A 72,089-nucleotide genomic window follows, 5' to 3' on the forward strand; every position below is an offset into this window, starting at 1 on the left:
CTGTGATCCTCAGATCTCAGCCTCCTGAGAAGCAAGTATGACACTTGTGAGCCACCTGAGCCTAGCTAGAACTTTATTCTTAATAGCAGCATTTAATCAAAATGTATATATGAAGAGTAACCAAGAGAAAAAAAATCAGAAAAGAAACCCACAAAGCTCCATATAATTTAATCACAATTTTAAGACATATTTATTGTAAAAATACTGTATAGAGAGATTACAGTTACATAGGCAAGGGAATGAGTACATTTCCTATCAAGCATTGTTGCCTCCTCCTTTGTTTTTCCCCTACCATCTCTTCCCTCCCACCTCAACAACTACACTCCCCCCCCCACCTAAACTGTAAAGTTCGTTTTTCTTGTGCATCTCATTGTTATAATGGATCATACTGTATCCCTATTTAAGCATTTTGTTTTTTTCCCTTCTCCTCCCCAAATTAGAGAAGTGTATATACAAGATGCAGGACACATTTTTTAATAGCTATGAGTAACTTGTTAAATTATGGAGAATTCTTGGAATTTTATGTTACTTCAGCATCCATTTTCAATGAATGTCAGATTTTCCCACACTAGAAGCCAGGATCGGTCACTCTGGACAGTTTCCAATTCTCACTCTGTTCCCAGTTCTTCATTGTGAGGTATCCACATATTTTCTTGTTACAACATTGACCTGGTAGCCCCTTCCCTAAGGAATAACTAATACAGTCCATGAGTTGGCTACACTGACATCACACCCCCTGTGGATTGTGACAATACACCATAGTGAATACCTCTCAGCTATCAGAAATAAGGCCCATTTGCTTTAAACTCAACAATGAACTCTTCCTATGGGAAAGCTGTTTGGAGACCACCATGGATGGAAGACAGCATCCCCCACTTATCTGTGGCTTCATTTTCTGAGACTTCGGGTTCTCATAGCTAAACACTCAGAAAATATTAAACAGAAAATTCCAGAAATGCACAATTCACAAATCTTAAACTGTATTCAACTCAGAATACTAGGCTGAAACCTCCTGCCCCAACCAGAACACAGATCACCCATTGGTCTATGATTCCTACATTGTATTTGCAACTTGCCCTTTCATGAGTCTCATGATGGTCATCTTGCTAAGCAAATGACTATCATGGTACTAAAGGGTTTGTGTTCAAGTTAACATTAAGAAGTACCATACACTATGTTGCAATGCTTGTGTCATTCAGCTCACTTCATGACAACACACAGGCACTGTAACAATTGATACCATCATACAACAGGTGATTATAGTACACTAATATTTTGTGAGTGACAGGAAACATATCCACATAACTTTCTTTTTTTATTGTGAGAATACAATACAGAGGAGTTACAATTACATGGGCAAGATAATGAGTACATTTCTTATCAAGCATTGTTGCCTCCACATAACTTTCATTACACTATATTGTTATATTTGTCTCACTTTACTAGGAACCTTCATCATCTTTTTGATGTGCTTTTAAATGTGTTTTCTGTATGTACTCCATAAACCCTGAATGTTTGGCCAAACATGGAGTCTGCTGGATACCCTTCAAGACCTTTAAGTAATAAAATAATTATTTCTATCCTATATTCTCCTAATCATTGAAGAAATGTTTTTCATATTAAACATCCTAAATTACAATAGAGATAGGGAAAGATGAAGAATTTTACCAGAGAGGTTGAATCATTAAAAAACAAATAAACTGATTCCAGATGACAATAAAACAACATCTTTGAAATGATAAAAAAAACCTAGATGCTAACAAAGACTTCTATGCACATAAACAAAATAAAGTCATTGTTAGACAAATAGAAATGGAAAGCATTCCTCAAAAGACTATAAACATAAGGGCTGTGAAGATGGCTCAGTGGTAGAGTGCTTGCCTTGCATGCATGAGGCCCTGGATTTAATTCCTCAACACCACATAAGCAGAAAATGCCAGCAGTGATGCTATGGCTCAAGTGGTAGAGTGCTAGCTTGAGCTGAAGAGCTAAGGGACAGTGCCAGGCTCAGAGCTCAGGCCCTATAACCAACAAAAACAAAAAACAAAAAAACTAAACATAGAGCTTCCCTATGACCCAGCAATCCCACTTCTGGGCATTTACCCAAATGACAACAAACAAGGCCATACTAAACCTACCAGTACAACTATGTTTATCACAACATTATTAACCATAGCTAAGGTATGGAACCAAACAAAATGCCCCTCAGTAGATGAATGGATCGAGAAAATACATATATACATATATATACATATATATACACACATATATATATATATACATATATATGGATTCTATGCTTCCATCAGAAAGAATGACACCACCGCATTTGTAAGGAAATTGAAAGACCTGGAAAAACTCACATTAAGTGAAGTAAGACAGACCCAAAGAAACATAGGTCCCATGGTTTCCCTTATTTGCAATAAATAGTATACATCTAGGATAATCTTAGCAGATGAGCAGAATAGCTCAATAGCTATGTATATATGACCATATAAGATGATGCTAAGTGAAATGAACTCCAAGATGAGGATACAAGAGGTTTTTCTTTGTTGATGTTTTTTTAATGTACTCTGTGATTTTTTGTTTCTTTTGTATATTCTTCCCCCTATGGTATATCCCCTGTTGTCACTGTATTTGATTTTTGTACCCTGGTATTATATTTACATTTATCTGAATTAGTGGAGTGAAGGGGAACAACAGAATGGTGAGACAAAGGACAAGAAGCAAACCTATGCAACAGCAATATTCACAAAACAATATGTTGGAACTGATCTGTATAGCTGGTGGGCAGGGGGGGAGGAAAAGTAGGAGAAAAATGAGGGAAGGGGTAACAAGGTTGACAAGAAATGTATTTATTACCTTACTTATATAACTCTAACTTCTCTGTATATCACCTTGACAATAAAAAATTATTTTGAAAAAGATATACTAAAGGAGTTTCTTCAGGTAGAAGAAATGTTAGGAATTAAAGAAAGATAGCAGAAAGAGTAAATACTACAAGAATAAATAAATATGCAAATAAACCTACATAAATGGTTAGGGTATAAAATATAATGACCTATGGGAGGGGTAGGGGAGGGAAGGGATAGTAGGAAAAAAACCAAAGGGGGTAACAATGCTTAACAAGAAATGTACTCATTACCTTACTCATGTAACTGTAACCCCTCTGTATATAAAATAAAATTTAAAAAGTAAAATAAAATGTAATGGCCTAAGGATTTAAAATACATAAATAATCTAAAATCATGACAAGAAAATAACATAGAAATTAGGAAGTAGGTAAAATAAAGACATTGATTGGCCTTTTTAAAATCTTTCAAGTTAAGGTTTAACACAGTTATACAAATCTAAAGTATACACTCTAATGAATATCTACATGTGTGTATACTGGGCAATCACTGCAATTAGAACATGAGACTTTCTAGCTAAACAGTACATTCTCTCCTGCTATTTTGACTTCCATCACATAAATATGGTTAGTCTACCTGTTCTGGAATTTCATTTGAATGAAATTGAGGAGAGACAACTGTTGTATGTCTAATGTATTTTACTTGTACCTATGTCTATAAATTTCACCTACTAATCAATTACTTTATAATAATAGGAGGCACTTTGTTTTATGAATAAAATACCAAGTATTTCTTCATTCTGTTGATGAACATATAGTTGTTTTCAGTTGGGAACCATCATAAATGACTGCCAGAACTATTTTCCCTTCTGATAAACATATACTCTAATTTTTATTATGTATAATTTTTGGTCCATAGACAATTGGAAATATAGCTTTAGTTTAGGACAAAAAATTTCTAAGTACTTTCATTAATTTAGTATATAGATATAAGCAATCTACATCAATTATGTCAAATCTTCATCAAAACATAGTACTGTCAGTCTCTAATTTTACCTACCTTGGTGAATGTGGACTGATATTTCATGTATTTTGTCACATAACAACAATGACTATATTGCTCTTGAGTTTACACCTACTGGAGCTCCAGTGGCGCAATCGGTTAGCGCGCGGTACTTATAAGTTTACAGCTATTTAAAAGTGTTTTCTAAATGCCTTCTCATCTATCTAGATACTGGTAGCTCATGCCCACAATCCTAGCTATACAGTAGGTTGAGATGTAAGGATTGTGATTTAAAGTTAGCCCAGGCAGGCAAACCTGAAAGACCCTTGTCTTCATTAACCAATAAAAAGTCAAAAGTGGAGGTGTGGTGCAAGTGGTAGTGTCAGCAATTGAGTAAAAAAGCCAAGTAAAAACCAGGTCCTGAGATTAAACCAGAAAACAAAAAGTTTCCCCACCTTTAGCTGTGATGCTTTCCAGTCTTTTATTGATTTGAAAGATTTCCATAATCTGTATAAGAATACCTTACAAAATATTCATTTCCATAGCCACATAAATGTGACAAATATTTTCCCTTAGTCTTTAGCTTGCCAGAGTATGACTCCAGAAGTCTGATCCCCATAACAAATGAGACTGTCACTAGCTTCTGTGACTGTCACAAATTCCCAGTCACTAATAAGGCCTTGGAAGACTAAGATCATCACAAATTCAGAAAAATGTTACAGTTATTTGCTCATTCTATTGCAATGATTAAGTAAAACACATGCTCACCACAAATGGACTTAGGAGACCCTCACCCATTTATGTAATCCAAGATGTCAAATGCTAGTGAGGACCAGGTAATACAAACAAAAGAAAGGGTTCAAATAGAAGAGAAAATGCCTGAGACTGGGAGGTATTTACCAGTGATGAAGGCACTGGTAGAATAAAGAACACATGACACATCTAGACTGAGCCACAAGGATATTGTTGGACCCACAGAGGGCAGAACTTGTTTCTTGGTTCAAATAACAGCTCACTTAAAAAAAGTAAACAAAACATTATACATTGTTCCTCTTTTCTAAAACTGAAAAAGTGTAAGGCCATTCTCAAAAAATTAAGCCCAGATAAATTAGTAGATTAATATTTAATAGTTTGATCATTAAAAACCTTCATAGATAATATCCACTGAAAAAGTACTTTAAATATTTAATATGCTTAAGATCAGATATCTTTGCTTAACAAAATATAAATAAAATTAACCAAATTATAAAATTGTCATTAGCTTCCAAATAAAATCTGAGCTTATTTTTTGTAATTTTAAACAATAATCAGTATAATAAATAACAAAAATACCTTTAATAGCCTATAATTTCAAAAAAGTTATAACTCATTTGAATTATACAATGTCAGATTTAGAAGCATACAGCAGAGGGGTTCCGGGAAGATGGCGGAGGAGAAGCTGGAATCTGAACAAGCTCTCGCATAGAAAGTAGTTTTAGAATTCCAGTGAACAGTCCTAAGCCAGAGAATCACACCAAGTGTGCCATCACAGGACAGAGAGTTAGACAAGAGAGGGGAAGCCAAGGAAACGCATCAGCTGCCGCTCCGGCGGCTGGGTCGCGGCAGCGACCACCCGCCGCGGAGTCATACCTGAGACACAGAGAGTCGGGGACGAAGGAGCCAGATGCAGCGGACGAGCGGATTCTACTCAACACCAACAAGAACCGACAAGGAGCGAACATCTTCATCCTGCTGTTTGCAGACCAGAGACGACCCAGGATCCAAGACTCGGCGTGAGTACAAGCCCGACATCCTCACTCCTCAGGGAGCAGAGGAGGGAAGGCCACCCCTCCCCCCCCAGCACCGGTGATCTCCATCTTGGATACCGACAAAGCTCAGAGGAGCTGCTAGCTCCAGCTCAGGCCTTGGAATAAAATGAGTCATTTAGCAGGTCACAAGAACTTAACGGCGAAGTGACCTGCCAGACTCAGCTCCATCCAGGGAAAAGTCACCCAGCTCAGGCGCCAGCCATCGGAGTGGCTTGTCTCACTGGGTAACCAGAGCCAGAGGCTGCCCCTCCCTCTAGCAGCCACCACAATCAATTGAAAAACAGAAACCCTGAGAATGGCTCCAGGCTGGGCGCTGTGAGCTTTATCACAAAATAGCCCCAGGGAAAAGCTACTGTTTGTTGAAAGGCCTCAACTCTACCCAGAACCTAGCCTCATCACCACATCCCCCACTTTTGTGACTCTCAAAGCAGACCACCCTCCCAGAAAACTAACCTGGGAGGGGGATCTCAAAATCTTGGGTAAAGCAGAGCATTTTTCTGCCTCTTCCAACCAACCGACTTAAGAAACCAATCAAGCCACAGGACCTCAAGCTGACCAGAGACTCCAACAAGAGACTGGTTGCAGACAAAAGGGAGATACAGGATTCTTCCCACTCCTCCCCCCCCCCAAAAAAAAAATCAAAAGACTTTTTTTTCTTTTTTTTTTCTTTTTTTGTTTTTTGTTACCATATATATATATATACAAATTTTTTTCCCTTCTAAAACTTTTATTAATCTTTAATTTTTGCCTCTTCTGAAAAAATAATTGTTTTCCAGTAACTTTTTTTTTCTCATCTTATAATTTTTATTTTAGGAATACGTGAATGAGAGTTTTCCTTTCTTTGCTTGTCTTCTTTCTCTTTTTCTTTCTTTCTTAATTATCTTTTTGTTTTTTATCTAGCTCTACTGAACTTCTGATCTTTTCTTCTCCATTTCCCATCCTTAAAGATTTTCACATCTCCTCTATGTCCCTCCCCTTCTCTGAACATATTCACATTCCTCTCTAAATAGATGGTCTTTTAACCTCTATAATAACATTAATTTTTACGTTTCTATTCTTTTTCTGGTCTCTCTTTATTCCCCTTTCCATCTCTTCTTTTTCTCTCTCTCTCTACTTGCATCCTACCCAACCCATTTCCTACACTGTGATTAGGACATAGTTAACTCTCCCTGTGCCTCCCCACACCAATCTATTCCCATTTTTTACCCACAGCTCTCCCTAATCCTAATAATTTCTGGTTTTCCAAATTCTTTTCTTCGGTTCGAAGTCCTTTAACATATAGTCGTTTGATGTTGAATAGATGTATCTGTTGAACTAGATTGTATCTGTAGACTATTGACTGTACAAATGCAAACTTTGGTTGATGGTTGCCTTAAGATAGTGTTCTAGCACAAAACTGGTGCAATCTTTATCTCAAATGGGCCGAGTAAGCCGGAAAAACACAAGAAAAATGGCAAATTCGGGTATCTCAATTCCCAAACCTTGATAATCAGGGATTAGAACAGATAAAGAATAATCCAGAGGAGAGTTCCCAAATAGCTCTACAAACACTAATAGCAAACATGATAAATGAGAAGTTTGACAATGTACAAAGGACTCTGTATGAGCGTGATAGGGAGAGAGAGGAGGCATCCCAGAAGTTTATACAGGAATATCATAAACGTGAGGAAGCTTCTCAAAAACTGATACAGGATTTGCGTGAACAACTTGAGGATACTCAAAGAGAAAGGGAGGAATGGCGTGAGCAGGCAGAGAACACTCAAAGAGAACTGCAGGAATCCCACAGAAGGGAGGAAACTAATCAAAGAGTAATTCACGAATTAAGAGACCAGGTAGAGAATACACAAAGATCACTAAAGGCATTCATGGAATCCATTAACAAAGAGCTGAAGGAAGTCAGGGAGATCACAAAGGGAATGCTGAATGGAACCCAACAGAAGGAATGGGAGTCCAAAGAAACCATAACCAATCAACTAAGTGATTTGAGAACAAACACTGAACACCAAATTAAGGAAGTAAAGAAATTCATACAAGACCTAAAACAGAGCTTCAACAAAGAACTTGAAGCCATCAAAGCTGACCAATTAGAAGGAAAAGAGATAAAAAACAAAGTAGAGAGTCTTGACAGCAGGTTAGACCATGCAGAAGATCGAATCTCAGGGATTGAAGACAGCCTAGATATTATAGAGAAAGAACATACAACCATCCAAGACAAGTCCAAGAAATATGATAGGTCTATCCAACACCTGGAAGACACCATCAGAAGGCCCAATCTAAGGATAATGGGTGTAGAGGAGCACCTAGAAACAGAAGTTAATGGTCTAGGAAATTTGTTTAACAGGATCCTAGCAGAGAACTTCCCAAACATACAAAAAGATAGGCCTATTCAGGTACAAGAAGCTTTTAGAACCCCAAATAGACCAGACCAGAATAGGACATCCCACAGTCACATTATAATCCACACAGGATCAACCCAGAACAAGGAAAAGATCCTTAAAGCTGTCAGGGAGAAAAGGTTAATCACCTATAAAGGGAAACCAATTAGAATTACCTCAGATTTCTCAGCAGAGACAATCAAAGCAAGAAGAGCCTGGAACGATGTATGCCATGCCCTAAAAACAAACAACTATCAACCAAGAATACTGTACCCAGCTAAACTCTCCTTCATAACTGAAGGCCAAATAAAAACCTTCCATAGCAAAGAAAAATTGAAACAATACATCTCCACCAAACCAGCCCTACAAAAGATTCTTAAAGATGTCCTACACATAGAAAACCAACAAGAACGCAACAAAGGCCAAGAAACTACACCCAAACTGAGAATCCAAGAACCTTAGGAAGAACCCAGCTTTCACAGCCCCCAAGAAGGTGGATAACATGGCAGGAACTCCCAAATACCTCTCAGTCCTATCTCTTAACGTTAACGGACTGAACTCTCCAATTAAGCGACATAGACTGTCTAATTGGATTAAAAAACAAGACCCTTCTATCTGCTGCCTGCAGGAGTCACATCTTGCCCGTAAAAACAAACATATTTTCAAGGTTAAAGGCTGGAACAAAATCTACCAAGCAAACGGCCCTCATAAACAGGCGGGAGTTGCAATCCTAATATCAGATAAAATAGACTTCAAATTAAAATTCGTGAGAAGAGATAAAGAAGGTCGCTACATACTAATTAAAGGATCTCTCCTTCAGGAGGATATTACAATTCTAAATATCTATTCGCCAAACAATGGAGCACCCAAATTTATCAAAGAAACACTACTTTCCCTCAAATCCCAGATAGATCCAAAGACATTAATTGTTGGGGATTTTAACACACCACTCTCCCCACTAGATAGATCAACTCGGCAAAAACTCAACAGAGAAACCGCAGATCTAAACAGCTGCATAGATCAACTAGACTTAACAGACATTTACCGAACATTTCACCCAGCAGCTTCAGAATACACGTTCTTCTCAGCAGCACATGGAACGTTTTCTAAAATAAATCACATTTTAGGCCACAAAGCAAACTTGTCTAAATTCAGAAACATTGAAGTTATACCTTGCATTCTCTCTGACCACAAGGGAATAAAATTAGAACTCAACACCAAAAGCCACCAAAGAAAGTCCGGTATCACATGGAGGCTGAACAACACACTGCTGAATCATGAGTGGGTCATGGAAGAGATTAGAAAGGAAATTCAAATGTTCATGCTATTCAACAAAAATGAACACACAAATTACCAGCTCCTCTGGGACACAGCAAAGGCAGTACTCAGAGGCAAGTTTATAGCTCTGAGCTCCTACATCAACAAATTGGAGAGATCGGAAAATAGCAATTTAATGACACATCTAAACCTCCTTGAAAAAGAGCAGCAAGATAAACCCCAATCCAGTAGATGGAAAGAAATAATCAAAATTAAATCAGAATTAAATGAATTAGAATCCAAAAAAACTATAGAAAGAATCAACAAAACAAAGAGTTGGTTCTTCGAAAAACTTAACAAAATTGACAGACCCTTAGCAAACCTTATCAGAAAAAGGAGAGAACACACCCAAATTAATAAACTCAGAGATGAGAATGGAAACATCACCACGGAAACAACCAAGATTCAGAACATTATAAGGGAATACTTCTCAAAACTTTATGCTAATAAGTTTGAGAACTTGACAGAAATGGACCTTTTCCTAGCAAATATTGACATGCCAAAACTAAACCAAGATGAGTTAAACCAGCTTAACAGGCCCATATCAAGCATTGAAATAGAAACAGCAATAAGAGACCTCCCAGCTAAGAAAAGTCCAGGACCAGATGGTTTTACAGTGGAATTTTACAAGGCCATCAAAGCAGAGCTCACACCAATACTCCTCCAACTCTTCAATGAAATTGAAAGAGAAAGCTCACTACCAAACACATTCTATGAAGCCATCATAACCCTCATCCCAAAACCAGGCAGGGACTCATCAAAGAAAGAGAACTATAGACCCATTTCTTTGATGAACATTGATGCAAAACTTCTCAACAAAATTTTGGCCGATCGACTTCAACAATTCATCCAAAAAATCATACACCATAATCAAACAGGATTCATTTCAGGGATGCAAAGCTGGTTCAATATACGCAAATCAATTAATATTATTCATCACATCAACAGGAGCAAGAATAAGAACCACATGGTTATCTCAATAGATGCAGAAAAAGCATTTGACAAGATCCAACACCCCTTTATGATGAAGGTTCTGGAAAAATTAGGAATCCATGGAACATTCCTCAATACAATAAAGGCTGTATATGACAAACCTACAGCCAGCATTATACTCAATGGTGAAAAACTAAAGCCATTTCCTCTTAACTCAGGAACAAGACAAGGATGCCCACTCTCTCCACTTCTCTTCAATCTAGTATTAGAATGCCTAGCTACAGCAATAAGACAAGATGCAGACATAAAGGGGATCCAAATAGGGAAAGAAGAAATAAATCTCTCCCTCTTTGCAGATGACATGATCTTGTATTTAAAGAATCCCATAGACTCCACTCCCAAATTACTCAAGCTGATTCAAAACTTTGGCAAAGTAGCAGGTTATAAAATTAACCCCCAAAAATCAATGGCTTTTCTATATGCCAACAATGAGAAAAGTGTGGCTGAAATTAGGAAAGCAACTCCATTTGTAATAGCCCCACAAAAAATAAAATACCTAGGAATTAACTTAACCAAAGAAGTGAAGGACCTCTATGATGAAAACTTTAAAATCTTGAAAAAGGAAATCAACACAGAACTTAAAAAATGGCAAAACCTCCCATGCTCCTGGATTGGCAAGATTAACATCGTGAAAATGGCAATACTTCCCAAGGCTATCTACAAATTCAACGCGATACCTATCAAAATTCCACCCTCATTCTTCAAGGAAATAGAGGAGGCAATCCAAAAATTCATATGGAACAATAAAAGACCCCGAATAGCAAAAATGCTCCTCAACGGAAAGAACACTGCTGGAGGAATATCAATACCAAATTTCAAACTCTACTATAAAGCCATAGTAATCAAAACAGCTTGGTATTGGCATAAGAACAGACCTCAGGACCAATGGAATAGAATTGAAAACCCAGAAATGAACCTACAGACCTATAGCCATCTAATCTTCGATAAGGAAGCTAAAACAATAGAATGGAAGAAAGACAGTCTCTTCAGTAAATGGTGCTGGCAAAATTGGTTAACTACATGTAGAAAACTAAAGCTAGATCCTTATATATCACCCTGCACCAGAATCAACTCCAAATGGATCAAAGACCTTGAACTCAAAGCAGACACTCTGAAAACATTACAGGATGGAATAGGAGAAACCCTAGGTCTCCTTGGCTCAGGTCGAAATTTTCTGAATAGAGACCCGGAAGCACAACAAATCAAAGAAAGGTTGGACAAATGGGATTGCATAAGATTGCAGAGCTTCTGCAGGGCAAATGACATAGCTGGCAAGATCAATAGAAAGCCCACCGATTGGGAGAAGATCTTTACTAGCCATACATCGGACAAAGGTCTCATATCTAAAATATACTTGGAACTCAAAAAATTAAACCACCCAACAACAAATCCTCAAAGAAACAACTGCCCAATAAATAAGTGGGTGAAAGACTTAAAGAGAAGCTTCTCTGAAGAAGAAAGAAGGATGGCCAATAGACACATGAAGAAATGTTCAACATCCCTAGCCATAAAAGAAATGCAAATCAAAACAACATTGAGATATCACCTCACTCCAGTTAGAACAGCAAAAATCAAGAACTCTAACAACAACAGATGCTGGAGGGGATGTGGACAGAAAGGAACCTTACTTCATTGTTGGTGGGAATGTAAACTTGTTCAACCACTTTGGAAAGCAGTATGGAGGTTCCTCAAAAGACTTCACATAGATGTCCCCTATGATCCAGCAATCCCACTTTTGGGCATTTACCCAAATGTTTACAAACAAGACCACACTAAAGCTACCAGCACAACTATGTTTATTGCAGCATTATTTACCATAGCTAAGACATGGAACCAACCCAGATGCCCCTCAGTAGATGAATGGATCAAGAAAATGTGGTATATATACACAATGGAATTCTATGCCTCCATCAGAAAGAATGACATTGCCCCATTTGTTAGGAAATGGAAAGGTTTGGAAAAAATTATATTAAGTGAAGTCAGCCAGGCCCAAAGAAGCATAGGTCCCATGGTTTCCCTTATTTGCAATATCTAGTATAGGTATGAGTCAAGCGGAAAAGATCAGATAATGTGATGTTAGGAAAATGAACCCTTAAATATGTATTTTAATGTTTTCGTTTCTTTCATGCATGTGTTTCTAACGCATTTATAAGATTATTTCTTTGTTGCTTTGTATGTCCCTCCCCCACAGTGTAACCCCCGCTTTCACTATATTTGATGTCAGTATAACATGTGGAGGAGATGGGGACAAACAAGTCGTTTAAGGATTCAGGTGGACCTGTTGCAACAATGAGAAGTACAAAATGTCATGTCAAAACCAGCTTTACAATGTCGGTGTGGGGGGGGGAGGGGGGTATAATTGGGTGGGGGGAGGGGGGTAAAATTGGGTGGGGGGAGGGGGGAGGCGGGGAAGGGAAGTGAAGGGTAAACTAAGGAGGAGGCTGCAATGCTTGGTAAGAAATGTATGCATTATCCTGCCCATGTAATTGTAGCCCCTCTGTACAGTATGTTCTCAAATAAAATAAAATACAATTAATTAAAAAAAATTAAAAAAAAAGAAGCATACAGCATAAGAAACATGCCTGAAAATGGGTTATTATATATAGACCTAAAAATAGTATAAATTTTTAACGTTAAAATTGGATCAGTGTACAAACAGTATATTAAACTGCTATGAAAAGCAAGGTTTTGTATTACATAAAATCAAGAGATTCTTAAATAGCTTGCTTGTATATTTTTTATTTTTTAAAAAGTAGCCCTGCTGAAGCCTGATGTTTTAAATAATCAATTTTTTTTTTTAAATTTAACTTAATTTTATTTGTGAACATACTCTAGAGAGGAGTTACAATTACATGGGCAGGATAATGCGTACATTTCTTACCAAGCCTTGCAGCCTCCTCCTTTGTTTACCCTTCACATCCCTTCCCAGACTCCGCCCTCCCCCCCAATCCCAATCCTTCTCCTTCCCCCCCTTCCCCCCCTCCCCGCCCCCTCGCACCAACGTTCTAAAGCTCCTTTTGGACATGACAACTTGTACTTCTCATTGTTGCAACAGGTCCACCTGTATCCTTAAATAACTGGTTTTCCCCATCTCCTCCACAAGTTATACTGACATCAAATATAGTGAAAGCAGGGGTTATACTGTGGGGGAGGGACATACAAAGCAACAAAGAGATAATCTTATAAATGCGTTAGAAATACATGCATGAAAGAAAAAAACATTAAAATACGTATTTAAGGGTTCATTTTCCTGACATCACATTATCTGACCTTTTCCACTTGACTCATACATATACTAGATATTACAAATAAGGGAAACCATGGGACCTATGTTTCTTTGGGCCTGGCTTACTTCACTTAATATAATTTTTTCCAAGTTTTTCCATTTCCTAACAAATGGGGCAATGTCATTCTTTCTGATGGAGGCATAGAATTCCATTGTGTATATATACCACATTTTCTTGATCCATTCATCTACTGAGGGGCATCTGGGTTGGTTCCATATCTTAGCTATGGTAAATAATGCTGCAATAAACATAGTTGTGCTGATAGCTTTAGTGTGGTCTTGTTTGTAAACATTTGGGTAAATGCCCAAAAGTGGGATTGCTGGGTCATAGGGGAGTTCTATGTGAAGTCTTTTGAGGAACCTCCATACTGCTTTCCAAAGTGGTTGAACAAGTTTACATTCCCACCAACAATGAAGTAAGGTTCCTTTCTGTCCACATCCCCTCCAGCATCTGTTGTTGTTAGAGTTCTTGATTTTTGCCGTTCTAACTTTAGTGAGGTGATATCTCAATGTTGTTTTGATTTGCATTTCTTTTATGGCTAGGGATGTTGAACATTTCTTCATGTGTCTATTGGCCATCCTTCTTTCTTCTTCAGAGAAGTTTCTCTTTAAGTCTTTGACCCACTTATTTATTGGGCAGTTGTTTCTTTGAGGATTTGTTGTTGGGGAGTTTAATTTTTTGAGTTCCAAGTATATTTTAGATATGAGACCCTTGTCCGTTGTATGGCTAGTAAAGATCTTCTCCCAATCGGTGGGCTTTCTATTGATCTTGCTAGCTATGTCATTTGCCCTGCAGAAGCTCTGCAACTTTATGCAATCCCATTTGTCCAACCTTTCTTTGATTTGTTGTGTTTCCGGGTAATCTATTGTTTTGTCTAATTTGCTAGGATTCCTAATGCATAAACATCATGTTATAGTTTTCTGTTCTACCAAACACCATACCATGAACTTTATCACACCACTACAGGTATGACACATATGATTCATTCTTTAAAAGGTCACAAAACATGGGGATTCCATTGGCCCAAATTGAGGATCCAGAATTGTCAAGCAGAGGCCAGAAAAGACTAGCTGTCAGCATGTTGCCTTTGATCTGTAGTAAGTTAAAATGGACTGAGGAACATTACTCATTTACATAACTCATTAAAAGTTGAGTGCATTGTCCAACATGGACTTAGCAAGGTTTTATTTTTTTCTAACACAAATAATTTTTTTTCCCAGAAGAATAAACAGGATTTGTAGAAATGGGCAACTTTTCTATATGAACTTTCAATGTAAACTCTAGCTCTCCATTATCTCCACCATACTAATTAATCTTCATCTAGTCTGGCTGCTCAATCTGATGACAATTGTGCAATTGGCCTAAAATGAAGGTTGCAATTACTTTTTCCATTACCATTTATGTCTCTCTTCTTTCTTAGTTCATTTTGTGTGACTATAATTGTATACCAGAGATTAGATAATATTTATTTCCAAAACCTCAGAATTTATTTAATACAGCTCTGGAAGATAAGAAGTCCAACATCAAGATACTTCCAGGCTCATGGTCTTGGTTCATTTGAAGGTCTAGTCTCTGCTTCCAAAAATGGTCCCTTGCAGACAAGGCTCTCCAGTGGGAGGAGCCCTGTATCCTCACACACGTGGAAGTTAAGGGTAGACAGAAGGGACTCTCTGTGAGCCTTTGTAAAAGTATATTTTAATAGACTTCACTATGGTATTTTTCATAGAGCAATGTAATACCTTTATCATGTTCATTCCTCCCTTCCATTCTTGTCCTTTTCATCTCCAAGTTGTCCCCTTTCTTTCCCCAAATGGCCTCCTTTCTGCTTTTATGGCAGCTCTGTAAACTTTAGATTGCATTAAGAAGGTGAAACATGGCTCAAAAGAGGGGGGGCACGGATCAGAAGGGAAAGATGAATAGGAAAAAAGGAATGAACAAATACAGTCATAATAATGCATGTGTGCATGAAAATGGAAGTAGGAAACTTAATGTGACTTTGGGGGCAAGAACTCAGTGAGAGTGGGGGAGAGTGATGTAAGAAGTGAATCTGATCAAGATGAACAGACATATTAAACTGAAACTCCCTTGTACAACCATGTGAAGATACATTTTTAAAATAATAAAAGAATCTAGATTCTGTATTTGAGAGATAACAAGCGATACCTGTCTGAATCTGTTGCACACCTTTTATAAAGGAAACTAATCTCATTGAGGAGGGCTGAGGCCTCAAGACTCAATGAGCTTACATTACTTCTCAGTACTGTTGCAAAGTGGCAATGAAATTTCACCATGAATTTCGAAAGGGGTAAAACATTTCATCTTAGTACCCTCCAGCTTCTTGCACCTCCTGAAATTCATAGGACAGCCTCTTCCTCAACATAATGGAATACTGTAGGAAGGAGTTAAGGAGGGGAGACAAACAAGAAATGAGCAAATAAAACAGCAGATGCCTGCCAAGACTCCAGTGCCCTTATCACTAGTTTTCTTCCTGCTGTCAAAGCAAATTGTGGGAACAGATTTACACAACTGTTTTAAGTGTTTATTGCAGGAAAGCCACCGTGACAGATTCTTCAGGAAATGTCCCAACAGTACAACATCAAGTTGCTGAGAGGTGTTTTGTTTTGTTATTTTTCTTTTTGCTTCATTACAGAATTCTTGGGAAACAAAGATTTTTACTTGACAATTACATGCAATTTTTTACATAAGTGACAATATGATGTACTAAAGTTTATAGGATAGTGATGAATCATAAATTATCTCATTTTAATTTCCAACATAAGCAAAATAAGAAAGCACTATGTCCAAGGAAGATAGGCATATGTTTCATTTTTAAAAAGGAAAAGGAAAACGAGTCATTGGTACTTTCTGCCACTTTTCCTTTTAGCTAGGCTCAACTACTATTATTTGTATTACTACAACTATGAATGCTCAGTGGGAACTAGTATGCTGGTAGTAACATTTACACTACTGTAATAACAGTATCAATAACAGAAACTACCAATGTCAGGGTCCTTCCTTTGTTCCAAGAGAAGTGCAAAATATAGCTGGGCACAGGTGGCTCACGCCTGTAATCCTAGCTACTCAGGAGGCTGAGATCTGAAGATCATGGTTCAAAGCCAGCCCGGGCAGGAAAGTCTGTGAGACGCTTATCTCCAATAAACCACTCAAAAACTGGAAGTGGTGCTGTGGCTCAAGTGGTAGAGCACTCACCTTGAGCTGAAGAGTGCAGGGACAGCACCCAAGCCCAGAGTTCAAGCCCCACGACCTATCCCCCTCCCCCCAAAAAGTGCAAAATATATGCATTATCTAAGCACACTCTTTTTTGGGGGGTATAGAAAGAAGGTTTTTTTTATTATTTTACAGTTGACAACAAATAATTTTTGTTTGATTTAAGTACTTTTTATCTTTATGTGTACAAAGGAGTTGTATTTAACAAAACAGTATATGAATAAAATATATCTTGACCAATGTTACCTCTTTCAACATGATCACCCATCCCTCTCCTCCCAACCCCTTTCCTCATTTTTCTAAATTTCATAGATTATACACTAGATTCTTTTCTTGATTTTGTAGGATATGTGCTGAATTCTTGACTGAATTCTCCCCTCTTCTCCTCTTCATTTGTCTAACCCTTTCTCTGTGACCCCACTCTACTCCTTTTAAGTATGGGCTTCCTCATGCCTTTTAAATGAATTACACTATTTGAGATCCCCCTTAAATATGCCATATTTCAGTTGATAAACTTGTATACACTTGCATACCATCCAATGTGTATGCTTATAAGTTTATAAGCTAAATTTACCTTCCATCTATTATGAAATGCATGCATCCATTGTTTCTCTGGGTCTGAGTTACTTAATATAATTTTTCCAAGTTTTTCCACTTGTTTACAAATGGTACAATATTATTCTTTCTAATGAATGATTAAAATTCCTTATCATATCTTCTTGATCCATTGAGGGGCATCTAGGTTGATTTCATATCTTGGCTATGGTAAATAGAGCTGCAATGAACATAGTTGTGCTGGTGGCTTTACTGATTCCTAGAGTGTAACCTTTTTTTGTTGTTTTGTTTTGTCCTTTTTTTCCAATTGATTTTTTTTGTGTGAAAATACTGTACAGAAGGATTACAATTACATGGGCAAGGTAATAAGTGCATTTCTTATCAAGCATTGTTGTCTCCTCCTTTGTTTCCCCTTCCCATCCCTTCCCATCGCCCTCCACTTCCCCCCCAACCTCACTGCCCCCCCACGCAAAAGTAAAGTTCATTTCAACATAGCATCTTGCACATCTCATTGGTGCAATAACATCATGCACAACTTATTGGTGCAATGGCTCCACCTGTATCCCTATTTAAACAATTTATTTTTTCCCTTCCCCTCCACAAATTATACTAACATCAAATACAGTGAAAACAGGGGTTATACTGTGGGGGAGGGACATACAAAGCAACAAATAAATCATCTTATAAATATGTTAAAAATAATAGCAAGAAAGAAAAAAACATTTGAGTCCTTATCTTGCAAATCAAAACAACATTGAGATACCAGCTTACCCCAGTTAGAATGGCTATAGTTAAGAACTCTAATAACAACAGATGCTAGTGCTAGAGGGGATGTGGACAGAAGGGAACCCTACTGTATTGTTGGTGGGAGTGTAAACTTGTTCAACCACTTTGGAAAGCAGTATGGAGGTTCCTCAAAAGACTCCACATAGAGCTCCCCTATGACCCAGAAATCCCACTTTGGGGCATTTACCCAAATGATCACAAACAAGACCATACTAAAGCTACAACTATGTTTATTGCAGCATTATTTACCATAGCTAAGATATGGAACCAACCCAGATGCCCCTCAGTAGATGAATGGATCAAGAAAACGTGGTAGATATACACAATGGAATTCTATGCCTCCATCAGAAAGAATGACATTGCCCCATTTGTTAGGAAATGGAAAGACTTGGAAAAAATTCTATTAAGTGAAGTAAGCCAGGCCCAAAGAAACATAGGTCCCATGGTTTCCCTTATTTGCAATAACTAGTATATGTCAAATAAGTCAGAAATGGTCAGATAAGTTGATGTTAGGCGAAATGTTTTCTTCTTAATATATATTTTTTATTGTAAAGATACTGTACAGAGGGGTTACAGTTACATGAGCAAGGTAATTAGTCCATTTCCTCTTGAGCATTGTTACACCCTCCTTTATTTTTCCACTACCATCCCTTTCCTCCCCACTTCCCCAACTTCTCCCTCTCCTCTCCCCGCCCCCCACAAATTTGTAAATGTTCAACATACTGTCTTGAACATCTCATTGTTACAATGGATCATCCTGTATCCTTATTTGAAATGTATGCATTATCCTGCCCATGTAATTGTAGCCCCTCTGTACAGTATGTTCTCAAATAAAATAAAATAATATTAAAAAAAAAAGAAAAGAAAAATGTATATACAAGATACAGGGCACCAAAATCAAATACAGTGACAACAGGGGTTGTGCCATGGGGAAGAACATACAAAGAAACAAAAAAATCACATAGTACATTATACTTACATTAAAAAGAACAGCAACAAATATAAAACCTCTTGTGTACCTATCTTGGGGTTCATTTTGCTTAGGATCAGGTTATATGGTCATATGTACATACCTTTAGACCTCTTCTGCTTGTCCTAGACAATACTAGTTATTGCAGATAATGGAAACCATGGGATCTATGTTTCTTTGAGTCTGGCTTACTTCACTTAATATAATTTTTTCCAACTCTTTCCATTTCCTAACAAATGTGGCAGTGTCATTCTTTCTGATGGAGGCATGGAATTCTATTATTATATATATATATATATATATATATATCACTTTTATTTGATCCATTCATCTACTGAGGGGCATCTGAGTTGGTTCAATATCTTATCTTCTGGGTAATGCTCTCTTGAAAGTTAGTGCTACTATGATTCCTACTTCAAAGAAAAGCCAACCTTAGGAAGAATAATTATATTGACCAATGATACACAGCTCAAGTTGGTCTCAAGTTCCAGGTCTGATCTCAAATGCTTGCTCTTTCTCATCACAGGCTTATTGGAATATTTTGTTTCTAGTAGGTATAGCTTTAATGCAGTGGTTTACATTGAAGGGACACCTTTAGAGCTCCCCATATTTACTCATAAATATGACAGCCCTTTTCTCATTTACCTAATATTACCTGACTTTTAGTTACAAATTGAGAGTGAGTGCACAAGAAGAAATTGGTGAGGAAAAGGGACATATTAAGAACTTTAAAGGCAGTAACTTTGCTTTTAGATGGGTGCTTTACAACTATGTTCCTCTTTGTTTTCAACCCCACCTTCCAAACGTGGATGCTAAGCTGCTAGAAGATGCTAAATAGCTTTCAACTTTTCTCAAAATTCAATGCAAAACCTCCGATTCTCATTAAGGTTCTATTGCTGTGAGGAAAGGTTTCCTGTGAGGCTCTCAGGAGTGAAATTAATGACTTGTCAATCTCTCCTCTAATATAAGACAGACATTTCAGACACAATCAAAAGGGAAGCTTGATTGATTACTTACCAAGTATATTTTCTCTACGCTATTTTTATTTCCACACAGTTGGAGATTCTTGGCTGTCTACAAAAGGATCCCTCATATTAGTGATAAAAAAATTCATATTGTTGACACAGACTACAGCATAGAAAAAGTAAAACATAATGGCAGAATTCATAGTGATGCATTGTTGTACCATATCAAAATAAAAATATCATTTCCTGTGTCTCATCTCAAAACTTATCAATACTTAGCAATGGGGAAAAAAACAAAGCCAAGGATTCCATCAGATACAGTAGGCTAATGAAGACTGAAAATAAAAAATTGTTCATAAATGCTTGTATAAATTTATTTCTGGCCTTTTCAGATCTTGTGGGCTATTTTGTCTGTTTCTTCACCTTTGGTGGTCATTTATGTAAGACCTGAGCAATTGATTGTAATATTTATAGCTTTGTTATGGCTAAAGAAAGCAGTAAAAATGACAATGTTTTATTAATAACTCATGAACTGGAGTATGTATTCTGAATCTAGTTTGTGAAATCACAGCAATAAGTTAGAATTTCCTAATTCCTCAATTACCTTTGTCAATTTGACAAATTACATTTATTTGTGAAATGCCAATATAGCTTTGAAAGCCCTTTTGACACCCAAGAGACCAAGAATAAAAGAGATTCTTTCTCTTTTTCATACATACCTTGAAATTATCAGAAGATCTGAAATGTACATTAACTGATGTAAACAAAATGAATAGATGTATAATGAAGATGAGGTAAGCAATCTGTTCTTTTCCTATAAGTACTGTAACAACCCAAAATTTTCCTAAACCTCTTTGAGTTTTTCTATATTAATAAGGTGAAGTTCCTAGATTGGTTGGCAAGCTGACCAAGACATCCACTTTCTATTTTCTGAAAGCTTCCAGATGTTTCATAGATATATAACATCAATTCCAATTTTGACTGCAAATTTTCCAGGAAATTCTGCATATTTGATCCACTGGGCTTTTGCCTGTTGAATTGTATGACACTGTCTTTGTGATACCATAGTTCCTCTGGAGACCATATTTACTACAAATAATCTCAGAAAAGGCTTATATATCATCTCAAAAAGATTATTAAAAATAATCTGAAAGCATTTCAATCTATTCACATACATTAACCAATATCTCTGTCTCTCATAGACTATGAGCTTAGTAACTATACTACTTACCGCTATATTCTGATAAATTCCCTTATGAAAACTGCCTTGTCAGTTTCTGCCAGAAAGATAGGTCTCATAAATCAGAGCTGGAGAAGTATAAGCTGCTATCTTACTTCATTGTATTTTTCATTGATCTCTTGCTTTTTTCCTTAGGCACTTGCATACAAACATCTTCCTTAAACATCATCCCTGGAAAAACAAGCTGTTACCACTATTTTTACATCTGGGATCCACTGGACTCAGCAATGCTCTGTCAGAATTTTCCATTCCAATTTGCTTGGGGCCTCTACCTCTGGGCAGTAACTAACCAAATCATGAGGTACAACTTATTCAATGACCAAGCAGCCATTATTCCACCACAGCGCCCTCCACCAGGCTGGAGCCACACCACACAACATACATTTTGTATACACATTTTAAGCCCATATTCAGATCAGAACTCTTTCTTTACACTTTACCAAAACTTTTCTTTATTTTGATTATACATCTCTATTATGTTACTTTATTTGTATTATTAAGAAGTTTAAGCCATTATAGTGAATTGCCACATGTGCCTATTACTTTTTTCTTCATGCTTCACAATAGTTAATATGTAGGAAGCATTCAAATCATTTTGTAGAATTGAATACATCACCAGTTTCAGAAAACACCAAGAAAAATGACAATAAAACATACTGGAAGGGCTGGGAATGTGGCTTAGTGCTAGAGTGCTTGCCTCACATGCATGAAGTCCTGGGTTTGATTTCTCAGCACAACATTTTTTTTAAAAAAAGCCAGAAGTGAGTGGCACCGAAGCTCAGGGACAGTGCCCAGGCCCTAAGTTCAAGCCCCAGGACTGGCAAAAAATACTAGAAGCAGTCATAAAGAATAATTTACAAGTCAAGTATCTTCCTATTGGTAATATCATTTCTCTATTTTTTCAGGTTTCAGACAAGATTCTCTCTTTCCAACTTCAATATTAGTGGAATTCATTCTGAGTTTATTATACTGACCTCCCTCTATGTCTTCCCATGTCTTGGTACTATTATTCTATGAATATTTGAAGGCTTAAATGATATCTCAAAGGCAAGGCATGATTCCTCAACATATTCCTTATTATAAAAACCTGCCAAAATCACTAGCACTGAAATGTTTGAGGCATGTTTTCATTTCATAGCATAATTTTATTTTAATGTACCAAATTCATGATTCTCTCTATATTAATAGCATTCCTGGGTGAACTATAAACCTATTTCATTGTTATTCTCTTTATTCCATATTCTTATTCTTTTATAAATTTTATTTCATTGTAAAGGTGCTGTACAGAGGGGTTATGGTTGCATGAGTAAAATAATGAGTACATTTCTTGACAAGCATTGTTACCCCTCCTTTGTTCTTCTCCCACTATCCCTTCCTTCTCCCACATCCCTCCCCTCGAAAGTTGTAAAGTTCATGTCCAACAGAATGTCTAGTGAGTATCATTGTTGAAATGGGACCTGTGTCCTTGTTTCAGCACCTCTATTCCTATACTAGTTTTTATAGGAAAAAACAGTGGCTCTCAGTCCATCTTTAGATTTCTTTCCTTTTTGCTTTTACTCATTCTATTCAACTGAATACCTATCTACATAGGTTAGTGTTCAGAGTGATTTACTGAATTTTGTGTAGCACAATAATCTGATTAAGAAATTAACTGTAGCTTCCTTTCTTGGCAGGAATTCATTATCAATATTTCAAGCAATTTTCTCTCTCCCTATTCAGCACAAAAAAATGTGGGGCTTTGACTCGGGGCCTTCTGCTCTTGTTCTGCTTTCTGGTTCCTGGCCACTTTGGCATTTTTCTGGAGATGGAGACTCATAGACTTTTCTTTCCAGGTGAGCTTCAAACTGTGATTCTCCAGTTCTCATTCTCCCCAGTGGTTAAGATTGGGCATCCATTGAAGAAAAAGTTTCATAAGAATATCTAATTGATTACTCCAAAACTATAGTCAATTTGTTATCAATTACTAAAATTTAAGCCTGAAGCAAAATGGAATGTTGCAGGTTAGGGGTCTTAAGATTTGAAACTGGTGATCATACGAGAAATGGAAAAGGAATTTAGAGTGTGTTATTTCCTATATGAACAAGACTTCATCTGTGAGGTACTCAGGTGCCAAGGCTTCAAGACTCCATCAGATTCACTGTGAAATCCCATGGTCTCTGAGCCCCAAGCATAGCATACTCAAGAGAGACAATGAAGGCCAAATGCTTAGGGTGCACAGAGGGAATCTAAGAACCAGCCAAGCATCCAGGCTTCAGCCAAAAAACATCTTGGCAGCTTCCTCAAATGACAAATGACCATGAACCTCTCCCTAATTTTGTTCAACTACAATTCTCACTTCCAAAATCAAGTCCAGAACTTTACTTGACTTTGGCTCAAAGTAATAATAAAAAGCTGTATCTGAAGATGTGCAAAAACCCAAGAAATGGTATTTCCTTCCTTTTCAGGTGATGAGAAACAAATACACAGGTATTTGTTCAACAGTATTTACTGATTAATTGATATCTAAGTCTCATGGAGATTTAACAAGGACAATGTATACTTGAGTAGATTACATCTACTAGAATTTGCATTCCAAGACAAAAGTCTAAGATAACAGAAAAACAGCCTGACTAACTTTGGATTCCCTGCTGAGTTCCAGGGATCTGCTAAATTCAGGCCTAAGCAATTATCCTCCAATGGAGTAATATATCATTAGGAAGAAATGAAGAGCACAATGGCAAAATAGGAGCTTGTAGCACTTGTCCCGTCACAGCATTATCAATATAAACAGCCGTGCATGCACTGAAATATCTGCACAAAAGATATTGATATTGGTGAGAAATTATAGTTTAAGTGTGGAACAAAGGAAGAAGTAAAGCTATGTTGCAAGGTGGACCTTTAAAATAAGATATGAATTTGTGAAGACATATCTAGAAATTATATAACTTAATTTAAAAATAAATCAAGGATAAACCATAAGCTCATATAGAATAAAAGCATCAGCATAAGTAATAGATATGATATTTCAAGCATTCCTATTTTTTCTTATATAAGTTAAAGGGTTCTTGCTTAGCTGATGTAAAGAAAGAGGACTGGAAAACTGGACAGTCAGAGAAAATATGTTCATTCATACAACATATAATTTATCAGCTATTATCATTATTAGTTACCATTGATTTGATTTTGTAATCTTGGAAAGTTGACAGCTGATGTTACTATAGTAGTAACAAAGTTGACTTTACAATCAGGACTAATTTTAATATCCCACAAACTACATGTGTCATTTATTTATAGACTTGAAAGAGGTTGACACAAATTTATTCTATTATGTTACAGGCCACAGATGAGTGGCTGACATCTGAAATCCTAGCTACCCAGGAGGCCGAGATCTGGGAATCAAAATCAAGGTTTGGTTAGAAACCATCCTAGGCAGAAGAGATTCTTAACTCCAATTAACTGGAGGACTCAAATGGTAGAGCATTGGCATTGAGAAAAAAAGCTAAGGGGCAATTCCTAGGCCGTGAGTTCAAGCCCCAGAACCAGCTTTTTAAAAAAAAAAATCACATTGTCACTTACTAGTGGCAGTTATTTTTGATCTCCCAATGAACCCTGGTTTTATCATCAAGTGATTCTCCAAAAACTTTTATTACTCATCTCTAACGTTTTACTTTCCAAGATTTTCAGAATCTCTCTTTAAAAAACTATAATCACTCGTTTTCATTGTTGAACTTTAAACAAGATAAGTCAAGTTTTTAGCATTGGGAAACAAAACATAATAAAAAGCAAAAATCAGAAGAAGGCAAGGCATGTTTTAGAAAGCAAAACCAATGTCACTTAAAGGAAGATATGTGAAATTCAAACGTCCCATCAAAATATCAAATTGTTGTTGCGGATACAGAAGAGGCAAGGGAGGTAGCGAGAGGAGAAACATGTCATGTCTGCTACATAATCAGCATCTGGTCGGAAATCAACATGCATTTTCTCATCTAATTAGAATTAATAACTTCCTTCTTTGAAAATATTATAAATGTAGATCAACAACTCAACTATTAGTTATAAAACTTTTTAAATTGCACATCTCTCTGATCCTAACAAGATGTACACAAAATACATCTGTGTCAGTCTCATGTGAACAGTTCAAGTCAGGTAGTTTTTTTTAATTGCCCCAACACATTTACTTTCCTAATATTTATTAACATCCATGCAAGAGTACTTCATCTGACATGTCCATATGTACATGCAATGTGTCTTGATTAGACTCACCTCCTCTGTTGCTCTCCTTCATCCCCCTCCTCCATCCCAGACCACTTCCCTTAGGCTTCTTTGCTTCATTTTCACACAAGTGCAAAATGTATCTTGACCATATTCACTAACCATCCACTCTGTGTGCCCTCCCACTAAAAGATGCAAAGGTAGAAATTTTCTACGAACTTCTTCATAGAACAATGCAATCCGTGAGGTAAGAAAGTTAACACCCATTTAATGCTGTACTATATTTGCTTTTCTCCCTTTTTAATAACTATCCTTTACTGCCTTGGGAGGTTTTCAAGAATCACATGTTACATATAGTTGTCATTATTCTTCACTCTTCTCCAGTATGAAACAGCTGTCTTTCCTTAGTTTCAAGACCTTGACACTTTTGAAGGATAACAATCAGCTATATTTATTGTAGGATGTTTGGTTTGTCCAAAGTTTTGCATGATTATAACAGATTATACATGTTTGGAACTATTACTATCAAAATGATATTGCATTTCTTTGCAAGTGAATAAACTGCAACCTGTTTTCAGAAGTGTTTGTACCATTATACATTCCCATTAGGCGAATATGCTCAGCCTTTTTCAAATATGCTCAACCTTCTTCATTTCAGCCGTTCTGAGTTGCTATTTAGTGACAGCTGTGGTATGTCAAATTGATATACTCTTTGCCATCTACACGTACAGAAGTATCTGTTCATATCTTGCATTCATTTGGTCATTAAGTAATTTATCTCCTTGTTAATAAGTTGCAAGAGTTACTTATGTATTCTAGACAAACTGTCACCCAATTGGAGGTTTATCATTATCTTTTCATCTCCATAAAAATGTCTTTCAAATTACAGAAAGGGAGGGAGATTTGGGGGAACATTGCAGTACAGGTACTGGGATTTGAATGTTGTCCTCATACTTGTTAACCAAGTGCCCTACTATTTCAATCACTCTGCTAGTATCTTTCTTGATTATTTTCAAGATAAAGAAGGGCTGTAAAAAAAAAAAGAAAGGTTAAAATCCTCATATTGCAATCCTGTAATAGCAACATCTCAGAAGGAAAGCACAAATAATATATAAACATATAAAGCACAAATAACAAATTAATATATAACTAAGTTATATATATATATATAACTTAGTCTCTGATATTCAATATAATTCAATATAACAGCACAAAATGGACAGAGACAAAAATATGCCTAGTATTATCGGTTATTGCACTGCTCCTGTGCAACAGGTAATTAGCATATATCTTGTGTATTTCTGTTTTCTCTTTTAAGTATTTTATTGTCAAGAAAGAATTATTTTAAAAAAGAAAAACCACTTTACCTATATTCATTTGAGATAATCATTTATTGGTTAATACAAGTTGTATCAATACTTGGCTTTTTAAATTTTGTTTTATTGTAAATCTGCTGTACAGAGGGGTTACAGTCACATGAATAAGGTAATGAGTACATTTCTTGTCAAGCATTGTTACCCTCTCCTTTGTTGTTCTCCCACTATCCCTTCCCTCCCCCACCTCCCGAACTTCTCACCCCCCCACCGAAGTTGTAAAGTTTATTTCCAAAATAGTGTCTTGTGGGTATCATTGTTGCAATTGGTCATCCTGTATCCTTGTTTCAATGTTAGACAAGTGTACATACAAGATGCAGGGTACCAAAATCAAGTACAGTGACAACAGGGGATATACCATACGGGAAAGAACATACAAAGGAAACAAAACAATCACATACATTAAAAGCAGCAACAACAAAGAAACACCTCTTGTGTTCATATTTTGGGGTTCTTTTCACGTAGCACCATCTTATATAGTCATCGTTAAAATGGCAATACTGCCAAAGGTTATCTACAAATTCATTGCAATACCCATCAATATCCCAACCCCAGTCTTCAATGAAATAGAAAAAGCAATCCAAAAATCCATATGGAACAATAAAAGACCCTGAATAGCAAAAACAATCCTTAGCAGAAAGAACAGCGCTGAAGGAATATCAATACCAGACTTTAACTTCTACTACAAAGACATGGTAACAGCTTGGTACTGGCACAAGAACAGACCTGAGGACCAATGAAATAGAACTGAAGACCCAGAAATGAACCCACAGACCTATAGTCATCTAATCTTTGACAAGGGAGCTAAAGAAATAGAATGGGAAAAGACAGCCTCTTCAGTAAATGGTACTGACAAAATTGATTAAACTAAAACTAAAACTGGCTTTTTTTAAATGCTACTGTTTAAATTGACAAAACAAAGTTCGCAAGTTTCCTGACATTCTATTAGGCTAACTGAACCAATGTTTCTATCCAACTGGGTAATAGAAGAAATCTGCATGCTTTACTCTTCACTTTACTTTGATTGTGTTCATAAGTTTGTGCCTAAATATTTCACATGTAATTCTCTTCTATCCACATGGTAGGCACATTTAGTGACCTTGAGTCCACTTGAACTAATATTTTAAGTCAATTAAGCATGCAGGGGAGCCGGAATAAGAGGAAAGCCCACAAGCCATCCTGCCTGTCACTGCTGTATACTCTTGATTCCATGCTGTTCTCTCCTGGGTGATTATTACTTCATTAACTTTTAAACTAGTTTGAAAATAATCCCTTCAAAATTTAGGCTTAATTAAATATTATTTAGGGTCACGACAACATTGGGAGGCAGGCTTATTTAAATTTCAACTTTTACAGCTGTCGTAGCTAGTAGGGTGTCATTTACTTTGTAAGAAAAGAATGTGACCTTATCACACAGCTATAATTAAGATGGATAGGAATAAATTTCCAATTGTCATCCATTGCCACCTATTACTTTCTTGACAATAGCCCAATTTTCACCAATTAAATAATGTGCTTGCAAATAGAACAAGAGATAGTTTATTATGATAGTTCAAGAATGGCTACTGAGGAGACTAAAGTCAGATGTAGAATTTAGGATTGTACAAGTTTTCAAGGTCAGTGGATTAGACTGACAGAGGATAGATCCACAGATTAGACCAGACTGGTCTCAACAAGAGTCAGCAACACAGCAGTGCTACTACAATGATGATCAAAGTTTAGAAGTGATTTTATAGGCATCTCAAAATAATTATACTAGTATCCAAGAAGAAGGTAGTATAAATTCAAGGTCATTTCAGAAAGGTAACAAAGCCTGTGGCCATTTAAAAGAGAAGACAGCATGATGGAAACTTCAGCAAGGAGGAAATGGGGAACCTGGTTGAACAAAGTTCATTAATTGTGCGTCTTTGACAAAGGTATTATACCTGTCTATTCCTCAGTTATAAATTCTGGATTCTAGAAAAATGGTTAAATTTAATAAAGTGATAATTTTTGATATCCCCTTCAGTTTGATTTAATCTTAAAATGCTGCTGAACAGAAAATTGAGTTAACATTGTACTATACAGTAATTTTGCTAATAGGCAAATTTTAGCAATGGTCACCATAATACCTTTTCTCTGTGAGGCAGGATCTTAGGAGTTTTCTAATGTTTTCCTTATATGTGCTATATTCTCATATCTTCTTTTGCAATCAAAATGAAAAGATAGCTAATTTTTTAAAGTTGGAGAGAGACAGAAAACAGTAATATCAGAATATTCTAGGGCATCAGTAGGTTAGGAATGAAAACTTAGACAAATGAGTTTGGTTTTCACCTAGATGTGGCCTTCAAGACATTGGGAAGAATTAATGTATAATTAAAGTAACAGGAAAGATAGCTATCACTTAGTCAAGAGGAAAATCATGGATCCAAAAATTCTCTGTGCTGGGGCTGAGAAGGTGGCTCAGTGGTAGAGTGCTTGCTTGCATGCATGAGGCCCTGGGTTCGATTCCTCAGCACCACATAAGCAGAAAGAGCTGGAAGTGGTTCTGTGGCACGGCATGAAAGGTAGAGTGCTAGCCTTGAGCTGAACAGCTGAGGGACAGTGCCTAGGCCCAGAGTTCAGGCCCCATGACCAACAAAAAAATCTTTGTGCTAATAAGTGATATTAAACATGTAAGTAGGCTCGAAGGAAAAAAAAAGCCTTTAATACTCTAGTAAACAAAACTACCAAACAAGATGAAATTGGGTTCTTTTGTGCCTATCCTAGAATGTTTCCCTTGCTATCAGAATTATTGTAAGACCATAGCTGTCTCTGGTTGAAACTAAATTTCAATACTGGTATACATGTTCAATTTTGTAAAAACATGTCTTATATAAGTGAAGACAATTGTAAGATTCTACTGCAGAAAAATACTATTAATAAATTTAGCTTAAATATCAGTAAAGTTAAGTGAGAATAGTAGTTCATGTCTAGAATCCTAGAACCCATGCAAGAGGAAAGTTTTAGACCAGCCTGGTCCACATAATGATCACACACACACACACACACACACACACACACACACACACACACACACACACACACACACACACACACACACACACACACACAGAATTGAAGTTAAACATATTTATCTTTGTGAATATTCTTTATGTGCCTTTTTTATTCCTGTGTTATTGAATCTCATGTATAGGACTAGATAACATTCTGTGTTTCAAAAAGTAGTGCCTCTATTATCTCCCTTCTGCAATGGTTATCAGAAAAAAGAAGTGCTTCTAATAGTTTCTAAACCTAAAACTTAAGTAAACGTTTTTATTCATAATACCTGTTATACACTAATAGCAATACCTAAATTTATTTTAATGCATGTTATGTTCATTCATTTGTTCATAAATGACTGTTGCTCCAAAGCAGGATATCAGCAACTAATTCAGGGATTACCTTGGGGATATATTTATGCAGCAATGATGTGAGGTAGATAGAGAAGTAAATAAGATTTGAACAACATATGTCAATGCTAGAACCAAATGAAGTGTCCAGGGTCTACAAGAAGAACACACAGCCCAGGCCAGATGGGCTCGGAATTACACAAAGACATTTTCAAGTAGAACATCCAATGTGGATTTAAACAAGTTAGTCAGGGGAAAGCACATGAGGAGATATGGAAAATGGGATTCAGAAGAGTGACAATTGCAAGCACATGATACATTTGCAGAGAGGAAGAAAGAGCTAAGAATGAAGAGTTGTTTGGTAAGGTTGAATTATGAATTAATCATGGGGAGAGAGAAGGATTCAGAATGAAGAGGATTTTATGATGAACTAAGGAATCTGGTCTTTAGTTAGAATGCAATCAGGAAACACTGCAAGATTTTAAGTAACAGAAGTAGATGACTGCATTTTTACTCTAGAGAGATTAGCCTAGTTTCTGGGTAGTGAATGGATTAGATGAAGGCATGATGGATTTCCATAGACCAGTCACAGAGCTGTAATTTTTATCTTGATAAAATACAATAATGAAGGCTGATGCCTTAGCAGTAACAATTTTATTTCTCATGCTTACATTAAAATATAGGGATTTTCATTCGCTTTGACATGAAAGAAAGGTAAGGCTCAAAATATTTTAGTAAATTACAAATATTACAGCTAGTAAGTGCCAGAATTGGGAATTGATCCCAGAATAATCTGATAGCAAAGTCTAATCTTGATATACATGAAAGAAGTTGATGATAAAAACTGGCTAGGAACAAGCACCATATTTCTGTAGCATCATAATTTATTTATTTTCACTCAATCAAAATATTCATAAACATTTATTGAACACTCGCCCTCCACAGTTCTCCATGACAGGAACTTGGATAAATAACAAATGAGAGCTTTCCTCTCTAGTACTCATCTTTTTGCCTTAGAGTTTTCTACTTGTGAGTTGCTTCCATCAGAGGCTGCCTGGTTCATAGGAAACAAAGGTTTTAATTAGGAGCCCTGCATAGTGTATTTATTAAAGCAGCCTTCTCTATGAATCTGGTGCCAGCTGTTCTCCATGGTGAAACAGGCTCAGTGCATATGTTCTCTGAGGCTATTCCACATTGAACAAATCCTAAAATGCAACCACTAAATAATTTATAGATAGACTGACAACTGACTTTTTAAAAAGTAAAATTTAAAGTGGTTATAGAGGCAAGCATTCAATAACATAACATATCACATGTGTTATTTATTACAATGTTGATCAATCTTTTACTGATTCATAAATTCAATGGAGTGAGAAGATCAAGAAACTAATCAAGCCAGACACTGGGTGGCTCACATTTGTAATCCTAACTACTCAGAAGGCTGTGATCTGAGAATCATGGTTCAAAGTCAGCCCAGGCAGGAAAGTCCATAAACCTCTTATCTCCAATTAACCACAAAAAAAAAGAAGTGGAACTGTGGTTCAGGTGGCAGAATGCTAGCCTTAAGCCCCAAAGCTCCAGAAGAACACCCAGGTCAAAGCCCCAGGATTAACCCAAAAGAAAACAGAAACTATGTTCAGTTTTAAGTACATATTGACTATCATTTTATAATGATGCCCCAACTCCAGTCATTTATCCACACGTACAAGGTCACTTCCATCTTTGAGTAAGCATTCTCCAGCTTCAAACAGTATCCTCCCTTCTTAGCTTTTACTTTCTAATTTTCAGTTTTTGAATATGTGCCTTAATGTAGAAGACTGACAAAGTAATTGACAAGATGGTCATTTCTTCTCTCAGAAAACTTAATATTATGGGGTGAATTTTGTCTTTGCCATAATTCACATAGTGAGGTCCTGACCTCCAGTACCTCAGAATGTGGCTTAATTTGAAGTAGGGCAAATAGAGATGTGGTCAGTTGAATTAAAATGGGGCTATTAGAGTGGGTCATAATGTAGCTCATCTTATAAATCTAAGATTGTAGCTCATCTTCCAATGTAGGAAGAATGGCATGTGAAGATGAAGGTAAAGATCAGGTGATGTTTCTAAAATAAAAGAAGTGACAAAGATTTCTGGCACCAGTGGCTCTCAACTGTAATCCTAGCTGAGATCTAGAAGATGCATCCTGGGCACAAATACCTGACTCTTCATCTCCAAAATAACCAACAAATGGCCAGGATGGAGATGGACCTTAAGTGCTAAAGTGCCAGCTAGTATCTACAAATTCAACGCAATACCTATCAAAATTCCAACCTCATTCTTCAAGGAAATAGAAGAGGCAATCCAAAAATTCATATGGAACAATAAAAGACCCCGAATAGCAAAAACGCTCCTCAATGGAAAGAACACTGCTGGAGGAATATCAATACCAAATTTCAAACTCTACTATAAAGCCATAGTAATCAAAACAGCTTGGTACTGGCACAAGAACAGACCTCAGGACCAATGGAATAGAATTAAAAACCCAGAAATGAACCTACAGACCTATAGCCATCTAATCTTCGATAAGGGAGCTAAAACAATAGAATGGAAGAAAGACAACCTCTTCAGTAAATGGTGCTGGCAAAATCGGTTAACTACATGTAGAAAACTAAAGCTAGATCCTTATATATCACCCTGTACCAGAATCAACTCCAAATGGATTAAAGACCTTAAACTCAAAGCAGACACTCTGAAAACATTACAGGATGGAATAGGAGAAACCCTAGGTCTCCTAGGCTCAGGCCAAAACTTTCTTAATAGAGACCCGGAAACACAACAAATCAAAGAAAGGTTGGACAAATGGGATTGCATAAAGTTGCAGAGCTTCTGCAGGGCAAATGACATAGCTAGCAAGATCAATAGAAAGCCCACCGATTGGGAGAAGATCTTTACTAGCCATACAACGGACAAGGGTCTCATATCTAAAATATACTTGGAACTCAAAAAAATTAAACCACCCAACAACAAATCCTCAAAGAAACAACTGCCCAATAAATAAGTGGGCGAAAGACTTAAAGAGAAACTTCTCTGAAGAAGAAAGAAGGATGGCCAATAGACACATGAAGAAATGTTCAACATCCCTAGCCATAAAAGAAATGCAAATCAAAACAACATTGAGATATCACCTCACTAAAGTTAGAACGGCAAAAATCAAAAACTCTAACAACAACAGATGCTGGAGGGGATGTGGACAGAAAGGAACCTTACTTCATTGTTGGTGGGAATGTAAACTTGTTCAACCACTTTGGAAAGCAGTATGGAGGTTCCTCAAAAGACTTCACATAGAACTCCCTTATGACCCAGCAATCCCACTTTTGGGCATTTACCCAAATGTTTACAAACAAGACCACACTAAAGCTACCAGCACAACTATGTTTATTGCAGCATTATTTACCATAGCTAAGATATGGAACCAACCCAGATGCCCCTCAGTGGATGAATGGATCAAGAAAATGTGGTATATATACACAATGGAATTCTATGCCTCCATCAGAAAGAATGACATTGCCCCATTTGTTAGGAAATGGAAAAACTTGGAAAAAATTATATTAAGTGAAGTAAGCCAGGCCCAAAGAAACATAGGTCCCATGGTTTCCCTTATTTGTAATATCTACTATATGTATGAGTCAAGCGGGAAAGGTCAGATAATGTGATGTCAGGAAAATGAACCCTTAGATATGTATTTTAATGTTTTTTTCTTTCATGCATGTGTTTCTAACGCATTTATAAGATTATCTCTTTGTTGCTTTGTATGTCCCTCCCCCACAGTATAACCCCTGCTTTCACTATATTTGATGTCAGTATAACTTGTGGAGGAGATGGGGGAAAACAAGTCCTTTAAGGATACAGGTGGACCTGTTGCAACAATGAGAAGTACAAGTTGTCATGTCCAAAACAAGCTTTACAACGTCGGTGTGTGGGAGGGAAGGAGAAGGATTGGGATTGGGGGGGAGGGGGGAGTCTGGGAAGGGATGTGAAGGGTAAACAAAGGAGGAGGCTGCAGTGCTTGGTAAGAAATGTACGCATTATCCTGTCCATGTAATTGTAATTCCTCTGTACAGTATGTTCACAAATAAAATAAAATTAAATTTAAAAAAATTGCCAGCTAGCCGTTGGATCTCAGACTTCTAGACTTTAATCTATAAAGAAGTGTATATTGATTTATTAAGATATCCAATGTGTGTTCAACCTCTTTGGAAAACAGTATTGAGGTTCCTCAAAAGACTCCACATAGAGCTCCCCTATGACCTAGCAATCCCACTTTTGGGCATTTACTCCAAGGATCATAAACGAGGCCATACTAAAGCTACAGCAAAACTATGTTTATCACAGCATTATTTACCATAGCTAAGATATGGAACCAACCCAGATGCCCTCAGTAGATGAATGGATCAAGAAAATGTGATATGTATGTATGTATATATATATATATATATGTATGTATGTATAAATATATATGATGGAATTCAATGCCTCCATCAGAAAAAAATGGCATCAGCCCATTTGTTAAGAAATGCAAAGACTTGGAAAAAATTATATTAAGTGAAGCAAGCCAAACCTAAATAAACATAGGTCTCATGATTTCCCTTATTTGCTATAACTAGTATATGTATAGGACAAGCAGAAAACGTCAAAAGCTATGTACATATAAGATGATGTCAAGCAAAATGAACCCCAAGATAGGGACACAAGTGGCTTTTTTTCTTTCTTACTATTGTTTTTACTATTGTTCTTTCTTACTATTGTTTCTTACTATTCTTTCTTACTATTGTTTTGTTACTATTGTATTTATAATGTACTATGTGATTTTTTTGTTTCTTTGTATGTTCCTACCACACGGTATAACCCATTTTCACTGTATTTGATGTCGGTGCCTTGCATCTTGTATATACACTTCTCTAATTTGGGGAGGGGAAGGGAAAAAACAAAATGCTTAAATAGGAATACAGGTTGACCCATTTTAACAACGAGATGTACAACCTGAGGGGGGGCAAGGAAAGTGGGGAAAAACAAAGAAGGAGGCAACAATACTCGATAGGAAATGAACTCATTACCTTGCTCATGTAACTGTAACCCCTCTGTACAGTATTTTTACAATAAAAATGTACAAAAAATTAAAAAATAAAAAAGATATCCAGTGTATAATATTCTCTTAGCAAAGCCCTAGAATACAATATAGTGAATTATAAATGAAGAATCATTCTGTTTGCATTTCATCTTACTTGATTACTATCCTGGTGGTAAATCTCAAATAATTTAATTGGCTCACTTAGTACTAATGTTGACAGAATATAGATAATAATGAAAATAGAAGTCAGTACTTACCAAAGATCTTCATAAAATATTAATTTATAGAAATTAAATGAAAAAAATCCTTTGCACAGCTCATGATGTGGGTAAGCACTGAGTTACAAGTAGACCTAGGATTTCTCAGTGCTGCTTTGACTTGATGAAATACATTGTGAATCAACTAGAAATACTTCATCAATCTACAAGACTTCAAAATAAGAGTACACTATAATGAAATGGAGATATATGTTACAAATGGATATATACATCATGATAAAAAAAAACCTATCAGAACGTAAAATTAAAATGAACTTCCTCAAAACATACCTGTAAAATGCATATTTGCCCAATATACTACTAAATATTGAATGTTTTCCTATAAAATTGAGTCAAGACTACATCTGCCAAATTAAAATTTTTCTTTCACTGCTTATATTCAACATTGTATGCAAAACCACAGATATGGCAATAAGGCAAGAAAAAGAATTAAAGGAAAGAAATTTTAAATTTTTCTTTATTCATCAGAGACATGACATGATCATCTATGTAGCAAATACTAAGTAATCAATCATAACAATAAATACTATTAAAATTAACAAAGTAAATAAGTGTTCAAGGTGCCAGGAAAATATTGATAACTGTAGTTTTATATACTAGCAATAAAGTTATAAGCTAAAATAATAAAAATGTTTGCAGAACAAAACTAGGAAAAAACAACAAAATAATATCTAAGAGCTGTATTCCAAAAACTACAGGTACAGCTGAGAGACACAAATGGAGAAATAGATAATATTCATGGAGTAGAAGACTAGAGAAGTGAGTATTGTGATAAACATCCTGTTCAATTTGATTTAGAATCAGTACAATAAATGTTAATAGGCACTTTGGAAAGAAGTAGATGTTATTTTCAAGATGTATATGAAACTTCAAAGAATTTAAAAATAAACTATTCTTTAAATATAACCACAAGTTAAAACACTTTTCAAATGATGAATTTTATAGTATAGGAATGCTAATCCATTTTTAAATATACATTAGGAACTTCAATTCTCCCTATTTAACCCAAGGCCAAGCTCTGTACTGGGGAAGACAATGTACAAGTGTTATCTCCTCATGGCGTATCTGTGCTATATACCCTCTCTGTCATATTTCTCTTCATATCATCTTTAAAAATACATATGAGACTAAACTGAAGGTAAAACAAGCATGACTTGAAGAAAATATAATCAAACAAGTCTCTTTACCACCAGATTTTTCTACAAGAAATTCTAGACTTATTTAGGCTAAAGTATATGATCAGAGATGTAACCATGCAAATATTGCCAAGATATGGTTAACTCCACAGGAATATTATGGAATAAAATATAAATGAGTAGATTTATATAATTTTTGTATAAATATGGCCATTACAAGCAACACAAAACAGACTTATAACATACATATATGTTGCATGGAAACATTGGAAAAGGAATAAATGTAAACTATTGTGAAATTCTTGCATGAGAAATATAGATTAAAGGCCTGAAACTACTAAGTCTATGGAAACATAAAGAGCAACTAACTCTCACAGGTTGTTAGTAGAGGTGAAAATTGCTTTGGGAAACTGTCTGCTTAGAAGTGGAGGTGTTGCTTAACTAGAAGAGTGCCAGCTTGAAGAAAAAAAAACTAAGCAAGAACATAGGCAGAGTTCCAGCCCCAGAACTGGCATAAAAGAAAAGGAAAGTCATTTGCTAGTACTGATAAAAGATAAAGTACATTACTCCTGGGCACCTACTAAAAATAATTATAGGTACCTAACGACAAAAAATAGAAATATCTCAAATGTTCATGAATAATGGCAAAAATTGCAAAGCAGTCACACAATTATAAACTACACATAAATGTGAACACTGTGACATTCAACAATATGAATTAACCCAAAAGACTGACAAAAATAAACAGCAAAAAATAAGCTTATAGTTTTCCAGGTGAAAAGAGTAGTCATATTTGAGCAGGTACTTAAAGGATTAGAGGATGAGGCAACATTTCTGGGAAAAAGAGCTCTAGTTCAAACTTGGTAGTACCTACCTTAGTGTGTGTATGTTAAAATTAATATACACTTTACACACATATAACCTTTCTTGATAAAATAATTTTTAGATTTTAATGTGACTTAGACATTGTTATATAGTAATTGTCATGTTTTTTAATTTTTTTTATTGTGAAGATACTGTAGGCAGGGGTTACAATTACATGAGTAAGGCAATGAATACATTTCCTATTGAGCATTGTTACCTCCTCCTTTGTGTTTCCCCTACTATCCTTTTCCTCCCACCTTCCCAACTCCTCCCTCCCACCCACCAAGTTGTAAAGTCCGTTTTCAACATAGTGTCTTGTACATCTCATTAAAATGGGTCAACCTGTATCCCTATTTAAGCATTCTGTTTTTTTCTCTTCCCCTCCTCAAATTAGAGAAGTGTATAAACAAGATGCAGGGCACCAAAATAAAATATAGTGACAAGAGTTATACTATGGGGGAAAAGCATACAAAAGAAACAAAAAAATCACATAGTACATTAAAAACAACAGCAACAAAGTAAAACCCACTTGTGTCCTTATCTTGGGGTTCATATCATTTAACATCATCTTATCTAGTCATATGTACATAATTTTTGACTTTTTCTGTTTGCCCTAGATATATACTAGTTATTGCAAATAAGGGAAACCATGGGACCTATGCTTCTTTGGGTCTGGCTTGCTTCATTTAATATAATGTTTTCCAAGTCTATCTATTTCCTAACAAATGGGATGGTGTCATTCTTTCTGATGGAGGCATAGAATCCCATCTATAGACAGACAGACAGACAGACAGACAGACAGACAGACAGACAGACAGACAGACAGACAGACAGACAGACAGACAGACAGACAGACAGATAGATAGATAGATAGATAGATAGATAGATAGATAGATAGATAGATAGATAGATAGATAGATAGATAGATATCACATTTTTTGATCCATTCATCTACTGAGGGGCATCTGGGTTGGTTCCATATCTAAGCTACAGTAAATAATGCTGTGATAAAAATAGTTGTGCTGGCAGCTTTAGTATGGCCTTGTTTGTGATCATTTGGGTAAATGCCCAAAAGTGGGCATTAAGAAGCTAACAAACCATTTGTCATTTTCATAGTTTAACTTGCTTTCTTTTGGCATTATGATATTCATTCAAAATAGTGAGGTCCAACAACAGGCAATATATGACTATATATGGCAGATATTCAAAGTGCAACACTACATATACCCATAAGACTATTAGGTGTGAAACTATATAGTGTGATGGCTTATTTTTTAATGCCTGTAATTCTTTTCAGGCCAGAGCCCCACTAGCTATGAGTTTGACTTTTCAATTGATCATAATTGTAAGCAACATGCTTCCAATGATTAAGTCCTGCCATCATGCTCTTGGGAACCTATCATTCCTATTGTCACCAAGGAGCTCGCTTTATAGCAGCATTTTATAGCATCACCCCAGCCCAGAGCAGGCAGTCAGCTGTGACTAAGAGCTACTCAGTGATGTTTGTGCTTATTTCAAGTCAGTGTTTGTCTTGACTACAGAGATTAAAAAAGAGAGGGATTACAAAATAGGCCTAAAGAAATCTGGGGTAGGGAGCAGAAATATGCAGTATCTTAGCTGTAGTTCTGGTAAGACGAATGAATACATGTATAAAAATAATTTAATTATACAATAGTAATCTGTGTATTTGCTCTATGGGCACATTATACCCCAACAAAGTTATTGAAAACAAAGCCCGCAGCCTAGTGAGTGCTTATTTTTTTTAAAAAAAAGTACAGATTAGTACAGAAATAAAAAGTCTAAAAAGAAATTACAACTTGGTTTTCATTTAAAGATCAGCTTGCCTTCTATATTAGAGATATTTTGGAAAGTTTAACACATTTAATATTCTTCCTAAAATGTCACAAGAACAAATTAAGTAAAAATGATCAACCATTAGCTGACAGGGTGTAATCTTTCATATTAATTATATTTTTAAATTCTATGTGATGTTCTAACCCTTTAAATGATATGCAAGAAAAGAATGAATCATAATTTCCCCCTCAAAATCTGAAGTTATCAAAAGTCAGCACTGAGGCTTAAGTTTGTGTTCTTAATTTCAGGGTCATAAGTGATTGTTTTTTTAGATAAAATTACATTACACTAAAATAGCATCATTTAAATAGTTTTTAATGGTTTAACATTTATGGAAATTCCTTAAAATTCAGTTTGCCTGAATAAGTCACTTGCCTGACCTAGTCTACTTGGGTAAAATCTTTTGAATATTGTCACTAATATATGCATGATATTTAAATGTTTATATAACTATTCCTGGGCTAGAAATAATAAAAAAACTAATTGCATGATGTCAACTTAAAAATCACTTCAGAAATACTTTAAAAGTCTTTTCTTCAACTTCAGTTTCCTTGATATGCACTAATTCTGCCTAATCCATAACAGTTACAGTACTTGGTACTTTATTTGCATGTCAGATTAAATGAATGTTCTTTTATCTTTGGCACATAAACCATTTTATTCAAAGGTGGTTTATCTCCAATGGGAGGGGGGGGAAGGAGAAGGATTGGGATTGGGGGGAGAGGGGAGGCTGGGAAGGGATGTGAAGGGTAAACAAAGGAGGAGGCTGCAATGCTTGGTAAGAAATGTACGCATTATCCTGCCCATGTAATTGTAACTCCTCTGTACAGTATGTTCACAAATAAAATAAAATTAAATTAAAAAAAAGAAATAAACCTTTTTACTTTCAAATGTATACAGAAATGTAAAAAGACAGATTTTGTCAAGACTGTTTTGAGAAGAAAAAAAATCATTGAGATATGGTTTCCTCTAACATACCAATATTTATCATAATGCTTTCTTAAATAATTAAAATAAGGTGCTATTAAAGTTATTAAAGTAGATTTGGAAGCCTAGAAATGCACCTAAAAGTATTTAGAGATTGATATAAAACAATTAGAATTACCTATCAGTACAGACATCCTTAGTTATAAAAATGCAAATTATAGCCATATAGTGATTTAATTTCTTCCCAGGTAGAATGACAATCATCAAGAAAACAAACAACAATTATTGATAAGATGTGTGAGGGGGAAGAAATCAGTACAGGTATTCCTCAAAAATAAGAACTAACTTATGAACCTGTTATATTACTGTTGGACATATATCTGGAGAATATGTCGATGTGCATAACATGTGATAACTGAATAAAAAACATGGTGTAGGTGTGGGTGCAAGTTTGTATGTATGTACATGCACTCCATGGAATATTATTCACTCATAGAGAAAATAAAATTGTGTCATCTTCAGGAAAATGGAGGGAGCTAGAGATTATCATTATCACGTTGAGCATAATAAACCAACCTCACAAAGTCAAATATCACATGTTTTCACTCACTTGTGGAATATGGACCTAAAGATAGACATACATATATATATAGATATAGATATAGATATAGATATAGATAGATATATAGATATATAGATATATATATATCTAAAGGCACACACACAAATAGGTAGGTAGATAGGTAGATAGATACACAGATACATGCATCATGCATACATGGATATAGATACATAGATGATAGACAGAGATAACATAATTGTAACTGTAAGAATTTGGGCAGGACAAGGAGAACAGGGTGTTGGGGAAGAGAATTATGAAGGATGATGAATAATATTAAAATACATTGTGTCTATGTGTGTTGGTGGCATAAGTAATCTTGCTGAAGGTTGTTTGCAAAAGGAGAGGTAGCAGGGACAAGGAAAAAGAGTGTTAGCAGATATTGCCATGGCTATAAGTTACAATATATCTATATAAAATAAAATGGTGAAACACCTTCATACATATACACTAAAAATCAAAACATAAGTAATAGGAAAGAAAAGTAGGCCCTGTTGGGGTCAGGTACCAACATTAGGAGGTGCCAAGAATATGGTGAATGAGAGCAACTATGGTGAAAAATACTTCATATGGGGGATGTGAATGTGGCTCAGTGGTAGAGTGCTTGCTTAGCAGGCATGAAGCCCTGGGTTCCATTCCTCAGTACCACATAAACAGAAAAAGCCAGAAGTGTCCCTGTGGCTCAAAGTGGTAGAGTGCTTGGCTTGAGCACAAAGAGGCTCAAGGACAGCCCAGGCCCTGAGTTCAAGCCCCAGGACCAGCAAAAAAAAAAAAAAAAAATACTTCATATGCCTCTAGGACAATGGAACCTGTTGAATTTGTTTTAGGAAGTGGTTGTTGACTGGTTTTGACTAAGGATGAATGAGAGTAGTGGAAGGGGTAAGTGTGAACAAGCTACTTTTTATAGATATATAGATATAGGAATATCATTATGAAAACCCCTTGAATGACTAACAGATGTTAATTTAATTTGTTTCATAAATATCAATCACTAATACAGTCTTTCTTTTATTAAAGGATTTACCAAGATCACAATATTTAAAAGTTGGGTTGATACTGAACATATTACGAACTCTTTTCCTATAAGGTATAACTATAAGGTATAACCATTTACATAGAACTATCATTGTATTAGATATTCTAACTAATTGAGAAATTATTTACAGTATAAAAATGTGTAGATTATAGGCATATACTACACCATTTTATATAAAAGCCTAAAAGCATCTGTGAATTTTGGTATCTAAAAGGAGGTCCTAAAAGCAATCCTCACAGGTTAGGTAGAACATTTATAAGTAGGTTATACATGTACCCTGTGGCCCCACAATAACCACTCCTAGGTTTAATCTCTATAAGAACTTTTTACACATGCCCAAAATGTGGTATGTTGCAAGAACAAGCTTTTTGACATAGTAGAGAATCAATAAAAGAGGTAAGAAATACTGAAAATTAACTAGAGTTAATATTTCCTATATACTGTATAGTTGGCTACACTTTGCAAAAGTACATGCACAGTACAGAATTTTAGTGAAATTCATCAGATTTGACCATCCATAGTCTGATACTTTTCACACTTACTTTTTCTAAAGATTACAATCACTGGAAAATTCTCAATCTTTTTTTGTGTGTGTATTTCCATTTTGTTTCAAGACATTTTAATGTTGTTAGGTCACAACTATATCCTCAAAGTCATTTTCCGTTATCAATTGTCACTGTCTCTAAATCATTTTTCATTACTTAAATGATATTTATACATTTATGACAACTGAATGATCTCCAATCTCTGTGCTGCATACCTGATTCACATATATGTATATGTTGACATAACCACTTACAAGTATTCAAACTTAACATGTGCAAAATTTCATCCAGTAACTATTCTAAATCAAGTCTATTCTATTCCTTGATATGGTTAATGGCAACTATTCACACTTAAAATAATTGGACCAATTACCTTACACCTCATTAATTTCTCAGTATTAACTAGCCTTTTTCTATCATGATTATATTTCAAAGTTAATTCTAAAAACTATGTGAAATTCAAATTATGATCAAAATAAACACTGAGTTAAGGTAATGGCAAGCTGATCATTGTACTATTTAACTGGAGAAAGTGATCGGGATAGTGCAACTGTAAAACTATTTTATTCTTCTATAGTTGCTATAAGAAATTATCATAATAAGGGAGCCAAAAAAAAAAGATTGAAGAGAGACAGCCTCTTCAACAAATGGTGCTGGCAGAATTGGCTAAACACATGTAGAAAACTTATCCCTGCACCAGAATCAACAACAAATGGATCAAAGACCTCAAGGTAAAAACAAATACTCTGAAAATATTACAGGAAGGAATAAAGGTAACACTAGGGCTCCTTGGTCCAGGTCAAAACTTTCTTAATAAAGACCTAGAAACACAATAACTCAAAGTTTGGACAAATGGGATTGCATTAAACTGCAGAGCTTCTGCATGGCAAAGGATGTAGCTAGCAAGATAAATAGAAAGCCCACAGACTGGGAGAAGATCTTCACTAGCCATACAACGGACAAGGCTTCATATCTAAAATATACTTAGAGCTCAAAACATTAAATCCCCAAAAACAAATCTTCAAGGACACAACCACCCCATTAGAAGTGGGCTAAAGAGTTAAAGAGAGACTTCTCTGAAGAGGAAATGAGAATGACCAATAGACACATGAAGAAATGTTCAACATCTCTAGCCATAAAAGAAATGCACATCAAAAAAATTGAGATTCCACCTCACCCATTATCAAAAAATCTAATAACAACAGATGCTGGAGGGGATGTGGCCAAAAGGGAACACTACTGCACTGTTGGTGGGAGTATAAACTTGTACAACCACTCTGGAAAGCAGTATGGAGATTCCTCAACATACTAAACATAGAGTTCCCCTATGACCCAGCAATCCCACACCTGGGCTTTTACCCAAATGACCAAAAAAAAAAAAAAGGCCACACTAAAGCTACCAACACAACCATGTTCATTGCAGTGTTATTTACCATAAGTAAGATTTTGAACCAACCCAGTTGCCCTTCAGTAGAGGAATGGATCAAGAAGATGTGATATATATATATATATATATATATATATATATATATATATATATATATATATATATATTTACACACACACACACACACACACACACACACACACACACACACACACACACACAATTGAGTTCTATGCTTCCATCAGAAAGGATGACATTGCCCCATTCAAAAGGAAATTGAAAGACCTGAAAAAATTACATTATGTGAAGTAAGCCAGGACCAAAGAAATATGGGTTGCATGGTTTCCCTCATTTGTCTAAGAGTTGGAAACAGGCTCTTATTATGTCCTGTATGCAGTTATTTCTAGTTTTTTCTTTGCTTTAGTTTTCTGTACCCTTTGTCTTGTATATAAGCTTATCTTTCCTTCCATGGAAGGAAAAGGGAGTCACAGAAACAGCAGAACAAACAAAGGATGAACTAATGCAACAATGATACTTACTAGACATTATGTTGGAAATGAACTTTACAACTTTGGGGGGAGGACAGTGGAGAATGGTAAGTGGGAGAAAATGAGGGAAGGGGTAACTGTTTAAAAAGAAATGTACTCATTACTTTACTTATGTAATCTCCCATCATCACCTTTACAATAAAGATATATTAAAAAAATAAATTATCATAAACTTGGTAGCTTAGGCCAACACAAATATATTACATTTCAGCTTTAGAGGTCAGAAGTCTACAATTGATTTGCATGGTTAAAATTCTGTAAGGAATCCATTTCTTTCCTTTCCCAGTTTCAAGAGGCTGTTTATCTGACTTGACACATGAACCTAAATCACTCTAACCTCTACTTTATTGTCATTATCTCTGACTGTGTCCACCTACTTTCCTCTTATAAGTCCCCTTAAATTAATCTTATCTTCAAAATCTCTTTTTGCCATGCAAGTCAATATATTCTCTGCCATCAGGGACCAGGATATGATCATCTTCAAGGTGGGAAAGAGCCCTATTCTGCTTGACTTATAGCCCCTATATAAATGTTCACTTCCTCAATGGCCATTCAACCAATGGCTTTAACACAGTTGCTTATCTTTGCCTATAAAAACTACAAAATAATGAGATTTTAAAGTAGAGTGGGGCTGTTTGTTAAACAAGACCATAACAAGGCCAGAAAAATATGCTTAGATCACCCCTTTTTTATTTCCAAACTTCAAAGTAAAAAGTTAGCTTAATAGCAGTTTCTAATGGTGACAAATGAATTTCTATACTTCTCTCTGTGTCTTTATCTCCCAATGATTTTGCAGAATAAATGCAATCTGAACAATTGCAATAATCATTCTTTTTTATGCATATTGTCACAATTTTGGCCATTGGGAGCCTCTTTAAGCTGACTCCTGGGCTTTTTGACATGACTCCATTAATCTTTGGAGCCTTTTTGATTTCTAGCATAATTAGATGTCTGAAGACCACCTTGTCCTTTCCTTGACCCATATTTCAAGTCATCCATTTCTCCAAGGAGGGAAATAGTATTAGAAAACACAATCCTATTGCTACAGATAATCATTGTTACTAGAAAGAAATTGTTTCTAAGCAATTTCTTTAGACAGAGCTATATATATTTAAAATTCATAACTGTCTTGATATTTGCCATGCAATTTAAACATTACAAAATTTTAGTCGGTTATTCTTGTATATACTTAAACTAAAACGTTGCTTTAATGTGTTGTTATATTAAAATAGGTATTGTATCCATTAGTATAAAGAATCATATAAAATATAGTATAAATGTGATAAAAAGCAATATTATTATTTAGAAGTTAAACTATTGCCAGCAAGATTGTTTAAAACATAGCCAAAAGATACTCTGAAATCTATTCCAGAAAGAGAAAATCATTAAGTCTGCCTACAACACTTTTGAGAGGGGAAAAATAATATAGGAAGTCACTTTACTCAAAATAACAGCTTAGTATATAGCCACAGTAATTGAGACAGTAAGAAATTGACAAAAGAACAGACACATAGATCAATGAAACAGAATAGAGAATCCAGAAATAGAAATGCACAAATATACCCAACTGGTTTTTGACAAAGGTATAGAAGTAATTCAATGGAAGAAGAAGAGTTTTTCAATAATGTTATAATTAAATGTTCATGGGTTAAGTAAAGAAGAAACTCAAACTTCATAATTCATACAAAAATTAACTTGAAATGGACTTCATAATTAATTGTAAAATGTAAACCTGCAAAACTTTTAGGGAAATCTTCAGTCCCTTGGACATGATATAGAGTTCTCAGACTTAATACCAAGTGTAGAGACATAAAAGAATAAATCAATAAACTGGATCATTTAAAATTTGTTCCCTTAGGAGAATAACAAAATGGTGAGACAAAGGACAAAAGGTGAATCAATGCAACAGCTATACTCGCAAGACATTGTGTTGGAAATGAACTTTACAACTTGGTGGGGGTGGGGAAGAGTCCAACCCGAAGGAAAGTGGGAGAAAATGAGGGAGGGGGTAACAATGTTCAAAAAAAAATTTACTCATTACCTTACTTAAGTAACTGTAACCCCTCTGTACATCACCTTTATAATAAAATTAGATTAAATTATAAAATAAAAGGAAAAAATGTTCCCTTTTACTTTCCAAAAGATAAGCTAAATATTGAGATAAAATATGTGTAAACCAGGTATTGGACAAAGGGCTGCTATCTATAGTATATAATGAACTCTTAAAACTCAATGATAAGACAAAAGGAAACAAGAGTCCACTTACAAATTGGACAAAATACATAAGGAGATATTTTATAGGAGAAGATACACAAATGGCAAATACACAGCTGAGAAGATATTTAACATCTTTAGTATAGAATCCACTAAACAGTAATGAGATATTATAACACAATTTATCACAAAGATTTAATTCTTCATCAATGATTATCAATACCTAATGTTAAAATGAATATATGAAATGACATTAATTATACCTCATTGGGAATACAAAATAATATGCATGCTATGGAACAAATTATGGAAATGTCTTCCAAAACTAAATGTATACTTACTTACAGAGGCAGTTCTGACATTCATCCCAGAAGAGGAAAAATGTGTGTTCAAGCAAAAATGTGTACTTACTTGTTAATATTAGTTATACTGTGACAGCAAAATACAGAAATAGTCCAGAAGTTTTGAAATTTGATTAAAGAAATTGGAGTACATGCATATTTTGTAATATTACTCAATAATAAAAAAATAAATGACTGATAACATGAGGTAATGTAGAAGAAACTTAAGGGATTATGTTGAGTGTTTAAAACAAAAAGAGTAATCTGAAAAGCTACCAATGTGATTCCATTAACATTTTTGAAAGGAAAAAAATTGTAGAAATGGAGAACAGATTACCAATTTCCAGCTAAAGAAAGAAAATGATTATGACCTTGAAAAAGCAGCATAATATACTACTTTGAATCTTAACAATGATGGCAGTCACAGTTATATATGTATGATATAAAAATCACATAGTATTAAACACACACATAAACTCCTAAAATCTCAACAATGTTGAAAGACTGTGCCCATATCAATTTCTTGCTTGTAACATTATACCATATTTACATGAAATGTTGACACTGGATAACATCAGGTGAAGGAACACTCATTCAATAGTATTTCTTACAATTGCAGATGAATATATAACTATCACAGAGTAAAGCTTAGCAAGTTTAAACAAAGAAAGCATACGAGTGACATTCATCAGTCATAACATAAAAGAGTTAAAAGATAATCAAGGGCCTGGGTGTTGGTGTCTCATGCCTGAGATCTGAGGATCACGATTCAAAGCTAGCCCAATGTAATTGTAACCCCTCTGTACAGTATTTTCACAATAAAAAATAAATAAATTTTTTTTAAAAAGAAAAAAAAAGCTAGCCCAAGCAAAAAACAAAGTAGAAAGTATTGACAGTTGGTTAGACCATGAAGAAGATCGAATCTCTGAGACTGAAGACAGCCTAGATGTTACAGAGAAAGAACATACAACTACCCAAGACAAATCCAAGAAATATGTCAGATCTATTCAACATTTAGAAGACACCATCAAAAGGCCTAATCTGAGGATAATGGGTGAAGAGGAGCACCTACAGACAGAAGTTAATGATCTAGGAAATTTATTTACCAGGATCCTAGCAAAGAATTTCCCAAACATGCAAAAAGATAGGCCTATCCAGATACAAGAAGCTTTTAGAACACCAAATAAACCAGACCAGAACAGAACATCCCACTGTCACATTATAATCTGCACAGGATCAACTCAGACCAAGGAAAGGATCCTTAAAGGTGTCAAGGAGAAAAGATCAATCACCTATAAAGGGAAACCAATTAGAATCACCTCAGAAGAGACAATTAAAGCAAGAAGAGCCTGGAATGCTGTATGCCATGCCCTAAAGACAAACAACTATCAACCAAGAATACTGTACACAGCTAAACTTTCCTTCATAATGAAAGGTCAAATATAAAATTTCCATAGCAAAGAAAACTGAAACAATATATCTCCACCAAATCAGCCCTACAAAAGATACTTAAAGATATTCTACACATAGAAGATCATAATAAAGGCCAAGAAACCCCACCCAAACTGAGAAGCCAAAAACCATAGGATCTTCCAATTGCCACAGCCCCCAAGAAGATGGATAACATGGCAGGAACTACCAAACACCTCTCAGTCCTAACTCTCAACATTAATGGAATTAACTCCAATTGAGGGACATATACTGTCTAGTTGGATTAAAAAACAAGACCCTTCTACCTGCTGCTTTAAAGAGACACACCTTGCCCCCATAAAAGCAAACATATTCTGAAAGTGAAAGGCTGGAATAAAATCTACCAAGCAAATGTGCCCCATAAACAGACAGGAGTTGCAATCCTAATATCAGATAAAATAGTTAAAATTAGGGAGAAGAGATAAAGAAGGTCACTACATACTAATTAAGGGATCTCTCCTTCAGGAGAATATTGGAATTCTAAATATCTATTCACCAACAACAGAGCACCCAAATTTATCCAAGAAACACTACTTTCTCTCAAATCTCACATAGATCCAAAGACATTAATTGTTGGGGACATTAGCACACCACTATCCCCACTAGATAGATCAGCTCAGCAAAAACTCAACAGAGAAACCACAGGTCTAAAAAACTGCATAGATCAACTAGATTTAACAGACATCTACTGAATATTTCACCCAGCAGCATCAGAATACACATTCTTCTCAGCAGCACATTGAACATTTTCCAAAATAGACCACATTTTAGGTCACAAAGCAAACTTGTCCAAATGCAGAAACATTGAAATTATGCTGTGAATTCTCTCAGACCACAAGGGAATAAAATAAGAACTCAACACCAAAAGCCACCAAAGAAAGTCCTGTAACACATGGAAGCTAAACAACACACTGTTGAATTACTAGTGGGTCATGGAAGAGATTACAAAGGACATTAAAATGTTCATGATATTCAACAAAAATGAACACAAAAATTACCGGCTCCTCTGGGACTCAGCAAAGGCAGTACTCAGAGGTAAATTTATAGTTCTGAGTTCCTACATCAACAAATTGGAGAGATCTGAAACCAACAATTTAATGAGACATCTGAACCTCCTTGAAAAACAGCAGCAAGCTAAGCCCCAATCCAGTAGACAGAAACAAATAATTAAAATAAAATCAGAATTGAATGAATTAGAATTTAAAAAATAGAAAGAATCAACAAAACAAAGAGTTGATTCTTTGAAAAAAATTAACAAAACTGACAGACCCTTAGCAAATCTTATCAGAAAAAGAAGAGAACACACCCAAATAAATAAACTCAGATGAAAATGGGAACATCACCACAGAAACAACCAAGATTCAGAAAATTATAAGGGAATACTTCTTAAACCTTTATGCTAATAAGTTTGAGAATTTGGAAGGAATGGACCATTTCCTAGCAAATATCAACGTGCCAAAACTAAACCAAGATGAGTTAAACCAACTTAACAAGCCCATATCAAGCATCGAAATAGAAACAGAAATAATAGACCTCACATCTAAGAGAAGTCTAGGACCGGATAAATTTTTAGCAGAATTCTATAAGGCCTTCAAAGCAGAACTCAAACCAATACTACTCCAACTCTTGATTGAAATTGAAAGAGAAAGTTCACTACTGAACTCTTTCAATGAAGCCATCATAACCCTCATCCCAAAACCAGGCAGAGACTCATCAAATAAAGAGAACTGTAGACCCATTTCTTTGATGAACATCAATGCAAAACTCAACAAAATTTTGGCCAATCCACTTCAACAATTCATCCAAAAAAATTACACACCACAATCAAACAGGATTCATGTCTGGTATGCAAAGCTGGTTCAATATACGCAAATAAATTAATATAATTCATCACATCAACAAGAGGTACTTATCAACAAGGATAAGAACCACATGATTATTTCTGCATCTGTATAGATGCAGAAAAAGCATTTGACAACATTCAACACCCCTTTATGGTGAAGGCTCTGGAAAATTAGGAATCCATTGAACATTCCTCAATACAATACTGTATATGACAGACCTACAGCCATCATTATACTTAATGGTGAAAAACTAAAGCCATTCCTCTAAATTCAGGAACAAGACAAGGATGTCCACTCTCTCCACTTCTCTTCAATTTAGTATTAGAATGACTAGCTATAGCAATAAGAAAATATGTAAACGTAAAGGGGATCCAAATAAGAAAAAATGAAGTAAAACACTCCCTCTTTGCAGATGACATGATCTTGTATTTAGAGAATCCCAGGGACTCCACTCCCAAATTATTTGAGCTAATTCAAAACTTTGGGAAAGTAGCAGGGTAGAAAAATAACCCTCAAAAATCAAAGGTTTTTCTGTATGCCAACAATGAGAAGAGTGTGGCTGAAATCAGGAAAGCAACTCCATTCCTAATAGCTCCACAAAAATAAAATACCTAGGAATTAACCAAAGGAATGAAGAACCTCTATGATGAAAACTTTAAAAACCTGAAAAAGGAAATCAAAACAGAACTTAGAAAGTGGAAAAATCACCCATGCTCCTGGGTTGGAAGTATCAACATCATGAAAATGGCAATATTTCCCAAGGCTATCTAAAAATTCAATGTGATGCCTATCAATATTCCAACCTCATTCTTTAAGGAAATAGAAGAGTCAATCCAAAAATTCATATGGAACAATCAAAGATCCCGAATAGCAAAAACTATCCTTAACCTAAAGAACAGTGCTGGAGGAATATCAAATACCAAATTTCAAACTCTACTACAAAGCCATAGTAATCAAAACAGCTTGGTACTGGCACAAGAAGAGGCTTCAGGACCAATGAAATAGAATTGAAAACCCAGAAATGAACCCACATACCTAAAGCCACCTAATCTTCCATAAGGGAACTCAAAAGATAGAGTGGAAGAAAGACAGCCTCTTCAGTAAATATGCTGGCAAAATTGGTTAACTACTTGTAGAAAACTAAAGCTAGATCCTTATATATCACCCTGCACCAGAATCAACTCCAAATGGATCAAAGACCTCGTAGTCAAAGCAGACACCCTGAAAACATTACAGGACCGAATAGGAGAAACCCTAGGTCTTATTGGTACAAGCCAAAATTTTCTTAATAGAGACCCAGAAACACAACAAATCAAAGGAAGGTTGGACAAATGGGATTGAACGAAGCTGCAGAGTTTCTGTATGACAAAGAACATAGCTAGCAAGATCAATAGAAAGCCCACAGATTGGGAGAAGATCTTCACTAGCCATACAACAGACAAGAGCTCACATTTGAAATATACTTGGAACTCAAAAAATTAAATCCCCCAACAACAAACCCTCAAAGAAACAATTGCCCAATAAATAAATGGGCTAAAGACTTAAAGAGAAACTTCTCTGAAGAGGAAATAAGAATGGCCAATAGACACGTGAAGAAATGCTCAACCTCCCTAGCCATAAAAGAAGTGCAAATCAAAACAAATTGAGATTCCACCTCACCCCAGTGAGAATGGCTATAATCAAGAACTCTAATAACAACAGATGCTGGATGGGATGTGGCCAGAAGGGAACCCTACTGCATTGTTGGTGGGAGTGTAAACTTGTTCAACCACTTTGGAAAGTAGTATGGAGGTTCCTCAAAAGACTCCACATAGAACTCCCCTATGACCCAGCAATCCCACTTTTGGGCATTTACCCAAATGATCACAAACAAGACCACATTAAAGCTACCAGAACAACTATGTTTATTGCAGCATTATTTACCATAGCTAAGATATGGAACCAACCCAGATGCCCCTCAATAGATGAATGAATCAAGAAAATGTGGTATATATACACAATTTTATGCCTCCATCAGAAAGAATGACATTGCCCCATTTGTTAGGAAATGGAAAGACTTGGAAAAAATTCTATTAAGTGAAGTAAGCCAGGCCCAAAGAAACATAGGTACTGTGGTTTCCCTTATTTGCAATAACTAGTATATGTCTGAGTCAAGCAGGAAAGGTCAGATAAGTTGATGTTAGGGAAATGAACCCTAAAATATGTATTCAAATGTTCTTTTTTCTTTCATGCGATTGTTTCTAACACATTTATAAGATTTCTTTGTTGCTTTGTATGTCCCTCTCCCACGGTATAACCCCTGCTTTCAGTGTATTTGATGTTGGTATAATTTGTGGAGGGGAAGGGCAAAAACAAATTATTTAAATAGAGATACATGTGGACCCTTTGCAACAATGAGATGTACAAGTCGTTATGTCGAAAGTGAACTTTACATCTTTGGTGAGGGGAGGGAGGTTTGGATAGAGGGGTGGGGTGAGGATGGGAAGGGATGGGAAGAGGAAACAAAGAGGAGGCTACAATGCTTGATAAGAAATGTACTCATTATCTTTCCCATGTAATTGTAACCCCTCTGTACAGTATTTTCACAATAAAAAAAAAAGAAAAAAACCAACCCAGAAGCCCTTCAGTAAATGAATGGATGAAGAAAATGTGGTATATATACACAATGGAGTTATATGCCTCCATCAGAAAGAATGACAGAGCCCCATTTGTCAGGAAATGGAAAGACTTGGAGAAAATTATATTACATGAAGTAAGCCAGGCCCAAAGAAACTTAGGTCCCATGGTTTCCCTTATTTGCAATAACTATTATATGTCCAGGACAAGTAGAAAAGGTCAAAAGTTATTTACATATAATCAGATAAGATGATGTTAACCCCAAGATAGGTTCACAAGTGTTTTTTTCTTCCTTGCTATTGTTTCTAATGTATTTATAAGGTACCATGTGATTTTTTTTGTTGCTTTGTATGTCCCTCCCCCATGGTATAACCCCTGTTTTCAGTTTATTTGATGTTGGTATAATATGTGGGGGTAAGGGACAAAACAAATATTTAAATAGAGATACAGGTGGACCCATTGCAACAATGAAATGTACAAGACACTATGTCGAAAAACAAACTTTACAATTAGGTGAGGGTGGAGGGAGGAAGGGGTGGGAGTGGGGTGGGAGGTGTAGTTGAGGATGAGGGAGTGATAGGATGGTAGGGGAAAAACAAAGGAGGAGGCAACAATGCTGGATAAGAAATGCATGCTTTATCTTGCTCATGTAACTATAACCCCTCTGTACAGTATTTTCACAATAAAAAGCTTATTTAAAAAAAAGATGATGTTAAGCGAAATGGACCACAAGATAGGGACACAAATATCTTTTTTCTTTCTTCATATTGTTTCTAACACATTTATAATGCATCATGTGATTTTTTTTGTTTCTTTGTGTCTTCCTCCCCTATGGTATAACCCCTATTTTCACTGTATTTGATATCCATGCCCTGCATCTTGTATGTACACTTCTCTAATTCGAGGAGGGGAAGGGAAAAAACAAAATGCTTAAATGAGGATACAGGTTGACCCATTGTAATAATGATATGTACAAACACTATAGAAAATGTACTTTACAACTTTGGCTCCCACACAGGGCGCGGGGGAGGGTAGTTGTGGAGGTGGGAGGGAAGGGATGGTAGGGGGAAAACAAAGGGGAAGGCAATAATGCTCAATGTGAAATGTACTATTACCTTGCTCATGTAACTCCAACCCCTCTGTACAGCATTTTTACAAAAAAATGCACAAAAATAGAGAATATTTTAAAAATAAAAAGAAATTAAGTAAAAATTTTATATTTAAAACATTTAAATGATTAATAGATCACTGTTTTCTCTATAGAAAAACAAACAAAATACTAAAAAATTGTGAAAGAGAAATAGATTTCAATGACAAAATTAGTTGCCTGTCTTTGCATTTCCAAAGTAGTCTCCAATCATATTGATTTGCTCATTTGGATCCATGTTTCAGTATAGGAATTTCTTATTAAACTGAGTTATGTATTTTTAGTACATGATCTAGTGTTTTAACGATTTGTGTAGCCATCTAGAGAAATATTTTCCTTAGTTCTTCCTCCATCTTCCTCCTTCTCACCTCTCATAGATAAATGTTGTCACATGTCTTACCCATACAGAGTTTGTGGGAACAAGTACTAAACTTACCTTATCAACTTAAAACTAAAAATACAATATATGCAATTCTGTTAGTAGCACATTTCCTTATTGCACTTCTGAATAGCAATATATCTTCTCCTGAAGGTCTTCATTCTTTTATAAAACTAATCATATTTCACCATGTGCTTGTACCATAGTTTTTCAGTCATTTCTTTTGCTAAATACTCAACTATTAAATACTATTTATTATAATGTATCATGAGATATATAAGAAGTCTTTAACTTATTTTCTTATATTTATATTAAACAGTTTAGAATTATTATACAAAGTTTCACTCTTTCCAGAAATCAAAAGTACCTCCATAAAGGAATTATTTTCAAACGTTAATTTTTTTTCTGAAAATTTTCATCTTTTCCTTTTCCTTTTCCATAGATGGGTTTGTACATTGCTATTATTCTATTTTAACTACTGAAGTTCATGATGCACTTTACTATGAAATAAAGCTCAACACACATTCATGACATTTTCCACTGTGAGTCCATGAATGTCCTCTCTAGTACAGATGCATTTATAATCATCTTACAACTTCTAGGAGGGAAGTTGTCATTTTCCTTTTGGATCTCATTAAATTTATAAATAAACTTAGATGAGACTTCATATCCAAAAACAAGAAACATTTTTTCATTTTATCATTATTTTTGCCTATATGACACAAAAACAAACTAAATAACATGTATAAAATCTGAATATTTCATTATTTTTGATGATACTATTAATGGGGTTTTCTCATTATTGTGTTCTCTAGAGCATAGAATACTTTGGATATGCATTTAGGAATTAAATAAGCACTTGCCATACTGATAAATAAGATAGTTCTGTACACTTAAGGGGCATGCATGTACAAGTTCCAAAAATCATAAAGAATATCACAATACAACATTTTATAATAGTAGTGTTCTCTGATGTAGTTGAGGAGAATATGATTAAGCAATATACTCTGAGAGTTAAATCTTTTTCATTTACCAACTATTCTTAGCCTTTAAAATACCACTAAAATACTACCAATACTGTAAAATCATGCCCTCATGGACACTTCTACTATACTGAGTTCATAGGTTTGGTTAATTATCCCATAAAGATATTTTTGCAACAAGATTTTGCTAGACAGTTCAGGCTAACCTGGGAATCACTACATAGCCTAGACTACTGTTGTCTCCTGAAGGTTCTACCTAAGCCTTGTAAGGGCCAGTGATTAAGCTGACTGCCACAATGCTCACATAATTTTTACATGCACACACATATATATAATTATCCTACAGATATATATCTAGTGTTGAATTATTATTATAATTCTAGTGTTGAATTCTAGTGTTGAATCTGTAGGATAATTCTTCTGAGAATTGTTTGGCCTATTGAATAACATGCATAAATTGATAAACACATGTTATATTTCCCAAAGTTGATTGCCAGAAGATGTTAATTTCTTATCCCCTAGTACAAAAATCATGTCTTATTGGTCTGTATATTCTCAGGGAAGAGCATCGCAACATAATCTTTGTCCCCCAGTTTGAAGGTTTTCCCCAGCTGGAGCTTTAATTGTCTCACAGATTCCTGGCTCCAGACATAACAAATCATGTTTTACTTAACTAGTGTCTTTTTGCTAGTCAAAAGTATTCTTATATTTAATGTGGCCTAATTTCATTTACATTGAGCAATTTATCCCATAAGGTTTCACACAATTTTTTGTGGAAACGGAAAGTTCTATTAGCCCAAATTTTAATCATTTAGCCTCCAGTAGCACTTATATGCCCAACAATCATAGTCACAAATTAAGCTTTACATTTAAAGTAACTTAAGGAATATTTAATAAGCAAGTAATGGATTCATGTCTGAAAGTCATGTGACCATAGAGTCACTTGGGATTGAAAATCACATCAAATTACTAAGATATTTACGTACATATTCTTATATATAACATATATATTGTACATAATGAGCAACAAGAATGAAATATTCTTGCTAATCATTTCCTCCATATTTGTCAGCTCTGGAGCTGCTGTTGGACAGAATTGAGTTAGGATGACATTATAATTGGAGAACACAAAAGAAAATTTATTATCTTAAAAAGTATGACTATTGTTTCAGAATACTTCTGGAGCAAATTCAACTTTGCATAATATAAAATGGAGGGCAGCCAGGCGCTGGTGGCTCACACCTATAATCCTAGCTACTCAGGAGGCTGAGATCTGAGGATGGTTCAAAGCCAGCCCCAGCAGGAAAGTCCATGAGATCCTTATCTCCAATAAACCTCTAGAAAACAGGAAGTGGTGCTGTGGCTCCAGTGGTAGGGTGCTTGCCTTTAGCTGAAGGGCTGAGGGGCAGTGCCCACGCCCAGAGTTCAAGCCCCACGACTGCCAAAAAGAAAAAAAAAGGGAGGGCAATGTCTTAAAGAAAAGGTCCTAACAATGAAACAGAGTAGAAGACCTAGAGATGTACCTACAGTCCTATAGCCACCTAATATTTGATAAGGGAGCCAAAAACACAAGCTGGAAGAAACACAGCCTCTTCAACAAATGGTCCTGGCAAAATTTGCTATCCATGTGCAGAAAACTGAAGCTAGAACTTTATATATAACCCTGCACCAGAATTAATTCCAAATGGATCAAAGCCCTCAGTGAAAGACCAGAGCCCATGAAAATATTACAGGAAGGATAAGAGAAATATAGGGCTCCTTGGCAGGAGTTGAAACTTCCTAAGTAAAGATCCAGAATCATAATAAGTCAAAGACTAGATAAATGGGATTGCATTAAGCTGAAGAGCTTCTGCCTGGCAAAGGACATAGCTAGAAGATAAATAGGAAGCCCACAGAATGAGAGAAGAGCCTCATATCTAAAATATACTTAGCATTCAAAAATTGAACCCCCCAATAAAAAATCCTCAAAGAAACAACAACCCAGTTAATAAATGAGCTAAGGACTTAAAGAAAGACTTCTTAGAAGAAGTAAGAATGGCCAAAAGACACATGAAGACTTGCTCAATTTCTCTAGCCATAAAAGAAAGGCAAAGCAAAACAACATTGAGATTCCACCTCATCCCAGTTAAAATGGTCATTACCAAGAAACCAACAAATACTGGTGGAAATAGTTTCACACAATTTTTTTGTCTGTAGTAACAACTTTAATTATTAGGATAAAGATATAATTAGCACTTATAGACCACAGTTAATATGCCTGTTATTTTATAATACACAGTTTACTGAAATTTATTGACAATTAAAGAGTATAATAACAATGATTTGTATTTAGCTTTGAAGTGTGGGGATTTCTATTGTATTTGTGTAGGGAATAATCCTGGTATTTCCTAACATTTTAAATTAATAATGTATCATTTGCAAGTTTGTTCAGCAAACCATGATGCTTCTCTGCCTAAGATATGCTTACTTTGTACACTATATCTCCACTCTATTTTTCCATTTTGAGTCAGATTTTTTTTCTTATCTCTTGATTGACAACAATTAAACATTTTGGTTTTTTAAAACTCCAACCAATGCCAAGTTCCAAATATCTATATTCCTGTCTCTTTATCTCCTACCATTCTTCAGGCAGTAAGCAGAAGTATAGAAGGAGAAAGTAAGAAAATAAACACATTTCCTTGAGTCTTAAGTGATCATCTAATCGAGCTAATTGAGGCTTCCTGAGAGAAAGAATTGACATTAGAACTTTTTAAATATTTACATGTATAATAATAACTTAGATATAATTTTCACATCTGAAAGAAAACATGTGTCCTTTGTCTCTGAGTCCAACTGACTTCATTTCACATGCTTTTGTCCAGATCCATCTATTTCCCTGCAAATACTGCTACTTTAAACTGCTTCTTTTACATGCTATTCTTTAGGGTTGGAATGTTTGTAATTATCATACAAGTTTTATTGAAATTTTTTATACTTATAAATCAGCTTTCACACAATTTTATGTGGAAACAGAAAGTTCTATTAGCCTGAATTTTAACCATTTACCCTCTAGTAGCACTTATATGCCCAACAACCAAGTTAACTGCAGCCTTGCTTCCCATAGTCAAGATATGGAATCAACCCAAATGCCTCTTAGTGGATGAAGGGATCAAGAAAATATGGTAAATATACACGATGAAATTCTATTCATCCATCAGAAAAAAATAGTGTACTATTCATAATGAAATGGAAAGACTTGGAAAAATTATATTAAGTGAAGGAAGCCAGACCCAAAGAAACATAGGTTGCACTTTTCACCTCATTTGTTGTAACTAGAATGTACCTATGAATCTACAAATAAACACACTAGATGGTAGAAAAAGAAAAATGTACTGGGAAAGGCTAAATAATATAGGTCTCTAAGGCTTTCACACAGCGTGAGACCAAAGGAGGATATTCTTAGTAGAGGACGACAAAGCTATGTTCATAGGATCATATAAAATAATAGTTACTGAAATGAACTCCAAGAAATGGAAATGAGAAGCTATTGTTGTTGCTGCTGCTATTTTGTTTTCTTTTCCCTTCATCTTGTTTAGTTTATCTGTCTTTGGAAGGATACAGGGGCCACAGAAAGGATGTGACAAGGGGGGAACGAATGCAGGAGTGATAGTATATATTATGCTGAAAATGGACTATACAACTTGTGGGTGGGATGGGATTGGAAGAGAGTCATGAGGGAAAAGGTGACACTGTTGATTACAATTTAGGGGGATTGGAGAAGGTGAGTATAGTTGTGGAGATGGGAAGGAAGGGATGGTAGGGGAAAAACAAAGGAGGAGACAACAATGTTTGATAAGAAATGTACTCATTACCTTGCTCATGTAACTGTAACTCCTCTGTACAGCATTTTCACAATAAAAAACTTATTTTTAAAAACTGACTCATTACCTGATTTACATAACTGTAACATGTCTGTTCATCACCTTTACAATAACAATGAAAAGAAAAAGGAAATGGTCCTAAAGAATTTTCCTTTGAATTGATTTCTTTTTAAAGCCAGTGCAGAATTTTGAAGGTACATTTTGGACAAATTTTCTCTTTCAACAACAGTAAACAATCACTAAACACCACTAGACATAGACTATAAGGCAGAGAACAGACTGCAGAATTTGAAAGTTTAAAGGTTGAAAGATCACAACAGCAAAATAGATGACAATTTCACTACGGTTTAAACTAAATGCCTTATACATGTTAGGCAGGTGTCCTACCACCTGAGCCCTGACTCTTTCCCTAAAGATGACTTGTTGAGTGTAAAGAGGAGAAAGATGAGGCAAAGTTACTAAAGACAATTAAGATGTAGAAGCCTCTTGGAACAGTGCTGTAAAAACCTAATAGGACAGCAAAGTTGTTTTTTAAAAAAGGAGAGAAGGATGGCCAATAGACACATGAAGAAATGCTCTACCTCCCTAGCCACAAAAGAAATGCAAATCAAAACAATACTGAGATACCACCTCACCCCAGTTAGAATGGCTATAATCAAGAACTCTAATAACAACAGATGCTGGAGGGGTTGTGGACAGAAGGGAACCTTACTTCATTGTTGGTGGGAGTGTAAACTTGTTCAACCACTTTGGAAAGTAGTATGGAGGCTCCTCAAAAGACTCCACATAGAGCTCCCCTATGTCCCAGCAGTCCCACTTTTGGGCATTTACCCAAATGATCACAAACAAGACCACACTAAAGCTATCAGCACAACTATGTTTATTGCAGCATTATTTACCATAGCTAAGATCTGGAACCAACCCAGATGCCCCTCAGTAGATGAATGGATCAAGAAAATGTGGTATATATACACAATGGAATTCTATGCCTCCATCAGAAAGAATGACATTGCATCATTTGTTAGGAAATGGAAAGACTTGGAAAAAATTATATTAAGTGAAGTTAGCCAAGCCCAAAGAAACATAGGTCCCATGGTTTCCCTTATTTGCAATATCTAGTATATGTATGAGTCAAGCACAAAAGGTCAGATAAGGTGATGTTAGGAAAATGAACCTAAGATATGTATTTTAAATGTTTTTTTTCTTTCATGTATTTGTTTCTAATGCAATTATAAGATTATTTCTTTGTTGCTTTGTATGTCCCTCCCCCACAGTATAACCCCTGCTTTCACTGTATTTGATGTCGGTATAATTTGTGGAGGGGAAGGGGAAAAACAAGTCGTTTAAATAAGGATACAGGTGGACCTGTTGCAACAATGAGAAGAACAAGTCGTTATGTTGAAAACGAACTTTACAAACTGGGGGGGGGGGGAGGATTGGGTGGGGGAAAGGGAGGATGGGAAGGGATGGGAAGGGTAAACAAAGGAGGAGGCTACAATGCTTGATAAGAAATGTACTCACTATCTTGCCCATGTAATTGTAACCCCTTTGTACAGTATTTTCACAATAAAAAAATTAAAATTAAAAAAAAGAACTGGAAAAAAAGGAGAATACTTACAAGACAAAAAAAAGCAAGAGTAAGAAAATTCTGCAACTGTTACAAAGGAAATTTTGAAATTACTTTGTCACCATCCTATATTGATTAATACTAATGAATAAAAGAAAATTCCTTAAACTATTTATTCAGTATAGAAAAAAAACATGAAAATTATAAATTGAGGTCCTTTGACCCCAACTGAGGTCCTTCACTTAGTTAAACCTGACTGGTGGAGAAAAATAGAATCACTGACAAGGAAGTGGTAAAATTTTAGATCCCCCCCCCCTTGGACTCACAGAGGATGGAATAACAGTTTTGTAAGGATTTGTGCTTTGGTATGGAATTAGAAAAATACAAGTTCAGTGTACAAATGCCATGCCCAAGGAATTACAACTGCCCTGAAAGAAAAAATTTAGAGTGGTATAATTCAGCAGGAAGAAAAGGAGGATAACATTTACTGAGAATCTATGGTGTTCCAGGTACTAACATAAATGCTACATACATTTTTCTCATATATAAACACTATCAATTAATTATTAACTATCTGAAAACTGATGAAAATCAAAGTTCAGTGAGGTAAATAGACCAAAGTCACTCATTTGGTAAATGGCAAAATAATTAGAATTATAACCTGGGTGTGAAGATATGAACCTGAATTTCATATTCTTTCTACTTCACCAGGAAACTCAACCAAATAGAATCTAACCTTATACAAATATAATGACAAAGAAAAATGTTTGGTGCCTATGACCATATGAATGTTGCTATTATGCATTTGACCACTGTCCTCTCCGATACAATTCTCTAGGTAAAGCAAGTCCTTGACATGCTTTCTTTCCTGCCTACAACAGAGTTATAAAAGATATGTGACTGAAAATAGCTTCTTCTTTTCAAATACAAGCAACTTTCATCCTTTTATATATTGCAACCTAAAGAAATACCAAACTGTGCAATCACAAATTTTCTGAGATGTCTAGTCCAATGGACTATCACCTTTACAGTGTTTAACAAGAAAAAGAAATTCAAAAATATCAAGGAATTAACCAGGTATGGGAGTGTGTAAATATAAATTTTCATTTGGGTTGTTAAAATATAAAGGCAGTCCAAATACCAGATGCAATTAGCACATATGCTTATCTCTGTGTGGGATGTATAAATAAGCAAATCAATGAAAATTGGATTTTGGCAACACAATGTCAAGAAAGTTATTTCTGCAGAATTACTGTATTTGTGTTAAAAAAAAAGTCAATAAGAACAATAGGTTTGCCTGATGGAATTTAAAATAAAACATAGAGAAATGACTGGAGTTTTTATATACTACTTTTTTGTAATTACTGCTTCAAAATATTTTAAATTCTTATAAAAACCACTTGATAAGAAACTTTTAATCTAATATATTATTCACAAGACTTATACAGAAAACTCAAATATTGTCAGAACCTTTTATACTGAGAGAAGAAAATACTACTTTATTTCAATGTTCTCTCAAATTCACTACAAAAGAAATTTCAAGCACAAATTTGTCCTCAAGAATGAAAACACATATCTAAACTTAATAACAATAATTCAGTCACTAGTATTTTCAAAATATTGGCCTTTTTAACCTAAATTTCAGTACCATACTTTAAATCGTTTTAACAACTGATATTTTAAAAAAAAGCTTTAGAAAATATCCCAAATGAAAAAATATTACATCATGTTCCTCTTTTTTTCAGATACTTGGAGTATGGCAAATCTACCCAGCTACCTCTGAAAAATAAAATGCTTCTTAATGCTATCTTATATGATAGCAAATATATCAAAATTACAGGAAATTTGGTCCTTTCCTGTTATAACTGTTAAATGAGTTAAATTATTTTTTAAGTCAAACTAGTAATTAGCTCTCTCTCTCTCTTTTTTTTTAATTGGCCATGGGTCTGGGCCTGGGTGCTGTCCCTCAGCTCTTCAGCACAAAGCTAGCACTCTACCACTTGAGCCACAGCACCACTTCCAGTTTTCTGGTGGTTAATTGGAGATAAGAGTCTCAAGGACATTTCTGCCTGGGCTGGTTTTGAACTGGGATCCTCAGATCTCAGTCTCCTGAGTAGGTAGAATTACAGGCATGAGCCACTGGCACCTGGCTCTCACTTTTTTAAATGTACCTTTTTTCCTGGCCCAGTCATTCTAGTCCTAGAAATTGAGCCTGTGAAAAACTTACACAAGCAAAAGTTCATTAAACATCTTATAAGTTATAATTAGAAACAAACCAATCAGTATGGTTTCTGTTAACCATGAAATGCTATTCATTAAAGGTAAGCCAGAACTATACTTATTGACATGAGTCAAAATCAACTCTTGAGTAAACCAGGTTATGGAACAGTATGTGCATTACAATCTGTACATGCTGAATTACATGATAGCTCCAATTTTTATCCAATTTTTAATAGACATCATCTCTGTCTCCTGCCTTAGATTTCACTGTATTTTTTTTAACTTTGGTAATTTATATAATTATATATTACACTAGTTGAAATAGTGTAGTTGGTTAATTTTTAAGGTATAACCCCTATTTGATTCAAGTTTTAATTAATTTTATTGTTTTTATTTATACCAGCACTACGGTTTGAACTCAGCTTGTTTGCCGATAGCTGGATTTACCACTTGAGCCGAACTTCCAGCCAGCATTTTTTTGCTATTTAGTTAGAGTCTCCCAGACTTTTCTCAGTTGTCTTTGAACATCAATCCTCCTGGTCTCAGCCTTTTGAGCATCTAGGGTTGCATTTATTTTTTAAATTGTGAAAGTACTGTACAGAGGAGTTACAATTACATGGGCAAGGTAGAGTACATTTCTTATCAAGCATTGTAGCCTCCTCCTTTTTTTCCCCTTCCCATTCCTTCCCCCCTCCACGACCCTGTCTCCCCACCTTTCCCCCACCTCCTAGGGCTGCATTTTTAAGCCACAGAGCCCTGCTTATTGAGCTACCATTAATTAAAATGAACTTATACTATCTATGTATTAAATGAGTGTCTATTTTAAGGAAACAAAAATCTCAGAAATGTTATGATACCGTGCTTTAATTTCTGAAATCCAGTTAGTATTCCTTCTGCCAAGAAGAGCATAAATGTTCAGGAGCCAAATAGATCCTATGGCAATGTCTGGTTTATGTTCCTATATGTCTTCCTGTCACCTCAGACCTTATATGAACTCCTTAACATTCTCTTCCAAACTCACTTTTTAGCTATGTTCCACTGCCATGGCTTGAGCCTAGGAACCTAACCATTATTCTTTGTTTTCAGGAGTCCTCTGTTAGCTTTAAACTTTTTAATTATCTTCCATACTTCCCCCAAAGGAAAGGCAAGTCAGCAAAACATTATAGCTACATTTGTTTTCTGAGTTTTGACCAATGCTATTGTCATTCTTAACATCCATGTTCAAATGGCTCAGTGGGCAGGGGAGGGGTGACTCACTGGGGGTATTCACATTTAATAAAGTGCTCTGCAATTCTTCCTGCCTCTATTTCCACACAGACATGCAATACCTTTAATAAACATTACTAAGTTACTGATGCCAGGAAAGTCACAGACTAGAGTAAAAATATTGAGATCACCTTCATCTCTTATGCATCTTACACATAAGCAAACAAGATTCTTTACCACATGTGTGCTTCTTTAATTATTATTCCTTGATTATATCACAAATTGTTGAATCATCATTAAAAAAAACAAATACCACCCACATGACTACACATTTCTTTTGCACACTTTCCTAGAGATGTTCTTCCTCCAAGACCTCTTTTAAGCTCAGCTATCATTCTTCTTAGATATGTAAGGAAATAGAACAGCTAAAAATAAAACCAAGGATTCAGTGTATATCCTACAAAATTAAGAAAAGGAAGGGAAGGGATGGCTTTGGAGGGATGGGTGAAAATGTTCAAAGGGATGACATTGATCAAGATATAATGTACTCACTAGACACAATGTTGAAAATGAACTATACAACTTGTGGGGGATGATGAGAGAGAAAAACTGGGAAAGAGGGAGGAGAAGGATGACATTGTCCAAAAAGAAATGTATTCTTTACTTGACTTATATAACTTTAACCCCTCTGTACATCACCTTTATCATAATAAAAATTTTAAATAAGATATATTGCATTCATAAACTGCTCTGCTAAATAGCAACTCCTTTGTACTACTAAAGATAATTTTAAAAAGATAAGGTGGCAACTCCTTTGTACTGCTACTTACAGATAATTGTACAAAGAAAAGTTGAAAAATAAGGAGAGTAGATATTGGTATAACTAATGCTCCACAAAGTTCTCTTCCTTAGGCTTAAACCAGTGATGAAATAGAAAAAACATGGAGCCTCCTTTCCCAGACAAACTCAAGTAGAATGTTGTGTGTCTGGGTGACTGGAAGGGAAACCAGTCCAATCTCCCTAGGATAGAACAGCATGGAGAAAAATAGAGATGACTGATAATTGCCTCATGCATTTAAAAGAAAACGAGATGAGAATATCGACAGAGGGAAAACAAGCAGGCAGAAGGAACACTATGGATTGTGACTGCAAGGATATTGGCTACTCATACAGGACCCATAAGGAAACCATGACTAACTATCAGCAAATGCACAAATAGGAAAGGTAAATGAAGTTCAGAGTAGTCACTAAACATGCCAGTAAAAAGCAGAAAATGAAGCAAAATAATGCCTCCTCCCCAATGATTTTGCAATACCACATAATCCCCAGCCCTTGCAAATTAACCCTGGGGTACGGAAGGTTATAGAAATTCAATAAGTTGTAACCTGAAATGACTAAGTATTCAAAGAATTTTACTTAATTTCTACCCCAAAAGACTAGCAAATTCTTAATATGACAGTATTTGCCTGAGAGTCCAGACTAATTTTTCTAGTACTAGAAAAGCAAAAAATAAAATTTAGAATAGCAATGAACATCAAGCTACTAAGGGAAAATTACAATTTTGCCATGTGAGATTATCATGTAAATATCAAGTCCTCAACAAACATTGAGACTCATGTGGACATTAAATGCCAGATGTTACTCAATTATAAATCTGTCCATTCCTACAACATCCCCAGTGGCTATTAACTTGGTTCATCATTATCAACCATTTCTTTGCTACATATTCTCAACCACAGGGACCTGGAGTTCTTGAACTGTGTTCTGCATTCTCTGTTATTATTAGTTTCTTTGTTTACAATTTGTAGAAAAGCATGGCCTAAGTGGATGAAAAAAATGAACCCAAAATGTATTTCATTTGAAAATGACATTTCTTCCTGTAATACTTTTAATACTTTGACAGAAATCATTTCTAGTCCATTCTAAAGTCTCTAACAGTGAATTCCTCAGCCAGCTTCACAAGATCCTATTTCCTAAATTCTCTCTATTATACAATATTTTTGCAGGTGACAGCAAAAATCTGGAATTTCAGGGTCAAACAGCTTTCCTGGAATATGACCCAGTCAAGGCTTTCATTACACCAAGTCATAAAGAAATCCTTCAGAATCCTTCAAATATTATGGACCTTGTTTGTTTACAGAGCTATGCATAAATATATATGCATATATATTCATATGCTCATAGTAGTGGTAATAACATTTGTATCTTATACAACCACAAATATTGCTCCTTTATCTTCTTCCTATTAACCTCCCTTAATTAACTAATCACCCCACTGCTATTTTTACTATTGCTTAGTCAGCTTGTGTTCCTCTATAGGGTATAATTTAACAGCTTGTTTTGTCCTTTTTTCTCTACCCCACTCATATATCAATGCCTTCTTGTTCTGGTCAGCAAATCTTCTGCCAAGTGTGTTCTTTCCATTCTTCATTAGATGTACTCTCTTCTTTTGCCAGGAGCATTAGCTTAGTATCATGCATTGTGGTCCAGAAAACTAAATTCCATTCATTGACACCAGCTACAAAGCCAGCTGTTCACTTTTCAGTTTCTCTGTATCTTCCAAAGTCGTGACCTTCAATTAGAAGAAACTGAACCACCACTTGTGTTCCTAAGATCTTGAATATCTTACCAGGACTTTAAAATATTCCCCACATAGAGTCCAGAGTTGTTTTTCTTTCATTTATATTGTCAACTGAAATATTTAATGTCTAAAATTTTACCTATGTGAAGATATTGGAAATGTTAAGAGGCTTTCTGCAAATTAATGTTTCCTATCCAAAATGTCTCGCCTTGAAAGAATATTAATATATTCTTTATATATTAATATATCAATATTAAGGTATCAATATTTTTTACTAAACTTATTTCACTTTCCAAAGAAAATACTTTCATTCTCACCACTAGAAATGTATATGGCTCCATGTTTGAATTAAAGAATATCTCTAGCAAGAAAGAAAAACCATTTGAGTGCTTATCTTGGGGTTCATTTCACTAACACCAACTTATCTGACAATTTCTGCTTGTCTCACACATGTACTAGTTATTGTAAATAAGGGAAACCATGGGACCTATGTTTCTTTGGGCCTGGCTTACTTCATTTAATATAATGTTTTCCAAATCTCCGTTTCCTAACAAATGGGGCAATATCATTCTTTCTGATGGAGGCATAGAATTCCATTGTGCATATATTCCACATTTTCTTGATCCATTCATCTATTGAGGGGCATCTGGGTTGGTTCCATATCTTAGCTATGGTAAATAATGCTGCAATAAACATAGTTGTGCTGATAGCTTTAGTATGGTCTTGTGTGATCATTTGGGTAAATGCCCCAAAATGGGATTGCTGGGTCATAGGGGAGTTCTATGTGGAGTCTTTTGAGGAACCTCCATACTACTTTCCAAAGTGGTTGAACAAGTTTACACTCCCACCAACAATGCAGCATCTGTTGTTATTAGAGTTCTTGATTATAGCCATTCTAACTGGGGTGAGGTGGTATCTCAATGTTGTTTTGATTTTCATTTCTTTTATGGCTAGGGAGGTTGAGCATTTCTTCATGTGTCTATTGGCCATCTTTCTTTCCTCTTCAGAGAAGTTTCTCTTTAAGTCTTTAGCCCACTTATTTATTGGGCAGTTGTTTCTTCGAGGATTTGTTGTTGGGGGATTTAATTTTTTGAGTTCCAGGTATATTCTAGATATGAGACCCTTGTCCATTGTATGGCTAGTGAAGATCTTCTCCCAATCCGCTAACATATTTATAAGATGATTTTTTTGTTGCCTTGTATGTCCCTCCCCACGGTATAACCCCTGTTTTCACTGTATTTGATCTTGGTATAATTTGTGGAGGGGAAGAGAAAATAGGGATACACGTGGACCCATTGCAACAATGAGATGTACAAGAAATGTGTCGGAAAAAAAACTACAACTTTGGCTGGGGTCAGGCGGGGATGGGAAGGGAGAGGAAACAAAGGAGGAGGCAACAATGCTTGATACGAAATGTACTCATTACCTTGCTCATGTAATTGTAACCCCTCTGTGCAGTATTTTCACAATAATAATAATTTTTAAAAAGAAATTATTATAAGGTTAAAAATATAGGGCTCCTGGGAATTAAAAAAAACAGAATTTCTCTAAAACTTTTGTTTTGGGACTGGGAAGGTGGCTCATAGGTAGAGTGCTTGTCTTGAATACGTGAGGCACTGGGTTCAATTCCCCAGCACCACATAAGCAGAAAAAGCCAGAAGTGGCACTGTGAGTCAAATGGTAGAGCACTAGTCTTGACCTGAAGAGCTGAGGGACAGCACCCAGGCCCAGAGTTCAGGCACTATGACTGACCAAAAAAACCTCTTTTGTTTTTATTTTGGTTCTAGTTCAAAATGAAATTTGCAATGTTTCATAATTTTTATATTGAGAATGAAATCTTCAACATACTGATTTTCACTATTCTAAGACTAAACATTCACTAGTTGTATTTCTTCAAGTTATGATTTTCTATATGGTTGAGATGAAAGGTCCTATAGAATTGTAAAGGCAGTAAGCTCATCTCAACTATTATTGAACAAACGTAAGAGTAGGATTATACATCTGTTCTACTTCTTAAATAATGCCAAAGAAGATATAATATATGATATAGATGTGTTATATATATTTTTTCAGAGACAAAGATAATCATGAACTTGAAAAGAAATTTTCAACAATGTGCTTTTGTTTAGATCTCTCATATTTCTACTGTGTCATGGAACAATGTAATTTACAAGTGGGATTAAATGTAGTTCTAGGCACTTCAGAAGGTTTACTTTTTATACAACTAATTCTCTTCCTTTTGTTATTGAATTCATATTGTCTAAAGTCCTCATGTCCCTCGGAGAACACATTCATAGATAAAAGTGTTTATGTAAGACTATCATCAGACATCTTGTATTTGTATTTTCCAAACTGGCAATGCAATCCACCCTTGAGCTATAGGAATTATTTCCAACCAGAGCTCCCAAGCACCTGAAAATAAGCATATACCTAAATGCTAACTGTCACTCTGAACTCCTATGTAGTCCCAGACTCAAGACACTAGGATTTTGCTTTTGCTTCTTTGGTGCTTGGCTAGCATTCTGAATTTTGTGGATTTATGGGGTAAATTCTAATCCTCAAACCAGAGTGGAGCCTTTATCTTCCCACAAAGGATACTGTGTCTATCTTTCTCTTCCTCTCTGCACCCTATTCTCTTCTGAGCATGCAGTCATCCCAAAGCTCTGGGAACTCCATCTCACCATATTTCTACTTGAAATCACAAGAGAAACTTTAAAAACATGTGGTACATAGCCTTATCCTGAGGCACGTAAATTGGAACCTCTAGGGGTAGGGTATATTCACTGACATTTGTTAACTCCAAAATGATTTTTAATGTACAACCAGAGTGGAAAACTTTGCTATAGATGTCAGAAACCATGATCCTTAAATGTAGATGCAAATTAGAATAACTGGAGAACTTTGTTAAATTCTCACAGTCCAGACTATTTTCATCAGATAATCTGAGAATGGAATGAAAATGTCAGTATTTTTTATTAAGCTGCCCACGCCAAACTTAATAAGAACCAATGCCCCCAGAGACAGACAATGATTCCACTGAATTTTCAATGTTACTTTTATATCATCGCCACCAAAGATACATTTGTCTTTCTACTTTTAACTAACTTTAATACAGACTTTGTCTATTTTATTTTATTTTGCTCCAACCCTTTCTATTTTGTGGAGATTCTGCTGGATATTGGAGGAAAAGGAAGAATTTTACATTGGAAGAAAAAATATAACCATTATTTTAATATTTATGTCCTTGAATTTCAAGGTGGTTGGCCACCTGATTGTCTGTCTTACTTAATTTTCTCTGTGCAGATATCCTGAACTCTCAAATCCAAACACATCTTTATATATTGATGCAGACATCTTGAAAACATTACATACTAAAGGATCTCTGCGTTATTTTTTTCTTTCTCTCTCCCCACCAGGCTCTAAGCCTAAAAGAACAAGAACTAAAAAAATTAATAAAGGAGGCATCAGTATCCTTATCACCAGCACCACACACACACAAAGCCTGAAGCAGGCAAAGACGTTAAAAATCAACTTGAACTTTAAAGTGACATTTTTTCCAAACAAGCACATAAATAACTGCTGTATGAATGAATGTAATTATAGAATGAGGTAATGAGACAATCCTCAATTGAATTCTCAAAGTAAATTTCAAGACAAACCTTAAATAAAGTTTTGCCAACACTTGCTTATATAGAGAGCCAAAGGATATACAAACTCCAATTCCCCAAGGAGTCCACTTATGAAGCAAAAGGTAGAAATGATCAGTGAAGGCATAAAAATGCCAATTACGAAGAAAGTCTTTTGAACTATCTTCACCTATTTTCCTTTTCTTCAGCCTTCACCTTGAACCTGTGCATTTCCTTCCCACTATTTTTGGTTCTCCTTAGTTGCCATTTGTGATTTAATCCAGCTTCATAGATCATCCATTTCTTTCTTTTGTCCTAGTTCCTGGTCATTCTTTAATTACTTTGGAACTGTTCCTTTCCAAACAAATTTATTATTCTGACAATTAGCATTTTATTGATGAGATCACAGTAGTATATATGAATTATACTATGTACTACTACTTAATACTGCCAAGAAGTAACACAAGAACTCAATGGTATACCACCATAAACATTACTTCATCAATATTCATCAACTCAGATTACAACTAGGCTCTAGGTTGCAAGGCATGTATGTGCCAGTTTGTTCTACTAGTAGTTAACCAAGGCAAGTTCTTCTTGTAATAAAATAGGGGCTTACAAAAGAACAAGCCCCACTGCATTGAAAAACTTTCAAGCCTTTGCTTACATCATATCCACTAATACTCCTTTAGTCTAAAGCAAGTCATATGATCAAGTCTAAATTCAGGAAGCACCAGAGACAGTTCAGTACAAGGCTATCATAGATATTTAATAGAATTGTTGAGAACAACAATTATACCAATCACATTATCTAGAAATACTCATTTCTGGAACCCAAGTGATACTTAGTATTTTTGTTCACTTTTGTGCCCAGTAGGAACTTTGAGTCTGTCTCTTCTCTCTACTTTTTTTTCTGTTCTCCTCTTCTCTTCTTCCAAAATAAATAGAATTCCAATACTAGAGACAGAGTATGAGATTAAATAGTTTTAGATGGGTCAGACTCTTGAGTTCTCACTACTGACAACCTGACTCTTTTATTTACACTTTCAAGCAACTTCAACTCTCTCTATCTTGGTCTCCTCGTCTATAATGTGAGGATAATAATACTAGTTATGTCATAAGATTGTGAGGATTAATTTAAATGATTTCTGTAGAGCATTTAAAGTGCTGTTAGCAAAAGCAAGCCACCTTTTTGTGGAAGAAAGAAATATAGACTTGGACTGATGTTAGTGTTTCCACTGCCCTTCACTTTCTCCCTGGAATCCTTTCTTCCTAATTTCCTACTTTGAGAACACTGACCAGCAAGGATGCTGGCCAAAACAAACCCCCCCTAGGAAAAGAAGCTGATAGGAACTTCTTAAGTGGCTGTCATTCTTTTCCTAAATGGTAGAATGGGATTTCCTTATTTTATCTTCCCTTTT

The sequence above is a fragment of the Dipodomys merriami genome, unplaced genomic scaffold, assembly GCF_024711535.1.
Source record: "Dipodomys merriami isolate MVZ:Mamm:240054 unplaced genomic scaffold, mDipMer1.0.p SCAF_1, whole genome shotgun sequence".
NCBI classification, from domain to species: domain Eukaryota; kingdom Metazoa; phylum Chordata; class Mammalia; order Rodentia; family Heteromyidae; genus Dipodomys; species Dipodomys merriami.